Raw genomic sequence first — 71250 nt, 5'->3', positions numbered from 1 at the left:
TTATAGCATATTATGTATAATGTATAATAGATAATGTATTATAATAAATTCTAAATAAATTATACCATATATATTATAATGTCTCATTAATATTCTAAATAATACATAATATTATACAAATGTATTACATTGATACATTATACATATATATATAATAAATTTTAAAAAATAACTACCTAATAGAACAAGGGCAATTAGGTAATGGAATTGAAATAATGATTCAATGAGGAACAAAAAAGATTATAATGATTTATTGATTTAATATAATCAATCAAAATATCAAATAATACATTGTACATAAATAACATATATTATGTATATCAAATTATACATATACAATATTTAACATATTTAATGTATGACAAATATTTATATGATTATTATATTTAATCTAGTTTTATTTATTACTATTGTATATGATTTATAAAATACTCACAATTATAATTTGTTCCTTATAATTTATGACTTCATGATGATTTCAACTATTAAAATTAATATAGGATTAAATGGTTAAAATTATATATATATGTGTATGGGTCGATTGAGCCGGGGCAAGACCAATCCCGTCCCCAGCCCATCCCCAAATTTGGAGACCAATTTTCGACCGGACCCAACCCAAATCCCGAATAATTCGTGGAAACTCCGCCCCGTCAAGGCGGGTTGAGACTAGTCTTCGTGGGGAGGGTATTATGCCCATCCCTACTCCCCTCCTTCACTGCCCTCTCTTTCTGTACCAACTTTCCTCATCTTTTGTCATTCGTCGAAAGGGATTGTTAACAATTGAGGGAGGTTAGAATCTATCATTCGAAGCACTGTCGAGCTTATATTGCAGTGACCAACGACTGTCGCTACGGCGGACGGTGCTTCTTCCCAGGATCGGCGCGCCAGCGATGAGTTTCTGGAGTACTGTGATTGATCGGTGAAAGAAATTGCCTCGAGTTGTTTGCAATCTAATTTAAATTAGATTTGACCCTAGACCCCCTTTTGTTAATCCATATGTTCGACCCGACCCAAACCCAACTACATAAGCCCTCGGCCCAAACTACGCTTTAAAATAAACTCAGCCCTCAAATTTGATAATCCGTAATCTGGAGAATGATAATTGAAGTAGAGTAGTAAGTCATCCGTTGGAGCTAACAAAATACTCTTGGGCATCGTCTTTTAAGAGATGTCATGCACCATAGTTCAAGCCGAAGTCAAATGTTATCGATGGTCCATCCTCTTGATCTTCAATTTGTCATGGACCATAGTCTTCAAGTCAAAGTCAAATGTCATGATGGTCCTCCTCTGTCTCAATTTGAACATATTCTTCTTGGTGAGTGTACGCTTCCTGTTCAATCTTCTACTCTATGACAATTTGCTCTTGTTCAACCTTGTTGAGTATACTCTTCTTTCTCAATCTTCTTGGAAAACTTGCTCAACTTCAAATTCACTTCGTCACAATTTCCTTCAATGTGTTATTTGGATTATTCTCACATACCTCAAACGTGCTAGAGGTGTTGAGGTATGTGTACAGGGTAGAAGTATGGGATGTGTTTAGGAAGAGGGTTGCAAACCAACACAAAAGAAGGCTTTGCTACCAATTGACGCAACACAAATAGGGATAAACACTAAATATGCTCTAACGCAGCGACTTGAATCTACGAACAATAAATTTTGAGTCCACAAGAAAATGTCGAATCCACGATAAAACAATTCGTAAAAGAATTATTAGAAATTTATTTATGAGCCTTTGATTTCTTTGTAACATAACAAACTTATTTGTACTAAACTATCCAATGCTAATAGAAGAATACCCATGAAAAAAAAAAAGAAACAAAACTCAAACAAGAAAATAAAGCTACCTAAATTAAAACTAACTTCCTAAATCAACTAAACTTTAGTTGACATATAAAACTACTTAAATTCTAAATATGAAACCAAAATAAATAAGGAAATCAAATAAAGAAACGAAACAAAATCAAATCCTAATTTAGCACAGAATTTTCCTTCATTACTTTCCCACCCAAAATGATTTTAAAAGTTAAAAGGAATGGTCAAAGGGCATTTTTGTTCTTTTCAACCGCACATTATAAGCTTCTCTAATCCTAACCTTAAAGAAACCCTAACTTTATCATATTTTCACAAATTCAACCAAAAAAAAAAAAAAAAATTCCCTCTCAATCAGTGGTGCTGATTGACCGTGCAAGGCAAACCAGATTCCAGCCAAGATCGGCGCAAGCTAGCACTTCAACCAAGGTCGGGGCAAGGCAACCACTTTTCTGCCAAAATCAGCCATTACACCTATTTCAGAATAACCAATACTAAGAAACTAACTGTAAGACTCGTACAAAGGCGAGGGCAGGCGTGTGTGGCTTTCATCCTTAGTCACAACTCGCCAAGACAACACAGGGTGTGTGGAACAAGGATGGCTGAGATCAGGTGCGGGGTGTTGAGTGTTGGGGCGCCAAACACTTTACTGATGAAATGGCTTGCGGGTGTGGGCACTTGCAAGTTGTAACATGTGCGGGTGGGCATGTTTTAACATGGGCGGTGTGCTCATGAGCAGGCTAGACAGTGGCACACGAGCTGGGACGTGTGCAAGCATGCAGACAAATAACAGGCGGCTGAGTTCATGCATGAGGGGCATGGGAGTGTGCAGGAGTTGAGGGAAACAACCAGACAAGGCTGCATGGTTGCTGGGCCAAGGCTGTTGGGCAGTTGAGTGTCCAGGTTCATTTGTATGTAAGGCACTGTCATGTAACTGCTGATAAGAAGTTAAAACTGTAATGTAATGCTGTGCTATTTGATATAAGGTGGCAAATATCACATTCGTGAATGAGAGTGAGAGGGCAAGGGTTTGTGTTTGTAAGCCTTGGTGTAACTTGAGTGCAAATTGGAGGGAGGATCAGATTGTAAACAATGGGAAAACGCTGTGTGGATGTGCTTGAGTTGTCCTTGTATTCGGATATATAATAAAGGTTGGGAATTTCCGTTATGTTGTGCATTGACTCTCTTTAGCCTCGTTGTATGTTGTTTGTGATTTGTAACAGGGGAAACGCACAACTGGAGGTAGGCTGCAAGTGCTTGGTGTGCTTGTGCCGCGCAGTGCTAGAGGCGAAAAATAGGCCCTGTGACAGTGGTATCAGAGCCCGGTTTTAACCAGGGTCGTTCTTATATTACTTACTATGTTTCATGCCCAAAAAGGTTGACATGGACGTGTGAGGGAACGATGACGCGGTTAGAGGAAATGTGGGTGAGATCAAGATGGCAGGGCATGACCATCAATGAGAAATGATCAGGTTGATCAGAATTTCAAAATTCTCCATAAGCAAATTATGGAAATGGTGGACCAAACCAAGGAGATGGAGGCCATAGAGGATGACAATGCTGCTGAAACATGCCTCCCTCGTAGTCTTGATGGGGGAAGTACAGCCAATAAGAGTGCCCGAACCAAAGGCTTTCAGGGTGCTAGAAACGCCAAGGAGTTGGAAATTTCTTTGGGATATGGAGCAGTACTTTGAGGCAGCAAAAGTCCTGATGTGGAAAAAGTCTCGACACTAGCATGTATTGGCTGGTGATGCGGAAATTGTGGGCGCACAAGGCTGGCAGATGATGTGAGTGGGGTAGGCCAAGGTTTTGACTTGGGAGATTGAAGAGGAATTGAAGGATCAATCTTGCGGGAAACACACTCTGGAATGCCAGAGACCGCATGAAGAAACTCCAACAAAAGGGTACTGTGAGGGAGTATGTCAAGGAGTTTAGTTCCTTGTTGTTAGACATACAAAATATGTCCGAGGAGGACAAATTGTTTAACTTTATGTCGGGTTTGCAAGGTGGGCACAAGTGGAATTTCGTAGGCAGAAGGTGCATGATTGCCTAGTGCTATTGCTGCAGCAGATGGGTTGATTAATTTCAAATATAGCAAAGAGAGAGATCCTGTTGTTGCAGCAAAAGCCAAAAAGAGGACAACCGGGAATTTAAGGGGAGCAAGAAAAAGGACTTCACTTTCAGAAGAGAAATTTGCTAGTGAGAAGGGGAAGGCCATTGCTACCAATAGTTTTTCAAGGAGAACAAAGAAGGAAACGATGTTCGGTTGTTTCATTGTGGAGGACCACATAGGGCAAGGGATTGCCAAGAGAGAGAAGCTGAATGCTTTGATAGGTGGAAGAGGGAGAGTCTAGTGGTGAGAAGTCACTATGAATCCAATGCAATTGATGAATGCTATGAGGGCGAGAAGCGGATTCAAAGCAAAACAAGGGTGATACTTACCTTGGTGTGTGAGCAAGGGTGCTGCTCGAAATTCTCTACTGTTTGGAATTGAAAGTGAGGGATAGCCAAGTGGAGCTTTGTTAGACATAGGAGCAACTCATAACTTCGTGGCAGATCGGGTTGTTTCCAAGTTGGGGCTAGCACTTTCCAGAGTCATACACGGTGAAGGCTGTGAATTCGAGTGCCCATGGGGTGACTGGATAGCTTACAACGTGAGGTTGGTGTGGGCTGCTGGACGGGTAAAATTCATTTAACTGCGTTCCTTTAGATGATTTGATGTTATTTGGGATTAGACTTTTTAAAGCAGCCAAGGTATCGGTGGTGCTTACTGAATGGCATGATGATAATCATGAATCAAGTCCCTGTTTTTTACTTGCTGTTCACTTGGAGTGAGTAGCAAACCATGACAAGCTAAGCTTACTACTATCTAGCCATGGCAGTGAAGCGTGGGCTGAAGAAAGGGCAGGAGACATATTTGGCAGCGTTAATAGAATCAAACCAGATTAGAAGGTTGAAGTGCCGAATACAGTGGCAGAGTTGTTGAAAGACTTTGCTGATGTTATGCCAAGAGAGTTGCCCAAAGACTTCCTCCAAGACGAGTTATTGATCACAATTGGTTGGAACTAGGGGCGTTCCCACGCTCGTCCACCTTACAGAATGTCACCTATGGAGTTGAAAGAACTCCGAAAACAACTTGGTGATTTACTTGATGTAGGTGCAGTGAGACCGTCAAAGGCTCTGTATGGTGCTCCTGTGTTGTTTCAGAAAGCAAGATGGTCCTTGGATGTGCGTGGATTATAGGGCATTGAACAAGGTGACAATTCGGAACAAGTATCCTGTTCCCCTTGTTCAAGACCTCCTGGATAGGAGGGTGGAGCTTCGGTTTTCACTAAGTTAGACTTGCGATCGGGATATTGGCAAGTCAGAATTGCGGCAGGAGATGAGCCCAAAACCACTTGTGTGACCAGGTATAGGTCCTATGAATCTTAGTATGCCATTTGGCTTGACAAATGCAACGGCTACTTTTGCAATTTAATGAATGATGTACTGTATGAATTCTAGATGAGTTTGTGGTGGGTATTTTGGATGATATTGGATATATAGTCGGAATCTGGATGAGCATTTGATTCATATGAGAAGGGTACTAACGCGGTTGAGAGAACTCAGTTGTATGTGAAAATGGAGAAGTGTGAGTTTGCTAAACAGGAGATAGTTCTTGGGGCACTTGGTGAGTAAAGGCCAAGTGAGGATGGATCCTAAGAAGGTGCAGGCAATTGTAGAGTGGGTGGCTCCTACAAAGTCCCGGAGGGAGATCTTTCTAGAGATTAGCAAAATATTACGCAAGTTTATTGGGGGGTACTCAAAGAAGGGTGCACCGTTGACCGATCTGTTGAAAAAGGGGCAACAATGGGAGTGGAACAGATCATGTTCAAAGGCTTTCGAAAGGTTGAAGGAAGCCATTGCCTCTGAACCGGTGTTGAGATTGCCAAGTTTTGAGTTACCGTCGAAGTACTAAGATGGTTCGGAGAAAGCTATCGGTGGGGTGCTGGTCCAGGAGGGACATCCCATTGCGTTTGAAAGCCGAAAGTGAATGGGTAGAGCAGAGGTATTCTGCACATGAGAAAGAGATGGTGGTTGTTGTATTGTTTGCAGGTGTGGAGAGTTTACTTGCTAGGCACAAATTTGTCGTGTGACAGACAATGTCGCAACACCTTCTTCAAAACAAGAAGAAGTTGTCCCAAAACAGGCCCAGTGGCAAGACTTTTGGCTGAGACGATTTTGCATGGGAACACAAGCCAGGAAGGCACAATCAGGTTGCTGATGCGTTGAGCAGAAAAAAGGTTGTTGCTGCTCTATATGCAATAACTCGGGTTGAATCTGACATGTTAGACAGGTTGCGAGGGGCGGCCGAACAGGATGTGAGTATAAGGACTATGGTGACACTAGTTCAGAATGGTACTACGGCGTTATGGTTAGAGGATGGGTTATTGTATGCCAAAGGAGATAGGCTATTTGTTCCAGTAAGGGTGGATTAGACGGGTATTGCTGAAGAAGTCCACGATCACCTTAGGCTGGACATCCTGGTAGGGAGAGAACTTTGGCATGACACGGGATTATTATTGGCCTAGAATGGAAGCTGATATTGGTCCTATGTGAAAACTTGTTGGTGTGTCAAATAGACAAGACAGAAAGGAGAAAGGTAGCAAGGTTGTTGCAACCTCTACCCATTCCGGAGAGGCTTGGGTGTCAGCCTCTTGACTTTATTGGTGGGTTCCTAAAGGTAGAGGTATGTCTTCTGTCCTTGTTGTGTGGATAGATTTTGAAATAGCAATTTTTATAGCAGCACTAGAAGCTTGTTCAGCGGAGACAGCTGCTGCTTTGTTTTATAAAATATGGTGAAGTATTTCGGAGTACCAGTAGACTTGGTTAGTGATCGGGATGCACGGTTTACTGGAAGGTTTGGGTTACTCTATTCAATATGATGGGGACGAATTGAAGTTTCTACAGCTAATCATCCACAAACGAATGGTCAGACTGAACGGGTGAATGCATTGCTGGAGGAGTATCTTCGGCATTATGTGAAAACTGTCAACGAAATTGGCAGAATTGTGGATTCTGCACAGTTTTGCTACAATTTGCATAAGTCATCTTCGACCGAGCTGAGTCCTTCTGAGTTAGTGTTGGGGCAACAACCTTTGACCCCATTGAGATTGCTAGACAGCCAGCAAAGGGGAAATTTCCTGCTGTTGACAAGGTGGCTAGGGACAGACAAATATAATTGACCAGTCAAGATAGTTTGCGGAAGGCAAGCCAGAGAGATGAAAAAGTATGCTGATGCTAAGAGGAGGCGTTGGAGTTTGAGGTGGGTGACCAGGTACTACTCAAGCTCACTCCTCAGATTTGGAAGAAAATCGAAAGCAAACGGGTACATAGGGCATTGGTTCCAAAGGATGATGGACCGTTTGAAGTTGTAAGTAGAGTGGATGTTGTTGCTTACAAGTTGAAATTGCCTGAGCGGATCAAGGTACATCCCACATTCCATGTGAGCTTCTTGAAACCTTTCCATGCAGATAAGGGTGATTCTTCAGAACCCAAGCTAAGAGAGCTCCTCCAATGATTAGGAAACAGTTTGATGATGAAATTGAGAAATTTTAGATCACAGGAGGATGGGCAGCATAAAAAGAATCGCGAATTGAATATTGGTGGAAGTGGAAGAGGGGGAAAGACAGCGAGGTTTCATGGGAAAGGGACATAGATTTGTGGCAGTTGAGGATGTTGTGCAGGAGTACATTTCCACCATTCCGACGAGGGAGTCGGACTCTTCTGGTGGGGGTGGGTGTAGACCGTACAAAGGGCAAGGGCAGGCGTGTGGCTTCATCCTTAGTCACAGCTCCGCAAGACAACACACGGGTGTGTGCTGAAAAAGGATGGCTGAGATCAGGTGCGGGGTGTTTGAGTGTTGGGGCGCCAAAACTTTACTGATGAAATGGCTTGCGGGTGTGGGCACTTGCAAGTTGTAACATGTGCGGGTGGGCATGTTTTAACATGGGCGTGGTGCTATGAGCAGGCTAGACAGTGGCACACGAGCGGGGACGTTTGCAAGCATGCAAGACAACTAACAGGTGGTGAGTTCAGCATGAGACAGGAAGTTGCATGGTGAGGTGCATGGGAGTGTGACGAGTTGAGGGAAACAACCAGACAAGGCTGCAGGGTGCGGGCCAAGGCTGTTGAGCAGTTAGATGTGTCCAGGTTCATTGTATGTAGCAACTATCATGTAACTGTGATAAGAATGGAAAACTGTAATGTAATTGCTGTGCTATTTGTATTAAGGCTGGCAGAATCACATTCGTGATATAGAGAGTTGAGGGCAAGGGTTATGTGTGTAAGCTTGTTGTAACTTGAGTGCAAATCTGTGAGGGAGGATCAGATTGTAAACAGGGGAAAACGTGTGTGTATGTGATTGAGTTGTCCTTGTATTCGGATATATAATATAAGGTTGGGAATTTCCCGTATATGTTGTGCATTGACTCTCTTTAGCCTCTGTTGTATGTTGTTTGTGATTTGTAACAGGGGAAACGCACAACTGGAGGTAGGCTTGCAAGTGCTTGGTGTGCTTGTGCAGCACAGTGCCTAGAGGCGAAAAATAGGCCCTGTGACACTAACCACAATGAGGCATATAGTTTTTTCATGGATAGAGACTAACGTTGGGTGACCTTTTGTAGTTTTTTTACTAATTTGGGTGAGAAATTTAGTTTAGGCAATCAAGAGATGGGAAAGTGTTCCTTCGGAAAAACTAGGGTGGGAAAATAGTGAACCAAACAGATATATTCTGATATACTGTTGTTGAAAACAATACTTAATACAAATCAAAACGTTGCAGCTTTTGTGATTTTTTCAAGCAGTATGGCTGCGTGTGGAATGGAAACGAGCCTGTTTTGTGACCATGTGCGATTATAAACTAACATCAGCTTTAGACAGATTGTGAGCATGAAAGACATTTCAATTTATTTTTTATGTATCAAATAAATAACAGATTTGTTTCAAAAAGGATCTTTACAATAATTTTAGAAAAAATAAGACCCCTTTTTTTTAGATCAAAAGTGGATGACCTTAGTGACGTGATTTTAAATATTACCATTTCCTTCCCTTAAACCAAGCATTCAAGTAACATTTGACCACGTCACCTTTCCTTTCAAGATGTTTTAGAAAAATGAAATGGGCATTCAACACAAGCCTGCCTCGCGGATTTTGAATTGCAAAATTTGAGTAATGTTTCTGTATTACAACAATTATTTACAGTGTCTAAATAAATACTAGTTTCCTCGTAAACCTTCCGACAACACAGCCGCGAGGACAATTCAAGCAGAAGGAAGAAAAGCAGTGCCCATTGGATATAGATGAAGAACTAGTTCAACTCTCCAGAAATCTAATAGCATCAAAGTGTTTAAATGCACAGCAATCCGGCAAAGAGAATCAGCAACTTTGTTTGCTTGAAGACATGGTTAATTGGTATCACTGCTGAATTCCACTCACCATGAACAAACAATCAAGTTTCCTGAAGTGGGTTAGCTCCACATTAATGCGATTCTGCAACCACTTCACAGTCATCTTCTATTTGAATGGACCTGTATTCTGTTCTCCATTATCATATTTGAGATAAGCTCATCTAATCAAGGATCTGTCATAACAATCGTTTCCTTTCAAACAAATGTTTCCTTAAATTTGTAATTATGTTATCAAGAACCTCTTCATTTTCAATCAAATGTCGTTCAGCTGAATATCTATCACCGAAAACTTCCCCTTCTATCATGTAGTTATTTCCTTCTTCTACAATGACTCCATGTTCACAAGCCAATTCCAAAACCTCGGGTTCACAACAGAAGCCTTTCCCAAACTCTATCATCAAGTCAGATTTCTTCATTGCCGGTGCCAATTTATTTTTAACCACTTGAACACTAACTCCAAGACCAGTTATCTGAAAACCAGAATATTAAAACATCAATCTCAATGACTCAAGAAACATTCTCGTATCAGACAAGAACTAGAAATTAAAAGAATATAATAACACTATAAAATCAGAAGTGTGAGAAAAAGAATGATACTAACAAGGCAGAATTTAAAACTGAAACCTTCATAAATCAATGTACTGAATTAAATAAAAACACAGGAATTAATTTGTGAGATGTAATGCAAGATATAAATGAACAGCCATCAAAGGCCTTAAACATGAGTGGATAAATTATTTATTTTCAAGACTCGGAGCTAACGCATCAAAGTTCCACAAAGATAATCAATCCAATTACCAGCATAAGAAAATACTGCTTTCGGGATTTACAGACATTTTATGCAGAAGGATCTACAGGTGATATCCTGTGCTTTTTCATTTACGTGGAAAACCTAAGCCATACTATTATTTTGTACAAACTAACCTGAACGACACTGCAGACAGCAGAATGATGCATTTTAAAATATAAGATTTAATTGCATAAGTTTCTGTATTATCCCTTCTCTCATTTTTTTTCCTTCCTGCTCTCTATAGTTATGCTCTGTCAATTTCCTTTTCTTATTATTTTAAACCTTTAGTTGACCGCTCACTTTTGAAGGGCAAGTCATGGATTAGAAATCCCAACCCACCACACAGCCCATACACTGGGTATATTTTTTCCTTAAATAACCAGATATTAGGCTATTAATTGAGGAAACAGTAACTTCATCTCAAGAATAATTAATTTGACAGAGGCCTACAACTGTTAATCTGGCTCACAAATATTTAAGTGTTTTTATGGTCAACCGTGAAGTTTGCTTTCATCATTTTCTGACAATAAAAAGAAAACAATAAGATTATAATAAAACTACAACCAGAACAGAAAGGTGGTAGGAAGGAGCTGGAAACACTCCCTGACTGACTGAAAAACTCATAAATATTTAGCATTGGCAGGTTGTGATATCATTGAATTAGCTTAAATGAAGAAAATATCTCCAAGAAGACAATTAGCCTATGCATGCTCTGCATTGACAGTGGTTTGGTAGTAATAGACAATTTACCTTATCTCCAGTCTTGAGCAATCCTGTTCTCATCATTCTTAAACGTAAAGCTGCATAAAATTTCAATGAATTTCCACCACAAGTGACCTCATCAAAACGTCCAAAAACTTGACCTGGTTTTACACTTGACCTAACCTGGATTTAGAACATAACTAGGAATTTTTAGTGCCATATATACTACCAAAAGACGCAGTTCATATATACAAATTAAAAATTCAAACGTTATAATAAGAGGAATATAACCTGATTAAGAAAAATGATAACAGAATGAGATTGGCATAACGAATAATGAATTTTTCGGAGTGCTTGTGTCAATATTCTTGATTGTACATCACGATACACACCACCTACAGGGACATCAATTTCACATTGAGGGACAAGGGCTGCAACCTGCGAAAGCCATGTGAAGAACATAATTAAGCGTGAAAATTGGAGGATAACAGATTGACCAATAATTAATCATCTACATTCATTTGAAACAACAGTGTCAATGCTAGTTGTTGAAAGCATGCCTAAGTGGTAAGTGCAGTACCAAGGTAGACAAACACCTTTTACTTGTGATACAAAATACATTTCATGCAACTCTGGCTGAACACAGAAAAAGAATAAGATATTGCTTGAAGTTCACTGCAGAAAAGGATTTTTGTGTGCTATTTCTTGGTATTTTCCAAGTAAATCTAATTGGCCTCCACAAAAGTTTACACAAAATACAATAAACCCACTGGTTTCCAAATTTTTTTAAGAAATATCTGCTAAAATTCAGAAAACCATCATAAGCCTCCTCTAAAGTTTTAGAATATTTGTAGACCTCCCCTGATGGCCAACTAACCAGTAGCATCTACATTTACATAAGCCAAATCTCAAGGTAGACCAATAAATTCATTTCTATTATTCTTTACTAATACCAATTATTCAAAAACAACATTCAACCAACATCCAACTGGAGATAACCATTAAGGATGATTTACTTTAGAGTTGTAAGCAATAAATTAAACACCTTATGCTCATATACTTACAACTATATGTATATGTAGAGAATCAAACCCCTTATACTAGGTGTGGAGATTAGCAGCCTCCTCATCTTTCAATGCACAAAAAAGTACCAACTTTGGTAAACTGAAACAACTCATGACGCAATGGCAACTGATCTAATTGACAAAAAGATCATCTTATCGGATGAAAAGCTAGATTATCTCTATTGGTGATAGAGGAGAAATCAAAGATCCACATTGTCAGTGGCAAAAGCCTTATTTGGCACTGAAAAATTAATCATCCTTGACCCCAATGGATAAACAGATATCATCTCTATCGGCAATAAACAAGAGATCAAACATCAACATCATCAATGGCAATTTATCATATCTTTCGATGGTAAAATCCTCATATTTAGCATTGACATGGAAAAGGCAATTTTTTTAGCAAGAAAAATAGAGACTAAATGGAGTCACACATTGAAAGGAGACCATAAATGCTGCTGCCACTGGGAAGCTGGGATCATCTCAAATCAAGAATCACATTGCAGCATGCTGACTTTTAGATATATGATCTGAATGAATTCTAGATTACCTTGCTTTCGTCAAGTACAGAAGATCATCTGTAGCAAAGATTTTGGGAAGCTGCCAATCTCACCTGAATGGAGGGAGATTAGCATTCCATGAGATAGGCTGCAGCAAAAGGCAAGAGCTTGTTGGTGATCCTTCCTCTTCACCCTTCCTTTTTCCATCCTTTGTTAAATTTTCACTCGCCAACAGTATTAGCCAACAGGCTAAAACAAAAATCTTTTCAATGAATTTTCTTTCTTTGGTATAATACATCTTTGTTCTAGTGATTTAAAATTGCATACATTCATAATACTATTGTCAAGCATAATGTCATATGAAATAAATCACTTACTTTAATGACTACGATAAAATTTAAAGATTCATAGATACCACTGTCAAAGATAATGTCATATGTGAAATGAATCACTTACGCTATCAACCACAATTACATCTACAGACCCACTTTTGGTCAGCGTATCAACCACACTCAGCAAATTTTCAGCTGAATCAGGATGCGAAATCAGAAGATTTTCTGTATCTACACCCATCGCTTCCAAAAGGGAGGGGTCTATTGCATTCTCTGCATCAAGATATGCACAGTATCCTGCCAAAACCACATTAGAAAATAAAATACTGCAACAGCAATTATTGAACTTGCAGTTATAATATCTCTTCAACATGACCAATAAAAGTTATAAAGGCCAAACAATATCGAATAAGTGAATAAGTGATCTAAAATAATTTGTCTATGTAACCTAAATTAATATTGCCATAGACATGTTTCTTCTGTATCTTTGATAACCAAAAATTTGCCATGTTCACATAAAAGGAACAAGATATTTTTCTTAAATGGCTGCTTCCACTGCAGCCAAAGGGAATATTGAAATATTTCTTACTCTTAACCAATTGTTGCCAATATTTCTTACACAAAAGATTGAAACTTTTAAGAAAGTCAATCCAGCGCATAATGACAATCGAATAAACAATGGAGTAAAAGATGAGAGTATGCAGTGAAACTTCAGAAGACTAACTACAGAAGTATCTTGAACAAAGAGTAGATAATCCAAACAATTACTGGAAAAAATGTGATTTGTGCATTAAACAAATAATCTAAGAGTGAAGTTATGCTGATTCAAGCAAAAAACACATTCATGTTCACGTCCACATTATCAATTCTGACCAGGACAATTAAATTCCAAAAGAAATCTCATTACACCCCCCAACCCTCGAAAGGAAAAAAAATAATTCTTCACATACCTAACACTTAGAAGCGACAAATTTAAGCATGCATGCTATGTTCAGAGCACACATGACTATCAAAGTTATTTATGTGACAACCGGTGGTGACAAGAAATTGTAACATGTCCAGCAAACTCACTAACATCAGAAGAGCTCCATATTGTTATGGAAAAACTAAGTCATGAAGCTCTTAGATAAGCTAGTCAATTAATATTGGCAATCACATATCCATCCATACACCACAAATTGTTAAATAAATCACAAAACGAAAAGGATCATTATGATCAGAATTTGAAATATCAGAAAGGAAGCTGGTAGCTTCAGATTCAATCACAAAACAATTGTTGGCTAGAGGCTCAAATCCATTGGTGAAGACAGCATATACCACCATCAAAAATGCCACATGGCTTGGTCTCACAATTCTTCCTTGATCTAGATTTGATCAAATTAATTGTTCCATTATCCACTTCACGAAGGAAAAAAAAAACATTTACAGCACTTCAGTACAAAAGATCATTGTGATCAAGGTTTTTAGGCTATATAAAGAGTAAATTATAGCAGGGAATTCACTAAGAATATTACCCTTGCAAAAAACAACTTTGAAATGTCGTTAAAATTATTCATTATGAGCATTCCATGGTCATAGTGGATTAATGTCCTCCGGACTGTTAAGAACAGAGTCAAAGAACAATCTACTTAAAGAATAATATCTGTTGCCACCTTAAAAACTAATGGAAAATCAATATTGATAGTATTTATTCTAATTAAAAGTTACGACGAAATATAACCTGGGACATAATGTGAGTGGAAAGCAATCTCACATGAGTGAATCCAAAAATTTAAGCAGATAATATGACATAATTAGACTGAAATTGCTAATGATTAGCAATAGAAGATATACATTGCTAAAAATGATTTTGAATAACGCCAAAGTAATGCACATAAGCAAACAAGTATGAGAAGCAAAATCAATGTGCACCTCCAAGCTTTTGAGCTTCCTTGATAACATGAAGTGCAAGTGTAGTCTTGCCAGATGCTTCTCGCCCAAATATTTCTACAATTCTTCCCTGCAGGGGGCAACGTAGATCTCTCAGCAAATTTGTAAAAGAATTTTTCACGTTCAATTTTTTATTTTTTATAAGAGAATATATCACATATAATTGCAGCTATAGTTAACACATATGAAAACAGCTGGTACTGATCAAACTTTAAAATTAAAAAAACCACTATATAAATACAAAATAATATCTAGACAAAAAAAATATGTCAACTTAACTCTCTCTAACCTTTATGTCTGTATCAAAACAGGAACCAATGGGGAGGCAGCCACTAAAAAGTGGCAACACATGTAATGTGTCATTCAGCAAAAGATTATTCCAAGTGTACATGTGCAGCATATACTTATAGTAAAAGTGATGCAAAAGCATAAAAAAGAAAAAGAGAAAAAAGAAATTTTTAATTATATTGACTTTTTGTTTGTCCCACATGGGAGAGATATGTTTTACTTTTTCACTTGGAAGGCTATAAATAAAGCCTTACTTTGTCCCTTGTAATCATCCATTATCATTATCAAATATATTTGAGTTAAAACATTTGCTTTCTCTTCCTCTTTGAGGTTATTAGTTATCCTTGGCTTAGCCAACCAAGGTAACCTTTTTGGCTATTCTCGTCATAATGAGGTTTATTATAACCTCACGATAATTGGCATCCATAGTGGGGTTTTCAACCTCACCAAGATTGGGGCTTCTCGCAACTTCTCGGCGTCAAAAACAAGGGGCAATAAGACAACATTCTTTTTTAGCTAATCACCTTTGGTAATCCTCCAATCCCAAGTGCTAAATCAAGCTTTAATGAGCCTGTAGATATTACAGGAGCACGTCGTGAGCTGAAAAAACGCTTCAAAGACAACATAGATTCTTTACCAAATTCACCAGAAAGCTGTGAGAGAGCTTGACGGAGTGCATTATCTTTCTCTATTGTTTTGAGATCATCAAGAGGTTCATCATGTTCAAACTCTGAAACATGAACTGAAAATATAAGAATTAGTTTTTCAAAATGTTAGACGAAATAGCTGATGTAAAACCAACTATATTAGCAGACAGCTGAGAAACTTCCATAAGAGTTGTGCAGCTTTTGCATGATCACAATACATGCTAACATTAGTTAAGGAACGAATAGTGCCAAAAACATAATATTAATTACAATAGATTCAGTGCACCACTTGTAACAACCCATCGAGACACTAAAAATTTAAAGCTCAAATGATAGGGAGGGGGTTCAAGGAATTTATATGCTCAATAAGTTCTTAATCCACATAAATGCATCAGAAGATACTCTTCATCAAGGCTCATCTTTCTAGGCCACCAATGACTGAGTTTCTTCCCAAATGACGTTATCTCTAGCAAGATGACCATTTTTTAAAAAAGAATTACTTATGACAAAATCCAATACCAAGTACTTGTGCTATCGGAAAAGCACAACTCATACTATTGACTACTGAGAGAATAATAGTGTCATTCACTTAACCCTAGATACTAGTTTACAACCACTTATTACTGCAACCTTAATTACATTTTTGAAAAAAAAAAAAAAAAAAAAATCCAAATCAAACAGTAGCAAAACAAAAATATGCTCCAAAATCTACAATAATGTCACGTGACACATATTTCTAATCTTCATTGTCCATAGTATCCTTGATGGTGAAGCAGTCGACAAGAAGTTTGAATGTCAATGGAGAGAAGAGACAGAGGGAGAGAAGAGACAGAGAGAGAGAATTTGCTGTTAATTACCTACAGAAGAAAGAGAGCGGGCATTCATTCCAATATAAGTAATTGCATCTCTTCTTCCACTCTGAAGGAAAGCAGAAACAACAATAGGCCAAATGAGATTGATAAAATATCACATTATATATTCATAGTATAACTAATTTAGTTTTAAAAGAAAAATAGAGAAGTGAGGAAGGCAAAAGACAATAAAAACACTACTCATCTCCAATGGAAAGAATTGAAGAAATGATTCATGTGGGGGGAAATGTGCATATCACTAACGAATCACAAGGTTCTAAACATTCAAAATTAGCCAAAAATTATAACTCTTTCCCATTGCTTGCATTATTTGTTACACAACTTAAATTGTTCATTTAGAAAAAATAAGTAGCAATTAATTGTTACATTAAAATATCAAAAATCTTTCACATAAGTCAAGTAAAAAGTACATTTAGCAAACCTTAAGGTCCAAAATCGTGGCAACGAGTAGCTGCATTGGTTATATTCTCACAACTAATAATTTCTTAAGCCAAAATAATTATGACCAGTTGGTGGTGCTTTTGAAAATAGAACGCCCTGAAAATGGATTATCTTGTAAATTGATTGAAAGTGGGTAATTCCATTCCATTACAAAATAAGCCACATCATATTTTTCCAATACAAATTCTATTCTTAATCATTTAACTTTTTCTTTTTATGTGCAAATTCATCAATTCTTTCACCTGCAACTCTTCAAATGATTTTAACCCATAAACCCCAACCCTATTAGTAGCTCAAATTCAATACCGAAAAATTGCAAACTACATTTATAAAAGATTACAGGTACTTCTACAGACAAACACACACAGAAACATAAGCAAAAACGTAAATCTTAAAGACTTAACAAAATCTAAAGCCAAACAGCAAGTTTTGCAAGCCCCACAAACAACAGCTTTTTCACTTGAGAAAGTTACTAAAAAGTAAAATGAACACTCTACTGCATACGAGAAAGAAAGACCTGACAGAAGAAGCGAAGTCTTGCAAAGGAATTGATACGAAGGGACTGCACGAACTGTAACATCTTTGTTCTGGCACGGTTTTGCTTTGATAGAAGTTTTGAGTTTAGGGTTTTAACTTTTAAGTGGGAAAGAAGTTGCCTTTTTATTTTTAAAACATTGTCACGATTCATTTCAAGTTTTGGAATAGTTATAAATAAAAATGAATTTTACGTTATAATAAGTTATAATTTTTTTAATTATCATCTTTAGAACAGTTATAAATAAGAATGAATTCTACGTTATAATAAGTTATAATTTTTTTAATTATCGTCTTAAGAAAGTTGATAATTATCTGTGTATTACAAAAATATATATATTATATTATATTAAAAGTCAAAAAGGAAATAAAGAGTGATCGACTGTTCCTACCCAAGATTTGGCAATATCCTAGGTCAGTACCCATGGTTTCATAAATCCCAGATTCCTACCCTTAAACTAATAACAAATTATTTAATATAACGGTTAAAGGATAAAGTAGTCATTTGCATTGTCGTTCACCGATCACCTCTTGTCATTTGTTTTGGTGTAGCTTAAGCTTTTCCAATCGATCATGTCACCGAAAATCATCCCCAATCAACGTAGTGTGTTGTGCGTTGGGTTGGGATGTTGAGTGAGGCATTTCTTCAAACAGGTGGTGGGTGTGATTTGGATATGAGAGGTTGTGCTGCTATGGGTTTTGCGACGACTAGTTTACACACAAAAATCACAACCAAACACAACAACACAGCCATAGGTGAAGGAGGAAGGGGGTTATACAATTGAAAGGGGTGGGTCGCAAAATGAGACTGTCAAGTGGCGGCGTGTGTAGTTCGCGAAGACAAACGGCGATTGGGGACAACTGGTGGGGATAAGTGTTTTGTTGAAGAGAGGATGGGGGTTTGAGTGGTGGTGTCAATGGCGGTTTCCGATGTCAAAATTGATGGTAATCTAGCTTGAAAATGGGGGAAATGCGTAAAGGGGCAATGGTAGTCGAGTGGCGATTTGAGGGTGCACTTAGACCTGGGCATTTGGGATTGGTCCCAAACACTCGGCCCAAAGGACTAGTCCTTGTAGGGCCCAGTCCTAGAAGGCCTATGAGATGAGGGATCAGTCCCTTGATCGAGCCCTCCTCCAAGGTCCCAGGCCTAGGCCCAATCCCCTTTGCTTAATTTCAAAAAAGTCATTTATAAGATACCCAAAAATCCCTTGAAAATTTTGAAATAGACAAAAATATTAAGGGTTAAATTGATATTTTACAAAAAAAAAAAAACAATTAATACAACACATGACCGTTGGCAGCCAACGGTCATGTGCTTGGGGGGGAAAAGTTTTTTTTTTCATTTTCCCCCTGATCTTACACTATAATAATCCCCCAAACTTCCAATTTTTTTCACATCAACTCTCAATCTCTCTACTCCGATCCAATTCTCATTCATATTTTCTTCAATTCAATTTATATTTTATTCATATTATTTATTTATATTTTTCTATTTTTCAATATCATCTCTTATTCATATTATTTTTTTTCCATTTTAATTATTTATTATTTTATCATAAATTCATAATGGAAAGGCCAAATGAGTTCTACGCTCCATCAACTGAAGAAATGGAAGGGTTCGATCCATTTTCCCCCTATCTAGAGGCAGCAGCTGCAATTCAAGAACAACAACCACGTTCAGCTGAGACGGGGTGCAGCCAAACACAAGTGAGCTGCGACTCCACAACTCAACCCTCCCGATCGTCAAAGAAGGTCATGTCTGATGTATGGTGACACTTCACCAAATCAAAACGGGCAAAGGCGAATGGAGAGGGGGAAGAATCGTGCTGGGTATGTAATTTTTGTGGAACCACCATCAACGTTGAGAATGGGACTTCGACGATGCAACGATATTTGGAGAAGAAGCACCCCCAAATAATGCAGTTGTCCGGTTCATCTTCAACCAGACCATGTAGGCAAATTCAAACTCAACTTAATTTTAATCCACAATCTCCAACTCTGTCAACATGGCAATACAATGCACTCCAAGCACGAGAATAAATAGCAAAATACATATTTGCTATGGACTCTCCCCTTTCTTTATCTAAAAATCATTTTTTTATTCACTTGATTAAAACTGTATTTTGTCCAGCATATACCCCTGTTAGTGTAAGGAAACGACCAAACTCATGGCAGCAGAAAACAAAAATTTTAGAGCAGGGATCATTTCCATTAAACCAAGATCAGGGCACAAATTATACATTTTATATGTTGAATCAAAATCTGCTGTAATGTAAACAATTAGAGTAAAGTTTAGAGTTCATACGCACGTTTGGAGGCTCTTTCAAACTTGTCTCTGACTGGGTTTACTACCGATTCAAAATAGAATTGAACCAGTGGTAATCCACATGAAAATAACCCAAAAAGCTAAAGAGAGATTTGTTGGATCCTTTTTAGCTTCAAGAACCAAATCAAGAATCAAGAAATTTTGATTCAACAAAGCAAGGGTGGCGTGAGAATTGAGAGGGTTGTGTGTTTTCTTTTTCTTTCAAGTGAAAAAAGGATTGAATGAATTCACTTCTTTAATTCACATAACATTGCACTTATATAGTGCACATAAAACCCTATTCCAATAAGGAATAGGCTTGAGCTTCAACCCAAACAGTTCCTATATCCAAACACTCCCAATTATGATATTTTATTATAATTATTATTATTTTCAATTAAACTCAATTAATGTATTTTACAGAAATACATTAACATTTAATTAATGATAATAATCCATTTAAATAGATGTGTACATATATTTAAATATAATCTCATTTATTTAATTTTAATGTCAAATTAAATATAGGCAACAACCTCAGTAAACTTAATTGCACTGTGAGATTACCAAAATACCCTTTCGCCCTAAAAGACGAAAACGCCCCTTGCACAAACTGATTCTTAAATTATCTTTTATGTGTGTGACCCGTAGGCTCTTCATCATACTGGCAGTGTGTAGTATCGTAATTAACACCAATTAATCATCTCATTACACACAGACCAAGATTGGCCCCCAGCAAGGCATCAGGGTCACCCGATAGACTCGGATTCAGTTAAGTAGTTACCTGTCAACGATATGGTTACCGTGCAATCTAATCATTTCATCATCTGATATCTCATCGAAACAGAGGTATAGAAATAGAGCCAACCTCAGTTACTCTCGATATGTATGTATTTAGTTACTGGACCAATGACCGCAATAATAAGTTAGATTAAGCAACAACTCAATCCCAATGTGGCCACAGTTTTAGTGTCATTATCATTCATTGAATTATGCCATGAGATATCTTCTCCTGTACGCAAGAGTGATGAATCCTCTGTCGATCCACCATAGTCTTGATACACTCCTCGATGCAACCAATCATACTATATTGACAGCTTTGAATAGAACTGTGTTGAGTTAGTGCCAAACTACACCAGTCGGTGCATAAGGCGCTCTGGTGATCTCAAGTCTAAGGATCACATGCACCACCATTCGTTAGAGGATTTATTCCATAGACATTGGGGTTACCGTCTATATGGAATCCTCCGGTGGGTCAGTCTGGTGAACTTTCCTACAGTAAGTAAGGGTGTTCAAAAGAACCGTTCAGAACCGGAACTGTTGCGTACCCGGTGTTGGTTCTGGTTCCTACCCAGAACCGATCGTCAACGAGTAGGTTTCGGTTCCAAAAATCTGGAACTGACACTGTACAGTTCCGGTTCTTATTCCTACAGTCAAGAACCAGGACTGAAATGAAATATTATTAAAGAGTGGGGGTTTATTGTAATTTACCTACCACATATAAAAACTTCAGATTAGGGCAAAAAAAATCATTTTCTTTCTTCACTTTGACGATCTTCATCTGCTCTTGCTACTCTCTGTCCACTCACTTCAGATTAAGGTAAAAACTTTAGCTTTTTTTTCTTTGCAAAAAATTTCATTTTCTTTCTTCCCTTCTTACGATCTTCGTCTGCTCTTGCTCTCTTTCCACTCACTTTAGATTAAGGCAAAAACTTCAGCTTTTTTTTCCTTTAATGCTTGGTTTTGTGAAACGTGATCCTTGGAATCTAGAAGAAGACACTAAAGCACTCCAATTTCTTAAGGTAATTTCCATTTCTTTCTTTTAATTTTATTTTTGAATTTTAACTTGATCTACAGTCTAGAGTAACTTCATTTCTACTGTAGAGTAACTACAGATCTAGGTTTGTTCTGTTGATGGAATATATGGTATGAAAACATTTAACAGTAATTAACTAACTTTATGGAATCTGTCAACCAAAGAGATGAGTTCTTACAAAACGGTAGAGTTGTCCTCCCACACTAATATAAAATTTATTCTACTTATTTTGGATTTGGAATAGAAACAGAGAACTTTGTGTTATGAACTTTCACATGTTGCAGTATATAACTTACGTACTAACTTTTATAGAGATTTTGAATGCTTATTTGGATTTTTTTGGTGTGTCTGATAGCACATATTTGGATGGAGTTTGTTAATGGCTATGCAATTTGCGAGATGATAGTATTGGAATAAAGTAGTTTTTAAACATGTATGATACAATAGGATTGTATACTCCACTTGGATTTTGGAAGAAAGGTGCTTTCTTTTTTTTTTAACATTATGGCATTGAACAATACTAGGTAAACGTGTTTTTGAGACTTTGTAATTCCTCTTGAGAATAAACTTCTTCGTAAATTTTAGGTTCGTTGCCAGAAATTGGTTAAAGAGATGGGAACTTTTCAAGTCTATGAGAATAATATCAATGTCCATATGTATATAGTCGTGAAGAAAAGAAAGGAACAAATGAAAATGAGAACAGGGAAAGTTCCCTTGATGAATTGCCGATCTGTATTATAGATTTTATGTCATTACGTGTTACCTTCTAATTGCAAATTTTAATTTATTTTGCCATCTAACCAAAAATTCCTTATAATATAGACAACTAGTTGGTTGTCTATCTCTTTTTAGTTGTTGTATATGTGTGTCCTGTACACTTTTTCTTTTAAGTGATTGTGATGATCTAGCATTTCATATGAAGGCTGCTAAGAATTTTCACTCTAACCTTTCAATCACTTCTGAGCATAGACATAGTTATCTGAGTAATTCATCTTTACCTTTCTAAATGTCTCTTTTGCCACTTCAGAATCCACTATAATTAAGGTTTCATTTTTACAGGTTCAGGTTTTTGTATCTTGCTTTAATTTAACAACTTGAAAGTTTTTTATTTTAATTCAGTATTTTAAAACGTTGTTCAGTTGATAATATTAAATGTTTGGTGCATGCTTGGAAATCTGAAACTTCAAATTCAAATAACCAGACCTTGTCAAAGTTTTTCATGAGCTTTCTGCATTTTCTTAGTCTAATTTAAAGGCAACTAGTCATATTTTATAATGGTTTTGTGAAAAAAAATACTCGTATTTTGGTTTGTCAGGGATCTGGAGGTGTAACCATAAAGAAGACAGCTCAAGCTTTGGTTTTTGGGATCTATGAAGAACCTGTGACTCCAGGGCAGTGCAACATGATTGTGGAAAGGTTGGGGGATTACCTCATTGATCAGGGCTTGTAGACCTAGGTCTATCAATTATTTTAGCATTTCTTTTCAGATTACAATTTTTTTTCCATTTTGTGGACTTTGTGGGTCCAAGTTTGCATCTTCTCCTTGAATTGAGTGAGGATGATGCAGATAATAACCATGTGAGGACTAAATGGTTGTTTGTTGTTTGGTTGTTGTATATGTGTGTCCTGTACACTTTTACTTTTAAGTGACTGTGATGATCTAGCATTTCATATGATCGTGAAGGATGGTCTTAGTGAGACAAAAGATTGTATTAGCCGAATTCGTAATTCGGTTAAGTATGTGAGGAGTTCTCCTGCTAGAGTCGAAACGTTTCAGAGATGTGTGAAAGAAGAAAAGATTGCTTATAAAGGTGGTGTGTGTCTTGATGTTGCTACTAGATGGAATTCCCCAACTACTTTTGAGGATTACTTGATGGATGCAGAAAGTTATAACTCAGGTAACAAAATAATATCAATCTTTTATATTCATATTTAGTTAATTTATTCTCAAATTATTTTGTTCAATATTTTGAACTTACTAATTAATTTTCTTGTATTTGTTTTGTAGAAATTAATGCACATGAGGCGAGCAATTTAGGGCATGGAGCATGAGATATTTTTAGTTTTTCATATTTGGATGTTGTTAATTGTTATGTTACTAATTTTATATATTATGTAATTTCATCGTTTTAGTTTTGGAGTTTATAATTTTGAATTTGTGATTTTCAATAGATTATTTTAATTTTGGAATTTGAAATATGAAATTCATAATTTTAATTTTGTTAAAAGTGCCAAGTGGGGGGTATTTGTAAGTTTTTAAGAGTTTTTTTTGTCATTTTAAAAACTTTTGGGGGGGATAATGAATTTTACAGGGTACCCCGAATTGGAACCGGAACCAGAACGGAACTGGAGCCGTCCAAAATTCAAAGAACCATCGATTTCGGTTCCGGTTCCTTCCAAAAGTGTAGGGTACCCGGAACCAAACACCCCTAACAGTAAGTACCCATGTGTTGCATCAGGTTGTCACCCAACAACCTTGACAAGAGAGACTTGCCACTACCTTTCGACAGGATCGTTCAACACTATGATAGCCTTACCATATTATCTATGCCCTTGGTCAGAATAATACTAGGGTTACGGACGTTTATAGAATGGCCACCATATGTGCTCATAGGGTTCTCACTATCAAGATTTGAAACACTTGATACCCTCGTCACGGTTCTACCATTCTAAGGACATATGTCAATAAATATAAATATGATTTACATGATATAGAATAAAAATGCCTTTTATTGGTCAATGAACATTGTTACAAAGAGTCAATTCTATAATAATTGATTGGCTCTAGGGTACCTACTCTAACAATTAGTAGAAGTATAAGTAGAAGGGACATACAAAAACTTTATAACCAAATAAATATTCAACTTAAAAATGAATTTCAAAATTTTAGGAATATATATATTGCACTTACTTAAGACATATGGGCTTGTAGATCAAAAACAGATTTTTTTAATTGTCACAATACATTACTTAGATAATGGTTGGGGTTTACAACAAAAATTGATAGGTTTTAAACCATTATATGTTGCACATAATGCTGACACTACTTATTTTACAATACTTGAAGTTTTGCAAGAATATATATTAACTGATAGAGTTGTAGCGCTAATGCTATATAATGTTGCTACTAACACCACGACTATCTCTTTATTTGAAAAGAGATTGGATCCGCGTGGTGAAGGCAGATTTTTTCACCAAAGATGTGCTTGCCACATCATCAATTTGATTGTTAAAGCAGGTTTAGAAGATATTGTTAGTAATTGATGTATGATACGCAGCGGAAAAACAAAAATTCAATTGGTAAATCAATTACCTTTCTTTGCCAAGATCCGAGTATAGATTATACCGTTTACATATTTATAAACAAAATCTGTATAAAGTAAATCCATTTAAGGATTAAAATACTTACATACGTTTGGAGGCTCCTTCAAATATCTCTGACTTCGGACAGGAACATTGTTCACGGTTATCGTTCACCATCTATTGTTCACGTGATTTTTCGCCAATCGATCCAAAGTAGGATCGCACTCACGGAAGTCCACACGAAGATAATCTGCAGAACCCTTGATTATTTTGCTAGAACAATCAAGGGCTTCAAGAATCAAGAAAGAAGAACAATAAAAGTTTCCTTCTGGAGAGAGAGAGAGATAGGGTGGCTTGGGTTTTAATTGAATGAATAATTCACCTTTGTTTTAATTTTAAGTTACACTTATATAGTGCAACAATTAAAACCCCATTCCACTTAAGAATAGTCGTGGACTCCAACCCTAGTTTACCCTTGCAACCAAATAGACCCTTTATGGTATTTTAATTAATTAATAATTATTATTATTAAAATCAATTAATATTTAATAATATATTAATATTTAATTACTAATAATAATTCACTTAAATATATACAAAGATATATTTAAATATAATCTCACTAATTTAATTTTAATATTAAAATTAAATACAGGCAACAACCTTAGCAAAATTTAATTGCACTATGAGATTACCAAAATACTCTTTCATCCTAAAAGACGAAAATACCCTTCTCACAAATTGATTCTTAAATTATCTTCCAAGTGTGTGACCCGCAGGCTCCTCATCATATCGGCAGTGTGTAGTATCGCGATTAACACCAATTAATCATCTCACTATACACAGACCAAGATGGGCCCCTAGCAAGGCATCATGGCCACCCGATAGATTCGGATTCAGTGAAACTACAGCCTGTCAACGATATGGTTACCGTGCAATCAAATCATTTCATCAACTGTTATCTCATCGAGACTGAGGTACATAAATAGTGTCAACCTCAGATATCCTCGGCATGTTTGTATTCAGTTATTAGACCAATGACAGGAATATTAAATTGGATTGAGCATCAACTCAATCCCATTGTGGCCATAGATTTAGTGTCATTGCCATTTACTGAAATACCTAATGAGATAACTTCTCCCGTACCCAAAAGTGATGAATCCTTTGTCAATCCACCATAGTCTCGATACACTTTTCAATGTAGCCAATCACTACCGTATTGATAGCTCTGAATAGAACTACATTGGGCTAGTGTCAAACTACNGATTATTGTAATATTTTAATTTTGAATTTGTGATTTTCAATAGATTATTTTAATTTTGGAGTTTGAAATATGAAGTTTACAATTTTAATTTTGTTAATAAGTGCCAAGTGGGGGGTATTTGTAAGTTTTTAAGAGTTTTTTTGTCATTTAAAAAACTTTGGGGGGGGGGGGATAATTAATTTTACAGGGTACCCAGAACCGGAACCGGAACCGTCGGTTCCGGTTTCGGTTCCTTCCAAAAGTGTAGGGTACCCGGAACCGAACACCCCTAGTGTGTAGTATCGCGATTAATACTAATTAATCGTCTCACTACATATAGACCAAGATTGGCCCCTAGCAAGGCATCATGGCCACCCGATGGATTCGGATTCAACGAAACCGCAACTTGTCAACGGTATGGTTACCGTGCAATCCAATCCTTTCATCATCTGTTATCTCATCGAGACTGAGGTACATAAATAGTGTCAACCTCAGATATCCACGCATGTTTGTATTCAGTTAATGGACCAATGACCGGAATAATAAATTGGATTAAGCATCAACTTAATCCCACCGTGGCCACAAATTTAGTGTCATTGTCATTTACTGAATTACCCAGTGAGATAACTTCTCCCATACCCAGGAGTGATGAATTCTTTGTCAATCCACCATAGTCTCGATACACTTCTCAATGTAGCCAATCAGTACCGTATTGATAGCTCTTAATAGAACTGCATTGGAATAGTGTCAAACTACACCAATTAGTATACAAGGCGCTTCGGTGATCTCAAGTCTAAGGATCACATGCACTACCATCTGTTAGGGGATTTATTCCATAGACATTGGGGTTACCATCTACATGGAATCCTCTGGTGGGTCTGTCTAGTGAACTTGCCTCTAGCAAGCACCCATGCATTGCACCAAGTTGTCAGCAAACAACCTTGACAAATGAGATCAGTCATTGCCTTTCGACAGGGGCGTTCAACGCTATGATAGCCTTACCGTATTATCTGTGTCCTTGGTCAGAATAATGCTGGGTTACAGACGTTTCTAGAATGGCCACCATATGTGATCATATGATTCTCACTATCAAGATTTGAAACACTTGATACCCTCGTAATGTTTCTACCATCCTAAGGACATATATCATTACATATAACTATGATTTATACGATATAGAAGAATATGTCTTTTATTGATAAATAAACATTAATTACAAAGTCAATCTTACAATAATTAATTGGCTCTAGGGCACTTACTCTAACAGGAAGAAAAGGAAGAACAGGTAAAATGTTAAATGAATGTTTTAAATATTGTATTATATTTATATTCAACTTCTATTTATTCCGTAGTGTAAAGAGCATATATATTAAGGAATATGGCCTTCCAGTTGTTATGGATGATGTACCGTACTTCCTTGGAAGGGTTACAATAAGGTCTAGTTGGCAAGTCTTTTGGAAAATTAAGGAGATTCTAGGTGGCTACATCAAAGATATGGATCAGTTCGAAAGTAGTTGTTTAGGTGAAAATTGGAACAAGGGCTTTTAGAGGTGGGCTGCACATTATTTATTGCTACACTCAGTCAGATGCAAAAAGAGAAATGAAATGTGGATGTGGTTTATGGTGGACGAAAAGCCACTGCGTCCTAGGATGAAGGAATTTTGTTTGATGATAGGCCTTAATTGTAGGCCATTTCCAAAACCAGAAATGGAAAAGAGGGTCAAGAAGAGCAAGGCAGCTAAAAATTTTCTTAGAAAGGTTTTCTGGGGACAACAATCTTTTTTGGCGCGTGATTTAGAGGAGAGGTTAGATGCGGAAGTCAATAATTATACTTCTCTTTTTCTTCATCCATCACTCCCCTTTTCAATGTTCCCTCTCTCAAGCTTCCCTCGTCCCTTTCTCCATTCCCCTATTGGTGCAATCTCAGAGATTAACAAAGAAACCCACAAAAACCTAGCCACTCCTGAAATAGTAGCCAGCGCGGGTCTTCCAGAAATGGAGAAGAAGAGGTTGCGGTGGAGCAAGTTCTGACGACTGAAAAAAGCGTATATAACACCCCGTTGGCAGAGGAGCAGACGCAGGGCACCCAAAAGATACCAAGCCCACCAGTGAATGTTGCTAAAGTCGATGACATCGACGAAAAGTCTAGCCAGGAGGTGGAAGAAGAGAAAGAACAAGTAAAATGTCCAATGAATGTTTTAAATATTGTATTATGTTTATATTCAACATCTATCTATTCCGCAATGTTTATAGAGCATAGATATTAAGGAATATGGCCTTTAGGTTGTTATGGATGATGTACCATATTTCCCTGGAAGGGTTACAATAAGGTTTAGTTGGCAAGTCTTTTGGAAAATTGAGGAGATTCTAGGTGACTACAACAAAGGTATGGATCAGTTCAGAAGTAGTTGTTTCGGTCATTTTATGGATTTAGGTGAAAATTGGAATAAAGGCTTTTGGGGGCGGGCTGCACACTATCTATTGCTACACTCAGTCAGATGCAAAAAGAGAAATGAAATGTGGTTTGTGGTGGACAGAAAACCACTGCATTTAGGGATGAAAGAATTTTTTTGAAGACAAACCTTAATTTTGGGCCATTTCCATAACCAGAAATGAAAGAAAGGGTCAAGAAGAGCAAGACAGCCAAAAAATTTATAAGAAAGGTTCTGAGGGGACATCAGTCTCTTTTGGCGTGTGATTTACAGGAGATGTTAGATGTGGAAGTCAATAATTATACTTCTCCAGAGAATCTTATATTTTTTTTGATATGGTTTGTATATTTTATCCTCATGGCTACTGACTTAACGAAGGTTGTTAACCTTGATTGGGTGCAGTTTGTAAGTAACTTAGAATTCTTTAATTCTTATCCTTGGGGAAGGTTATCGTTCGAGTTAACAATTGATTCCCTTCAAGGGAAAGATATGACGATAGAACACCACCAAAATGTGGAGAAGGATAAGATGTGTGTGATAATAGCTGCCATTATAGTATTTCAAAATACCAAGTGTTAATTATTTTTTGGATTGTTATGCAATTAAAGCAATAACAGTTTCAATTTTTTAATTTAAAAAATGACTGTTATGCAATTAACTTAATGACAGTTTTTTGGAGCTTTAAATAGTTGGTGGCTATTTCAATTTTTGATTTAAATAAAATGGCTGTTACATGTGGAAAATTAAGAGGGGAAAACTGGAAATTGTCAAGTATAAAAAGGGGTGTTGGTTCTGTTTTCAACACACAATCTTCTCACTTGACAGAATTTGTATGTTGCTTCTACATTTTTTCTTCACTCTCTTATTCTTTCTAACTCTCCTTCACCACTACTACTTTGTCTTATATTGTTCTAAACCTCTATCGGAGTGTGCACTCTAAAAGGAGGTTCGTTATTGTATCCTAGAGGTCAATCCGTTGTTGAGCCTTTTTGCACCATGAAGATTCTTCCAGTAAGGGCGAAATTATGATCTTAAGGACAGTGCTTTTGCATGCCTTGATGTTGCTATTTCATTGCTGTTTTACTGCTGTATCATTGTTGTTTCACTGCTGTATCATTGCTATTTTACTACTATGTTTGTTGCTATTTTCTTGCAGTTTTTCTATTGTTCTTCTGTTGTTCTTCCACTATTTTACTGCTAGATTTTCTCATGTTTTGCTGTTAATTTGTAATAAATTTTTAACAATCTTAAGATCAGAAGTTTAAGGGAAATCTGTCGAAATGGATGCTGCAATTCTTACCGCCAAGCCTCTTCCTCCAAAATTCAGCCCTTTGTTGGAGCTCATTCCAAGAGGTGGCAAGAAAAAGTGTTCGACTCCCTGGACGTGCTCGGTTTTGCAGAGCACCTCACATTAGAATAACCAAAACCTAGAGTAGACAATTTTGATAAAAAACTTGACACATGGAAGAAAGGAAAAAAGGTATGTCCTCATACTATCCTCAGTACATTATCGAATGAGCTTTATGATGTTTATTGCACTTATAAGACTGCAAATGAGATATGGACAATCCTGAAAAAGAAATATGTTGTTGAGGATGCTAGATCACAAAAATATGCCATAGGAAACTTCCTAGATTTTAAAATGGTAAAGAAAAAGAGGTATCCATGCAAGTCCATGACTATCATTTATTGATAAATGACTTGAAAAATGAAGAAATAATTCTTCCTAAAACTTTTGTGGCTGGTTGTTTAATTGAGAAACTTCTAGATTCATGGATACAATATAAGAATAGTATGAAACATAAGCGGAAGCAAATGAGCTTAGAAGATGAGCTAGTACATTTTAGGATAGAGATAAAGCCGGTAAGCCGTAAGGCCAAGGAATTGACATCTAAGGTAATGTTGTTGAAAACCAAGTGGCTCCTCCTCAGCCTAAGAACAAGAAACCGTAGAGTTTTAAGAACAATAACAAGAAATTGTTTAACAACAAGAACCCTAACACTTTCAAAAACAAAAGACATTGTTTTGTGTGTGGGAAAACCGGACATTTTGCTAGCCAATGTAGATACAGAAAAACTGGAGACAACAGAAATCCTACTAAAGCCAATCTGGCTAAGGGAGATGATGTTATTGCTGCTGTAGTTGTCTCACAAGTGAACATGATTACTGAAAAGAAAGAATGATTAATTGATTTTGGGGCCATAAAGCATATTTGTGGAGATAGAATTCTTTCTATGAATACATACCAATGAGGGATAGAGAAGAATGTATTTACCTTGGTGATTCCCGCTTTACCCCTGTTTTGGGAAAAGGGAAAATTCTTCTCAAACCTACTTCTGGGAAAACCCTCTCACTTAGTAATGTTTTACATGTTCCAAACATTCGATATAATCTTGTATTTGTTTATGTATTAGGAAAGGCTGGAGTGAAAGTCTCCTTTGACGGTGACAAAATTGTAATGTCCAAGAATGGGGCTTTTGTTGGGAAGGGGTATTGTTCTGGAGAGTTGTTTAAATTTAATGTACTTAAAGTTATTATAAATGAAAATGGATCTTCTTCTGCTTATTTTATTGATTCAATAGATTTATGGCATGACAGATTAGGTCATGTGAATTATGGTTATCTGAAAAAGATGAAAGAACTTGGTTTATTATCAAATGTCAATATTTCAAATATTGATAAATGTGATGTGTGTGTGAAATCTAAATCCACTAAAAAGACTTGTAAACTAGTTCTAGAACGAGAAATTGAGCTTTTCAGTTTAATTCATAATGATCTTGGAGATTTGAAACAAACCATGACCAGAGGAGAAAAAAGTTTTATATAAATTTTATTGATGATTACTCTAGATATACTAGAGTATAATTATTGAGAAGTAAAGATGAAGCAATTAAAATATTCTTAACTTATAAAAATGAAGTTGAAAATCAACTCAATAAGAAAACTAAAAGGTTAAGAACGGATAGAGGAGGTGAATATGAGTCAAATGACTTTGATTCTTTTTGTAGAGATCATGGTCTTATACATGAGACTACAACTCATTATTCTCCATAGTCTAATGGAGTTGTTGAGAGGAAAAACAGAACTTTAAAAGAAATGGTGAATGCTATGTTGATTAGTTTTGGAGCACCTTTTAATTTGTGGTGGGAAGCAATGTTTTCAGCTTGTTACATACAAAATAGAATTCCTTTTAAGAAAACAGGCAAAACACCATATGAACTCTGGAAATGTCATGTACCTAACTTGAAATATTTTAAAGTGTGGGGGTGTTTTGCCAAAGTCCTAATTCCTGAATCTAAAAGGAAAAGGTAAGGACCCAAGAATATTGATTGTATGTTTATAGGTTATGCTTATAACAGTGCTACTTATAGATTCATGGTAATAAAGCGAGGGGTTAGTTTGTATGATGCAAACACAATCACTGAATCTAAAAACGCAGATTTCTTTGAGAATGTTTTTCCTAAGAAAATCAATTGTGAAAAGGCTTTACCTTAAAATGAAACTTTTGAGAGTTCTCCTCAAAATGAAACTCTTCAGAATTCTCTAAAAGTTCAAAGTTAGAAATAAGGAGAAATAAGAGAGTAAGAAAAGCCAAAAGTTTTGGTGATTATTACTATGTCTTTCTTACAGAGAATGATCCTCAGACTTATGAAGAAGCAATGACTTCTCGTGATGCATTCCTTTGGAAAGAGGTAGTAAATAATGAAATTGAGTCCATTATGAGTAATCATACATGGAAAGTAGTTAATTTGTCTCCAACAACTAAACCAATAGGGTGCAAATGGATATTTAAAAAGAAATTAAAGACTGATGGATCAATTGATAAATACGAGGCAAGATTGGTTGCCAAAGGTTATACATAGAAGAAAGATATAGATTATTTTGACACTTATGCTCCTGTAACAAGAATAGCATCAATTAGAGTGTTAATTGCTTTAGCTGCAATTTACAAATTACATATACTTCAAATGGATGTAAAGACAAGTTTTCTTAATGGAGACCTGGATGAAGAAATTTATATGAAACAACCAGAGGGTTGTGTTATCCCAAGTAATGAGCATAAAGTGTGCAAACTGGTAAAGTCTCTTTATAGACTTAAACAGGCACCAAAACAATGGCATGAGAAGTTTGACCAAGTGTTAGTCTCAAACGGTTATACAGTTAATGGTTCAGATAAATGCGTATATTCTAAATCATTTGAAGGCAATACTTATGTGATAATATGTCTCTATGTTGATGACATGTTAATATTTAGTGTTAATATGGATGCAATAATTAAGACTAAAGAGTTTCTTGCCTCAAATTTTGATATGAAAGATATGGAGAGGCGAATGTTATTCTTGGAATTAAAATCATTAAGATAAATGATGGTCTTAAGTTATTATAACAACAATATGTTGAAAATTTCTTAAGAAAATTTGGGTATTCAGACAGAAAACCCGTCTCAACTCCTTTTGATGGAAATACTCAACTTAAAAAAAATACAAAACACAACGTGAGTCAAAACAGATATGCCCAAATCATTGGTAGCCTTATGTACTTAATGAATAGTATGAGGCCTGATATTGTTTATGTTGTCACTAGATTGAGTAGGTATACTCATAATCTTGATAAGAGTCACTGGAGAGCATTAGACAGAGTTGCTAGATATTTGAAGGGCATCATTGATTATGGGCTAACGTTTGGAAGTACACCACCTATATTAGAAGGATATTTTGATGCCAATTGGATATCAGATTTAGATGAAATAAAATCCATAAGTGGTTATATCTTTACACTTGGTAGAGGTGCTGTGTCATGGAAGTCTTCCAAACAAACTTTCATAGCTCGCTCTACCATGGAGTTTGAGCTTATCACCTTAGAAAAGGCATGTTCTGAGGCTGAGTGGTTAAGGAATCTCTTAGCAGATCTTCCCATTGAAACTCACCCTCATGTTTAAGCATCAATCCATTGTGATTGTCAGGTCGCAATAGCGAGAGCAAAGAGCAAAATTTATAATGGGAAAAGCAAACATATTTGAATAAGACATACCAATATAAAGCAACTACTAAAATCTAGGGTAGTCAGCTTAAAATTTTGTGAAGTCAGAGTTAAATTTGGCCGATCCTCTAACTAAACCACTAAGTAGGAGGATAGTGGAATCACATCGAGGGGGATGAGACTTATGGCTAAAGCATAAGGCAACCCTACCTATGTGATTGGAGATCCCAGGAAGTAGGTGCATAAGGGTAATAACAAGTCACTTGTTGTCTTGATAAGTATTATCGAATTTTATCTATAGAAAGTCCTCCCTATGGCGAGATAATACTGATTGCAGTGAATAAGGTTGAGTAAAATTACTCTTAATGAAATCCATAGTCAACATAAATAGTGGTGTGAAAAACTGCAATTCACACCTTATAGGGGTTCACCTATGTGAGTGTGGAATTGGGTTGATTCCTATGAGAGCTTAGGCAGGCATCTCTAGAGCACTCATGAAATCTAGGCTAGCACAAGGCCATAAAGTGCTAAACCGTAGAACAATATACAATATACAGTATTTAGTGTGAGGAACTAATCCTCTAAATTACATTAAGAAATTTTTGGTTCATAGGAACCTAGTTTCACCAAATTTCTGTAACTCACATTTAGTTACTCAATGATTGGTTCATAGTCCGAAAGACACCAACTCATAAACATTAAATTCTATAATCAGTGGTGATTGGTTATTTTGATATATGTGGGGGATTGTGATAATAGCTGTCGTTATGGTATTTCAAAATACCAAGTGTTAATTGTTTTTTTTTTTGGACTGTTATGCAATTAAAGCAATAACATTTTCAATTTTTTAATTTAAAAAATGACTGTTATGCAATTAACTCAATGACAGTTTTTTGGTGCTTTAAATAGTTGGTGGCAGTTTCAATTTTTGAATTAAATAAAATGACTGTTACATGTGGAAAATTAAGAGGGGAAAAACGGAAATTGTCAAGTATAAAAAGGGGTGTTGGTTCTCTTTTCAACACACAATCTTCTCACTTAAAAGAATTTGTTTGTTGCTTCTGCAATTTTCTTCACTCTCTTATTCTTTCCAACTCTCCTTCACCACTACTACTTTGTCTTATATTATTCTAAACCTCTGTTAGAGTGTGCACTCTAAAAGGAGGTTTGTCATTTATCTTGGAGGTTAGTCCGTTGTTGAGCCTTTTTGCACCACGAAGATTCTTCTAGTAGGGGCGGAATTATGATCTTAAGGACAGTGCTTTTGCACACCTTGATGCTGCTGTGTCATTGCTGTTTTGCTGTTGTTTTCTTGCTGTTCTTCCATTATCTTGCTGTTGGATTTTCTCCTGTTTTGCTGCTAATTTGTAAAAAAATTTCAACAATGTGCACCTACAATGTGTTTCGCTTTCCATGGGCAATGCATGTAAATATTAATAGGTTTTTGTTATTTTTTTTTTGTATTATATGTGTTTTAAATCTGATATGGATTGTTAGGAGGAAGAGGAGGAGGAGGAGGCGGAACTTCACCGGCTATTATGTCTTCTAGCCCTCTTCAAAATATCTCTTTCTTTGTGTAATGAGGAACAAAAAGATGTAGAGGAAGAGCAGGAGGAGGAGGAGGAAGTGGGCTTTGTTTTTGCTAAGAAGAATAGTAAGCCAGAGGGCAGGACGTTAATGGCCAGAGGGAGGAGCCCAAATTCGTTCCTCACACAGGTTTTAGGTTTGGGTTTCTTTGCAAAAATTTTGCGTTTTTAGGGACAAAAATAGTTTTAACAAAATGAGTAAATGCTTTTTTAAGCCTGATTTAAACATCATTAGTTGTTAATTAACCTTAATAATAGATATGGTCATTTAGTAAAGAGTTTCAATCTTTGTCTGTTTAATTCATCCTAAACTTGAAATGATGTTTTAATAGTTTCCCTCCAATGAGAAGGCTCCGTTTGGTTAGTTATTTAGAATAGCATTCTATGCTGAATTGCATTTTTTGAAAATAGGATAGGATTTTGAGAAGTTTTTGGTACATTTCTGAATAACATTTTCTAAAAATATTTAGATTATTTTTAACCCCCTAGGTTTGTTAATTTAATTAAACACCTCCCATAATAAAAATTTATAAATTGACAAAACACCTCCACTCACCCACATATTGTTGACAGCCGGCCACCACCGTCGGAAGGTGGTTAGAATTTGTCGGAATGGTGCACGATCGGTTGGATTTGGCAATTTGTGTGCCGATCTGGCCTTTTTCTGCCAGATCTACGACCATAGATTTAGTTATCGTTTGGTTATTGATGACGACCAAGATATGACCATCGTCAATGGCCAGATCTTTGGCTGTAGATCTGATCGTTTCTGGTCGGATCTATGGTGGATCTGGCCGAAAATGGACAGATCGATGTATGGTCAGTTAAATTCAGCTAGTTGTGCGTTGTTACGGTGGTAGCGGCGGTGGTTGTTGACGGGTGATAGTGGCTTGGATGGATGTGGGTGTTTTTATTAATTTTAAAACTTTTATTGAGAAAGATAATTGTTAATGTTTTGAGTTGAATAGAATATGATTAGATTTTGAAGAGAATTGAGAATATTAAAACAAATGACCATTTGAATAGGATAATAGGATAGGATAGTGGAAAAAGAAATGAAACACCATGGAATGAGAAGCTTTCAGAAAGTTCAAAGCGCACCCAAAACTATAAACATTTATTTTGCCCTTTGAATGCAAATGGTCGGACCTAGGACAGGTCGGCCCAATATCATAAACCCATTAACAAAAAGTCAAAAACGTCGCATGGTATCTCAGGTGATCAGAAAACATGGCCTTTCATTTGCTGTGGCTACGAATTAACGAAGATGTCCCTCTTTAAATCAAATCACAAAACAGTAAAACACACGTAAAACTTGTTCAATCCTACTCGCCCCCTTTCTGTATCTCCATGGATACCCTCCTCTCCAATTCCACTCTGTTGTTCAGAACCCCACTACTTCCAGTTCGTGCAGTTACTTCAACTTCTAAACTGAACTTCTCTTCAATTGCTTTCACTTCATCAAACGATACTACTCACCACTTTTTTACCTCTCAAACTAAAATTAAACTATCTTCCACATCTCCCAAATTCACCTGCGCTGCTTCTGGTGGCATAACGGAGATATCCCAGAGTGAGTTTCCAAACACGGTCTTGAAGTCTGATCGTCCGGTTCTAGTTGAGTTCGTGGCCAACTGGTGCGGTCCCTGCCGCTTGATTGCTCCCGCCATCCAATGGGTCGCTCAGGTAGATATTCTTTCTTTATATTATCTCTGGTAGGTATGCGTATGCGAGGTGTTTGATTAAGATTTTTTTTTTTTGGTTAGTGGTAATTTCAGATATGTGATCCTTAAATGATAGAAAAAATAGGTGTGAGGCCGTTGAGGAAAAAAAAAAAACACATAAAATGTTCGTACATCCGAACTTTCACTGAGAATGGTTGAGATTGGATACATATTCATTCTTTTCTTTTGTCTGTGAAACAACAAAAAAATTTATTGAATTTCTCACCGGTATGTTTAACATATTTTTTCATTGCTTTCAAGTTTTTATTGAAGGGATGTTTCAGCAGTAAACAGCAATTATAGTCGTAGAGTAGAGGGGATTCAAGACCATTTTTTTTTTCTAGTATGAAGATGAAGATAATGAATTTTTGACCAGAAATGATGCTAGGCTAATTGAGCATTTGCAAATCATTCATTTGAAACCCTTCCATCCCATCAGAAAGGGATTATAGTCATTTTTCAGGTGCATATTTGCTTTAGATACCCAGAATGATGCTTGGGCAAAGGATGGGAAGCTAAGATTCAAGTTGTGCTTGTAATTAATTAGGTTGTTGTTTTACAGTAATATATGGGTTATAGAAGAGCACCTTTCAGCCTTTTAGTAGTCGTTTTGTTGTTGCTGTGGTTGATATTTGAACTGGAACTTGTAGACACTCCCGAGCATATGTTATTCAAAATTTGCACCTAGTGCCAAATAGTTTTGGCATTCATTTCTAATTGATAAAAAATTTTGGAGGCAACCAGATACGTGAATTTTTTCTATTTCTGATTCTCAGAATTTAAAGAAAAAGATAGTATTAATGATATATCAATTAGAAATTGCACCCAAGATATCAAGATTGATTTCCAGGCCCTATACTACTAGCTAGTTTTAGTAGTATATGAAAGGAAGTTATGAGATTGCAGAGGATATCTTATAAGTGTGGATTATCTCAGTTGTTGGATTAATTGATTGTGTTCTCTTGCTACTGAAGCTCAATGATTTGTTAATATGTTTTAGGAATAAAAAATGATGCCTCTGAAGACTCCCTTCATGTGCTTAGTTAAAAAGTGTACCTGCTGCAAAAAAATGTTCTTTCAATTGAATAAAAGTGCCTCCGTATCTGATTGGTATAGCTGTGCTGTTGAGAGACATGGATTCTGTTCCCTATCTGAAAACTGTTGGCGCCATTAGAAAATTGAAGAATAAATTACTCTAATTATTATTTTCATTTGTCATTTATTGGACAAATGGTTTGCAATTCGTAGCTATGTCATGCCTATCTTTATTTGGTGTCCTTAATGTTAATTTTGGTACTTATCAATTAAGAGATCTGATATAAATTATGAGTTTTTATCATGTTTGATTGTTCTGTATACGGACTGAACTATGTCTTCTACTTTGATGATGGCAATTGGCACAATTGAACTGATAATTAATTTATCATGAAAAATTTGGCCAGTAATACATTTAAGGTGTATAGTATACTATACATGAGACAGCTTTTGAAATGGAGTTCTTTTGATTGTGTTTAGGAATATGGAGACAGATTGATGGTTGTAAAGATTGATCTGATGCGAGCCCTCGACTAATTGAACAGTATAAGTTTATGGATGCCAACTTTGATTCTCTTCAAGAGTGGGCAGGAAGTTCCGGAAAGCAGGAGAGAAGGTGCAATTACAAGGCAAAGCTCAAAGAGTATCTTGATCCTCTCTTGGAGTCAATCTCAGTTGCATAGTCCTCTTTCACATTGCTAAGCAAATATATCCTCATCTTTGAGATTCTGACATCTGTGAAATCAAATGTGGGTAAATCTCTACTTCAATTATTCTTGTAACATTTTTGTAATAGAGTCCGGTCTATGTATGTATTCAATTGTATAATTTGAGCTATAAAACACTAAATTATCACAGATCTGAGTTGAGTTTAGTTCAATGTAAAGTTCCGAAGGACAGACTTCTCTTAATTATATTCATAAAATCATTAGTCTGAGCTACACAGTGTTTACTCAGGTACCATGAGAAATTTATCATAGCAGCACCTCTTATGGATGTAAAGATACATGATTTGGTTTATAACTTGTATGCTGATTTATCCACATTAATACAGAGGACATTCTTCTATTTCTCTTTTGAGTTCTCAGGTTTCTGGGGTTGAGACATCAATTGCAATGACTCATGCTAAATAAAGCACAGGGATAACAGTGAAAAGTTGAGGCCAATTATATAAGATAACAGTAGTATAGTAATTCTTTTTATTAATATGAAAATGTTTATCATTATTTTTTATTTATTAATTTTATTATCTCATTTTTACTCTGGCATTATTTCAAGGAACATCATTTGTACAGGGAGACTGAATACAAAACATTTACTAAAAGATATTATATATAGAATTGAAGTAATTAACAAGAACTTAATAATAAGGACTTACAAGGAAGAGGCAAAACATAAACTTGAATAACAGGATGTTTATATATACAGTATTGTTATCGTTGTGATTATTCACTAGTGAAATCGTCTTTGTACAGCCTTGAGGTTGTTGTAGATTGATGTTTCACGTGTCCTTGGGCTCAGCTCGCATTCGTAGGCACCTCCAATGACAGCTCATCAGGGATATACTTTGCCAGAACCAGTGGTGCTTCCACACTCTGTTCATCTCTTCAATCGGAACGTTCCTCGTTCAGGGATGAAGAAGGCGATGAATATAGTCATGTAACCACAAAGCGCAAAGAAGAAGAAGAGACCGAATTTCGTGGCAAAGCATGGCCAAACACTTGAGCGATGATGAAGGTGAAAAGCATGTTAACTGATACGTTTATGGCTTGGCCTGCTGATCGAATCTCGAGAGGGCATATCTCACTGGGAATCAGCCAACCCAACGGTCCCCAGGACCATGCAAAGGCTGTACATATACACAATAAGAACAAGATGAAATCGGCATCGAATTTGGACAGCACCCCTGTACCATCCACACCGAATTTCTTCCAATCAGCCCTCCAACTGCAATCTGCAAAACAAAATTTATGAGTAAGATTAAGCTGTAAAGAGTTGCAGGTCTTACAGAGATGCACATATTAAGTACCTGGCAGATAATCATTTGAATGCGCCTTCTAAGAACAGAATTCTTCTTCCGAACCTGTCAACTGAGTAGATGGAAACAATTGTGGCAACCACATTGACAATACCGGTAATAACCGCAGACATAAGTGACGCATCATCACCAAAACCTATGGTTTTAAAGGAACTGGAGCATAGAAACATGATTACATTGATACCGGTAAGCTGTTGGAAGAATGGAATGAGATGCAACAAACAGTTGAGGCCTATATCTTGGCTGCAAGATGTTTCTCCATGGATGATCTACCTTCTTTGCGGCTTCACAGCATCATAAAGATCCTGGAACTCTTCTTCAACATTACTGGTGCCGCGAATTTCTTCAACATATCTCTTGCCCTATCTGGCTGGCCTCTCTCAAGGATGGAGGTTGGAGTATCAGGAAGGAATACAGACCCAACAGTCATCATCACGGCTGGGACAGCTGCGAGAGCTAATGAAACTCTCCATCCCATCCACCACAATTTTTACTGTGCCATAGTTCACAAGATTTGCTACAAGAATACCAATGGTAATGGCCATCTGGAAACCAATGTTGAGTGCTCCTCTAACTTTTGCTGGTGCCATTTAGATAGATAGACTGGAACAGACTGCGTGGACGAATGATGAAATTATTAAATAATATCAGTAAAGAGAATGAGATTTATCTATTACTTATAAAATACCTGATTAGCAAATCCAACGCCCACACCAAGCAGAAACGACCAATGATTAGCATCGCGAGTTTGAAGCAGCTCCATTAAGAATAGCTCCAACAAGAAAGGCGAAGCCTCCAGACACCATGGAAACTTTACGACCAATACTCTGGTCACTATTGAAGCAAAGAAGGAAGCTACCAAAGCAGCAAGAGTAGAGGAAGATGTGAACATTGTAAGCATCTCGCTGTCAAACTTGCAGTACTGACTTTCATGGATAGTCTCATATGTGTTTGTGGTACACCGATGGGAAGAACTTCTTCAAGAACATTTCCATAGAGGTTACTCCTCCTACATAGTTTTAAACACCACATCATTGTTTTTCAAAACCTTAAAAAAAAAAAAAAAAAAAAAAAAAAAAAAAAAGAAAGAAAACAAAGAAAATAAAGACCCGTGCTTTCAACAATCGGCGCCAACCTGAGATTCCAAGATCATAACGAGAGGAGACCACCCATGGCAGCAACCAAACAAGTAATAACGACAAGGGGGTGATAGCCCTTCATAAATCCTGCCGCCGCCTTGAGAAGCAAATCCTCCTCCAGCCATTTTCGTACGTAATTAAAACTTCAAATAGAGCTTCTCAGTTTATAAAAAGAAAGTTGACAGGAACTGTATTGGTCGTGGATAAAGGATCTTTCAATGCAATTTTGTTTGAGACATTTTAAATAAGCATTTAGGAAATAATAGGAAAACTCCTGTTATGATTTATTAATCTTGGTGAGAATGTGGCTTTTATATAGATTTTGAAGTGGGCATTAGGACTCTAAAGATAGCATATTTCCAGCAGTTTTTTTTGTTTTTCCCAGAAAACAGAAAACAGTTTCGTACTTCGGTTTGATTTCCTATATATCAACTCGTCGAAAGCCATCTTTTATCCTTTGTTGCTACATTTAGTAATGTTGGTAGTTCATGCAAGTTTTCAGAACCCCACTACTTCAAGTTCGTGCAGTTACTTCAACTCCTAAACTAATCTTCTCTTCAACTGCTTTTAGTTCATCAAACTAAAATTAAACTATCATCCTCATCTCCCAAATTCACCTGTGAGTGGCATAACTGAGATTACCCAGAGTGAGTTTCCAAACACGGTCTTGATATCTGATCGTCCGGTTCTTGTACCTTATTTTGTAACAGAGTCGGGTCCATGTACGTATAACGTATTCAATTGTATAATTTTCAGCTATACAAAACCAAATTATCCACGATCTGATTTGAATTCTAGTTCAATGTAAAGTTCCGAAGGATAGACTTTGATTTATATTTGTTATGCTTAAAAATAGGGGCTGACACACGAATAACATCATCCCTACCCATCAAGATTCAGCATATCTCTCCACCCACCAGAATTCGACACATACCCGAAGATAATGAGAATATTAGCCGTTAAAATCCAAATCATCTGAAAAATAAATTTAGTAGAAGGGTGAATTTGGTTTTTACACCTGTCCAAACCCCATTTAATTTAGAAATATATATGAAAGTTCTAAACAAATGGAAACGTACGAAGAATCTTCACGTCATCAGACCACATGCAAAAACCATTTATTACCTTGAGTAAAACGGGTATAAATAGACAACTTTCCCTTAGAAAAGAGAGGTTAAAGACACACAACTTACACAAAATAAATAGCAAATACACTATTAGAAAGAGATTGACTTAACATTTTCTTAGAACACAAACATTTGTAATTGCAAATCGGATTGCAACCCTCATAAACCTGTGTAACAATCAAGAAAAGAACAATTATAAATAAAAATTATAATGGATGTAGGAGTCGCTTATAAGCATTGAAACTACTATAAAAACTCTCTTATCAACTTTATTTTATGTACTTGCATGCAACTGTCATCACAATACTTTATTTACTTTCTATAATCTGTTTACGTCTAACTTTTTAACACTTTACACATGTCAAGTTGTTGATATCAAAATCAAGCATCAACGATATTATTCATTATCTCATTAGTATGAGAGCTAGACTGTGCCACATGGGACCATGAGAAATTTCATTAGAACATTAACATCTGCCTCGTATGGATGTACAATAGATATGTGATTTGGTTTTATGACTTGTATATTGATTTATCCACTTTTAACACAGAGGACATTCTAGTTAATGCTGTTTTGATTACCTAGTTTTCTGGCTTTGAGACATCATTTGCATATGGCTTCTGCAAAATTTAAACCACAGCCCGGTAATAGTTAAAAATTTGGACTATTATATAAGTTGGCAGTAATAATTTTTATATTATCTTACCATTTACTCTTATTTATTGACCTTGTTATTTTATTTTTACTCTTGCATTATTTTCAAGGAACATCATATTGATATTGTATAGGGGACGAGTAAAAGACATGTTTTCACCCTAGGTTTGGCGAAATAGCAAGTTTTAACTCATAGTTTCATAAATTCTATATTCCAACCTTTAAACCAATACTTAATGATTTTTAGCCCCAAATCAATAAATTATTTTTTTAACCCTAAATTATTAGAGGGCGCATTTAGCGGGAGGCGGCACACGTTAGCAAATGTCACACCTGCTTTTTTTGTCATTTTCCGACGATTGTGGCTTTCCTCACTACCACCATCCTCTTTCCCATGCCTCATACACCAAAGCCTCTCTCACCTCACCCCCATTGACTTGCTGGATTTCAGTCAATTTGTGGCTTGAGAAACCGTCCTTCCATTTATGACCAAACCTCACCACCAAAATCTAATCTCTCATCGGCCTCTCCTCTTCAAAAACCTCAACATTCCCGACCGAGTTAGCTCCCCAATTGTCGACGACCTTTCCTAGGGTTTCTTGCACGATTTTGTGAGTTTGGGTTGAATTTGGAGCTTTTTTTTTGGAGTTGATTGGGTGAATTAGTAATCTCTTTGGAGTGATTGATTGTTCGAGAGTGTTTCCGTATTGTTTGGGTTTATTTTCTAGACGATTTTCCATTTGTCGATGATTCACCATTCTCTTTCCCATCTGTGCACACTAGGTGTCTATGAAATTACCCTAGCTAGCCTCCACCAGCTTTAATATAGTAAGATGACCACTTTACCCTTTGACCATAACATTAAAAGATTTTCTGTTAATTTAAGTAAGGGGGATTTGAAATCTTTGAAACCAAGGGTGGAAACTTACCATTTCGCCAAACCTTGGGTGGGAGCATGTCGTTTGCTCTATAGGGAACTGAATGCAAAACATTCACAAGTATCTGTATATAGAATTGAAGTAAATTAACAAGAACTTAATTAAGGAACTTACTGAAAAAAAAAAAAAAAAGGTGATATGTCGTCTTATTCCAAGGAAGAGTTTAAAACATTAACTTGAATAGCAGGATGTACATACGAACTTAGTTTAGAAACAAATACAGTATTGATTATTGTTGTGCTTATTCATAAGTGAAACCGTCTTTACAGCCTCAGAGTTTGTTGCAGATTGAAGTTGTAAGGGTCCTTGGGCTCAGCTTGCATCTCATACAGGCGTCCAATGACAGCATCATCTGGGATATATTTTCCCCAGAACCAGTGTGCCTTCCACACTCTGTTCATCTCTTCTATCGGAACGTTCCTTGTCTCAGGGATGAAGAAGGCAATGAATGTAGTCATGATAATCACAAAGCCGGCAAAGAAGAAGAAGAGACCGAATTTCATGTGGCAAAGCATGGCTAGAAACACTTGAGCGATGATGAAGGTGAAGAGCATGTTAACTGATACGTTTATGGCTTGTCCTGCTGATCGAATCTCAAGAGGGCATATCTCACTGGGAATCAGCCAACCCAACGGTCCCCAGGACCATGCAAAGGCTGCTACATATGCACAAATTAAGAACAAGATGAAGTCGGCATCGAATTTGGACAGCACCCCTGTACCGTCATTTGTCAGCACATTGAGGTTGTGTAGATTGATGTTTCAGTGTCCTTGGCTCAGCTCGATTCGTAGGCACCTCAATGACAGCATCATCAGGGATATACTTTGCCCAGAACCAGTGTGCCTTCCACACTCTGTTCATCTCTTCAATCGGAACGTTCCTCGTCTCAGGGATGAAGAAGGCGATGAATATAGTCATGATAACCACAAAGCCGGCAAAGAAGAAGAAGAGACCGAATTTCATGTGGCAAAGCAGGCCAGAAACACTTGAGCGATGATGAAGGTGAAAAGCATGTTAACTGAACGTTTATGGCTTGGCCTGCTGATCGAATCTCGAGAGGGCATATCTCACTGGGAATCAGCCAACCCAACGGGCCCCAGGACCATGCAAAGGCTGCTACATATACACAAATTAAGAACAAGATGAATCGGCATCGAATTTGGACAGCACCCCTGTACCATCCACACCGAATTTCTTCCCAATCAGCCCTCCAACTGCAATCTGCAAAACAAAAATTATGAGTAAGATTAAGCTGTAAAGAGTTGCAGGTCTTACAGAGATGCACATATTAAGTACCTGGCAGATAATCATTTGAATGCCGCCTTCTAAGAACAGAATTCTTCTTCCGAACCTGTCAACTGAGGTAGATGGAAACAATTGTGGCAACCCACTTGACAATACCGGTAATAACCGCAGACATAAGTGACGCATCACACCCAAAACCTATGGTTTTTAAGAGAACTGGAGATAGAACATGATTACATTGATACCGGTAAATGTTGGAAGAATGGAATGAGGATGCAACAAACAAGTTGAGGCCTATATCTTGGCTGCAAGATGTTTCTCCAGGATGATCTACCTTCTTTGCGGCTTCACTAGCATCATAAAGATCCTGGAAATCTTCTTCAACATTACTGGTGCCGGGAATTTTCTTCAACATATCTCTTGCCCTATCTGGCTGGCCTCTCTCAAGGATGGGTTGGGAGTATCAGGAAGGAATACAGACCCAACAGTCATCATCACGGCTGGGACAGCTGCGAGAGCTAATGAAATCTCCATCCCCATCCCACATCAATTTTACTGTGCCATAGTTCACAAGATTGGGTACAAGAATACCAATGGTAATGGCCATCTGGAAACCAATGTTGAGTGCCCTCTAACTTTTGCTGGTGCCATTTCAGATAGATAGACTGGAACAGACTGCCGTGGACGAATGATGAAATTATTAAATAATATCAGTAAAGAGAATGAGTTTATCTATTACTTATAAAATACCTGATTAGCAAATCCAACGCCCACACCAAGCAGCAAACGACCAATGATTAGCATCGCGATGTTTGAAGCAGCTCCATTAAGAATAGCTCCAACAAGAAAGGCGAAGCCTCCAGACACATGGAAACTTTACGACCAAATAATCTGGTCACTATGAGAGCAAAGAAGGAGCTACCAAAGCAGCAAGGTAGAGGGAAGATGTGAACATTGTAAGCATCTCGCTGTCAAACTTGCAGTACTGACTTTCATGGATAGTCTCATCATGCTGTTTGTGGTACACCGATGGGAAGAAATTCTTCAAGAACTTTCCATAGAGGTTACTCCTCCTACATAGTTTTAAACACCACATCATTATGTTTTTCAAAACCTTAAAAAAAAAAAAAAAAAAAAAAAAAAAAAAGGAAAAGAAAACAAAGAAAAATAAAGACTCCGGTGCTTTCAACAATCGGCGCCAACCTGAGATTCCAAGATCATAAACGAAGAGGAGACCACCCGTGCAGCAACCAAACAAGTATAACGACAAAGGGGGTGATACGGCCTTCATAAATCCTGCCGCCGCCTTGAGAAGCAAATCCTCCTCCAGCCATTTTCGTACGTAATTAAAACTTCAAATAGAGTTCTCAGTTTATAAAAAAAAGTTGACAGGAACTGTAGGTCGTGGATAAAGGATCTTTCAATGCAATTTTGTTTGAGACATTTTAAATAAGCATTAGGAAATAATAGGAAAACTCCTGTTATGATTTATTAATCTTGGTGAGAATGTGGCTTTTATATAGATTTTGAAGTGGGCATTAGGACTCTAAAGATAGCATATTTCCAGCAGTTTTTTTTGTTTTTCCCAGAAAACAGAAAACAGTTTCGTACTTCGGTTGATTTCCTATATCAACTCGTCGAAAGCCATCTTTTACCTGTGTGCTACATTTAGTAATGTTGGTAGTTCATGCAAGTTTTAGAACCCCACTACTTCAAGTTCGTGCAGTTACTTCAACTCCTAAACTAATCTTCTCTTCAACTGCTTTAGTTCATCAAACTAAAATTAAACTATCATCCTCATTCCCAAATTCACCTGTGAGTGGCATAACTGAGATTACCCAGAGTGAGTTTCCAAAACGGTCTGATACTGATCGTCGGTTCTTGTACCTTATTTGTAAAGAGTCGGGTCCATGTACGTATAACGTATTCAATTGTATAATTTTCAGCTATACAAAACCAAATTATCCACGATCTGATTTGAATTCTAGTCAATAAAGTTCCGAAGGATAGACTTGATTTATATTTGTATGCTAAAAATAGGGGCTGACACACGAATAACATCATCCCTACCCATCAAGATTCGCATATCTCTCCACCCACCAGAATTCGACACATACCGAAGATAATAAAAAAAAAACACATAAAATGTTCGTACATCCGAACTTTCACTGAGAATGGTTGAGATTGGATACATATTCATTCTTTTCTTTTTCGTCAAGTGAAACCAACAAAAAAATTTATTGAATTTGAGAATTTCTCACCTGGTATGTTTTAACATATTTTTTCATTGCATTTCAAGTTTTTATTGAAGGGATGTTTCAGCAGTTAAACAGCAATTATAGTCGTAGAGCTAGAGGGGATTCAAGACCTTTTTTTTTTTTCTAGGATGAAGATGAAGATAATGAATTTTTGACCCAGAAATGATGCTAGGCTAATTGAGCTTATTTGCAAATCATTCATTTGAAACCCTTCCATCCCATAAGAAAGGGATTATAGTCATTTTTCAGGTGCATATTTGCTTTAGATACCCAGAAATGATGCTTGGGCAAAGGACTGTGGAAGCTAAGATTCAAGTTGTGCTTGTAATTAATTAGGTTGTTGTTTTACAGTAATATATGGGTTATAGAAGAGCACCTTTCAGCCTTTTAGTAGTCGTTTTGTTGTTGCTGTGGTTGATATTTGAACTGGAAACTTGTAGACCACTCCAGAGCATATGTTATTCAAAATTTGCACCTAGTGCCAAATAGTTTTGGCATTCAATTTCTAATTGATAAAAAAATTTTGGAGGCAACCCAGATACGTGAATTTTTTCTATTTCTGATTCTCAGAATTTAAAGAAAAAGATAGTAATTAATGATATATCAAATTAGAAATTGCACCCAAGATATCAAGATTGATTTCCAGGCCCTATACTACTAGCTAGTTTTAGTAGTATATGAAGGGAAGTTATGAGATTGCAGAGGATATCTTATAAGTGTGGATTATCTCAGTTGTTTGGAATTAATTGATTGTGTTCTCTTGCTACTGAAGCTCAATGATTTGTTAATATGTTTTAGGAATAAAAAATGATGCCTCTGAAGACTTCCCTTCATGTGCTTAACGTTAAAAAGTGTACCTGCTGCAAATAAAATGTTCTTTCAATTGAATAAAAGTGCCTCCGTATCTGATTGGTATAGCTGTGCTGTTGAAGAAGACATGGATTCTGTTCCCCTATCTGAAAACAGTTGGCGCCATTAGAAAATTGAAGAATAAACTTACTCTAATCTTAATTTTCATTTTGTCATTTATCGGACAAATGGTTTGCAATTCGTAGCTTATGTCATGCCTATCTTTATTTGGTGTCCTTAATGTTAATTTTTGGTACTTATCAATTAAGAGATCTGATATAAATTATGAGTTTTTATCAAGTTTGATTGTTCTGTATACGGACTGAACTATGTCTTCTAGTGATGAAATAATTTTGTTTGATGATGGCAATTGGCATCAATTGAACTGATAATTAATTTATCATGAAAAATTTGGCCAGTAATACATTTAAGGTAGTATAGTATTACTATACATGAGACAGCTTTTGAAATGGAGTTCTTTTGATTGTGTTTAGGAATATGGAGACAGATTGATGGTTGTAAAGATTGATCATGACGCGAACCCTCAACTAATTGAACAGTATAAAGTTTATGGATTGCCAACTTTGATTCTCTTCAAGAGTGGGCAGGAAGTTCCGGAAAGCAGGAGAGAAGGTGCAATTACAAAGGCAAAGCTCAAAGAGTATCTTGATCCTCTCTTGGAGTCAATCTCAGTTGCATAGTCCTCTCTCACATTGCTAAGCAAATATATCCTCATTCTTTGAGATTCTGACATCTGTGAAATCAAATGTGGGTAAATCTATACTTCAATATATTCTTGTAACATATTTTGTAATAGAGTCCGGTCTATGTATGTATTCAATTGTATAATTTTGAGCTATAAAACACTAAATTATCACAGATCTGAGTTGAGTTCTAGTTCAATGTAAAGTTCCGAAGGACAGACTTCTCTTAATTATTATTCATTATATCATTAGTCTGAGCTACACAGTGTTATATCAGGTACCATGAGAAATTTCATCATAGCAGCTACCTCTTATGGATGTATAAAAGATACATGATTTGGTTTTATAACTTGTATGCTGATTTATCCACATTTAATACAGAGGACATTCTTCTTATTTCTCTTTTGAGTTCTCAGGTTTTCTGGGGTTGAGACATCAATTGCAATGACTCATGCTAAATAAAGCACAGGGATAACAATGAAAAGTTGAGGCCAATTAGATAAGATAACAGTAGTAGACTAGTAGTTAATTCTTTTTTATTAATATGAAAATGTATTATCATTTTTTTTTATTTATTAATTTTATTATCTCATTTTTACTCTGGCATTAATTTCAAGGAACATCATTTTGTACAGGGAGACTGAATACAAAACATTTACTAAAAGATATTATATATAGAATTGAAGTTAATTAACAAGAACTTAATAATAAGGACTTACAAGGAAGAGCGCAAAACATAAACTTGAATAACAGGATGTTTATATATACAGTATTGATTATCGTTGTGATTATTCACTAGTGAAATCGTCTTTGTACAGCCTTGAGGTTGTTGTAGATTGATGTTTCACGTGTCCTTGGGCTCAGCTCGCATCTCATAGGCACCTCCAATGACAGCATCATCAGGGATATACTTTGCCCAGAACCAGTGTGCCTTCCACACTCTGTTCATCTCTTCAATCGGAACGTTCCTCGTCTCAGGGATGAAGAAGGCGATGAATATAGTCATGATAACCACAAAGCCGGCAAAGAAGAAGAAGAGACCGAATTTCATGTGGCAAAGCATGGCCAGAAACACTTGAGCGATGATGAAGGTGAAAAGCATGTTAACTGATACGTTTATGGCTTGTCCTGCTGATCGAATCTCGAGAGGGCATATCTCACTGGGAATCAGCCAACCCAACGGTCCCCAGGACCATGCAAAGGCTGCTACATATACACAAATTAAGAACAAGATGAAATCGGCATCGAATTTGGACAGCACCCCTGTACCATCCACACCGAATTTCTTCCCAATCAGCCCTCCAACTGCAATCTGCAAAACAAAAATTTATGAGTAAGATTAAGCTGTAAAGAGTTGCAGGTCTTACAGAGATGCACATATTAAGTACCTGGCAGATAATCATTTGAATGCCGCCTTCTAAGAACAGAATTCTTCTTCCGAACCTGTCAACTGAGTAGATGGAAACAATTGTGGCAACCACATTGACAATACCGGTAATAACCGCAGACATAAGTGACGCATCATCACCAAAACCTATGGTTTTAAAGAGAACTGGAGCATAGAACATGATTACATTGATACCGGTAAGCTGTTGGAAGAATGGAATGAGGATGCAACAAACAAGTTGAGGCCTATATCTTGGCTGCAAGATGTTTCTCCATGGATGATCTACCTTCTTTGCGGCTTCACTAGCATCATAAAGATCCTGGAACTCTTCTTCAACATTACTGGTGCCGCGAATTTTCTTTAACATATCTCTTGCCCTATCTGGCTGGCCTCTCTCAAGGATGGAGTTGGGAGTATCAGGAAGGAATACAGACCCAACAGTCATCATCACGGCTGGGACAGCTGCGAGAGCTAATGAAACTCTCCATCCCCATCCACCATCAATTTTTGCTGTGCCATAGTTCACAAGATTGGCTACAAGAATACCAATGGTAATGGCCATCTGGAAACCAATGTTGAGTGCTCCTCTAACTTTTGCTGGTGCCATTTCAGATAGATAGACTGGAACAGACTGCCATGGACGAATGATGAAATTATTAAATAAGATCAGTAAAGAGAATGAGAATTTATCTATTACTTATATGGATAAAATACCTGATTAGCAAATCCAACGCCCACACCAAGCAACAAACGACCAATGATTAGCATCACGATGTTTGAAGCAGCTCCATTAAGAATAGCTCCAACAAGAAAGGCGAAGCCTCCAGACACCATGGAAACTTTACGACCAAATACTCTGGTCACTATTGAAGCAAAGAAGGAAGCTACCAAAGCAGCAAGGTAGAGGGAAGATGTGAACATTGTAAGCATCTCGCTGTCAAACTTGCAGTACTGACTTTCATGGATAGTCTCATCATGCTGTTTGTGGTACACCGATGGGAAGAACTTCTTCAAGAACATTTCCATAGAGGTTACTCCTCCTACATAGTTTTAAACACCACATCATTATGTTTTTCAAAACCTGAAAAAAAAAAAAAAAAGGAAAAAGAAAACAAAGAAAAATAAAGACCCCAGTGGTTTCAACAATCGGCGCCAACCTGAGATTCCAAGATCATAACCGAAGAGGAGACCACCCATGGCGGCAACCAAACAAGTAATAACGACAAAGGGGGTGATACGGCCTTCATAAATCCTGCCGCCACCTTGAGAAGCAAATCCTCCTCCAGCCATTTTCGTACTTAATTAAAACTTCAAATAGAGCTTCTCAGTTTATAAAAAGGAAGTTGACACGAACTGTATTGGTCGTGGATAAAGGATCTTTCAATGCAATTTTGTTTGAGACATTTTAAATAAGCACTTAGGAAATAATAGGAAAACTCCTGTTATGATTTATTAATCTTGGTGAGCATGTGGCTTTTATATAGATTTTGAAGTGGGCATTAGGACTCTAAAGATAGCATATTTCCAGCAGTTTTTTTTTTTTCCCAGAAAACAGAAAACAGTTTCGTACTTCGGTTGGATTTCCTATATATCAACTCGTCGAAAGCCATCTGTTATCCTTTGTTGCTACATTTAGTAATTTTGGTAGTTCATGCAAGTTTTCAGAACCCCACTACTTCAAGTTCGTGCAGTTACTTCAACTCCTAAACTAACCTTCTCTTCAACTGCTTTTAGTTCATCAAACTAAAATTAAACTATCATCCCCATCTCCCAAATTCACCTGTGAGTTGCATAACTGAGATTACCCAGAGTGAGTTTCCAAACACGGTCTTGATATCTGATCGTCCGGTTCTTGTACCTTATTTTGTAATAGAGTCGGGTCCATGTACGTATAACGTATTCAACTGTATAATTTTCAGCTATACAAAACCAAATTATCCACGATCTGATTTGAATTCTAGTTCAATGTAAAGTTCCGAAGGATAGACTTTGATTTATATTTGTTATGCTTAAAAATAGGGGCTGACACACGAATAACATCATCTCCACCCATCAAGATTCAGCATATCTCTCCACCCACCAGAATTCGACACATACCCGAAGATAATGAGAATATTATCTGTTAAAATCCAAATCATCTGAAAAATAAATTTAGTAGAAGGGTGAATTTGGTTCGTACATCTGTCCAAACCCCATTTAATTTAGGAATATACATGAAAGTTCTAAACAAATGGAAAGGTAGGAAGAATCTTCACGCCATCAGACCACTTGTAAAAACCATTCATTACCTTGAGTAAAACGGGTATAAATAGACAACTTTCCCTCACAAAAGAGAGGTTAAAGACATACAACTTACACACTATTAGAAAAAGACTGACTTAACATTTTCTTAGAACACAAATATTTGTAATTACAAATCGGATTGCAACCGTCATAAACCTGTGTAACAATCAAGAAAAGAACAATTATAAATAAAAATTATAGTGGATATAGGAGTCACTTATAAGCATTCAAACTACTATAAAAACTCTCTTGTCAACTTTATTTTATGTACTTGCATGCAACTGTCATCACAATACTTTACTCACTTTCTATAATCTGTTCACATGTAACTTTTTAATACTTTACACATGCCAAGTTGTTGATATCAAAATCAAACATCAACGATATTATTTATTATCTCATTAGTGTGAGAGCTAGATTGTGCCACATCAGGGACCATGAGAAATTTCATTAGAACATTAACATCTACCTCGTATGGATGTACCATAGATATGTGATTTGGTTTCATGACTTGTATGCTTATTTATCCACTTTTAACACAGAGGACATTCTAGTTAATGCTGTTTTGAGTTCCTAGTTTTCTGGCTTTGAGACATCACTCGCATATGACTTATGCAAAATTTAAACCACAGCGCGGTAATAGTTAAAAATTTGGGCTATTATATAAGTTAGCAGTAATAATTTTTATATTATCTTACCATTTACTCTTATTTATTGACTTTATTATTTTATTTTTACTCTTGCATTATTTTCAAGGAACATCATATTGATATCGTATAGGGGACAGTAAAAGACATGTTTTCACCCTAGGTTTGGCGAAATAGCAAGTTTTTACTCATAGTTTCATAAATTCTATATTCCAACCTTTAAACCAATACTTAACGATTTTTAGTCCCAAATTAATAAATTATTTTTTTAACCCTAAATTATTAGAGGGCGCATTTAGCGGAAGGCGGCACACGTTAGCAAATGTCACACCTGCTTTTTCTGTCATTTTTTCGATGATTGTGGCTTTCCCCACTGCCACCATCCTCTTTCCCATGCCTTATACACCAAAACCTCTCTCACCCCACCCCTGTCGACTTGCTGGATTTCAGCCAATTTGTGGCTCGAGAAACCGTCCCTCCATTTCTGACCAAACCTCACCACCAAAATCTAATCTCTCACCGGCCTCTTCTCTTCAAAAACCTCAATATTCCCAACCGAGTTAGCTCCCCAATTGTCGACGACCTTTCCTAGGGTTTTTTGCACGATTCTGTGAGTTTGGGTTGAAATTGGAGCTTTTTTTGGAGTTGATTGGGTGAATTAGTAATCTCTTTGGAGTGGTTGATTGTTCAGGAGTGTTTCCGTACTGTTTGGGTTTATTTTCTAGACGATTTTCCTTTTGTCGATGATTCACCATTCTCCTTCCCATCTGTGCACACTAGGTGTCTGTGAAATTACCCCAACTAGCCTCCACCAGCTTTAATATAGTAAGATGACCACTTTACCCTTTGACCATAATATTAAACGATTTTCTGTTAATTTAAGCAAGGGGGATCTGAAATCTTTGAAACCAAGGTTGGAAACTTGCCATTTCGCCAAACCTTGGGTGGGAACATGTCGTTTGCTCTATAGGGAACTGAATACAAAACATTCACAAGTATCTGTATATAGAATTGAAGTAAATTAACATGAACTTAATTAGGGAACTTACTGAAAAAAAAAAAAAAAAGGTGATATGTCGTCTTATTCCAAGGAAGAGTTTAAAACATTAACTTGAATAGCAGGATGTACATACGAACTTAGTTTAGAAACAAATACAGTATTGATTATTGTTGTGCTTATTCATAAGTGAAACCGTCTTTACAGCCTCAGAGTTTGTTGCAGATTGAAGTTGTAAGGGTCCTTGGGCTCAGCTTGCATCTCATACAGGCGTCCAATGACAGCATCATCTGGGATATATTTTCCCCAGAACCAGTGTGCCTTCCACACTCTGTTCATCTCTTCTATCGGAACGTTCCTTGTCTCAGGGATGAAGAAGGCAATGAATGTAGTCATGATAATCACAAAGCCGGCAAAGAAGAAGAAGAGACCGAATTTCATGTGGCAAAGCATGGCTAGAAACACTTGAGCGATGATGAAGGTGAAGAGCATGTTAACTGATACGTTTATGGCTTGTCCTGCTGATCGAATCTCAAGAGGGCATATCTCACTGGGAATCAGCCAACCCAACGGTCCCCAGGACCATGCAAAGGCTGCTACATATGCACAAATTAAGAACAAGATGAAGTCGGCATCGAATTTGGACAGCACCCCTGTACCGTCCACACCGAATTTCTTCCCAATCAGCCCTCCAACTGCAATCTGCAAAACAAAAATTCATGAGTAAGATTAAGCTGTAAAGAGTTGCAGGTCTACAGAGATGCACGAATTAAGTACCTGGCAGATAATCATTTGAATGCCGCCTTCTAAGAACAGAATTCTTCTTCCGAACCTGTCAACTGAGTAGATGGAAACAATTGTGGCAACCACATTGACAATACCGGTAATAACCGCAGACATAAGTGAAGCATCATCACCAAAACCTATGGTTTTAAAGAGAACTGGAGCATAGAACATGATTACGTTGATACCGGTAAGCTGTTGGAAGAATGGAATGAGAATGCAACAAACAAGTTGAGGCCTATATCTTGGCTGCAAGATGTTTCTCCATGGATGATCTACCTTCTTTGCGGCTTCACTAGCATCATGAAGATCCTGGAACTCTTCTTCAACATTAATGGTGCCGCGAATTTTCTTTAACATATCTCTTGCCCTATCTGGCTGGCCTCTCTCAAGGATGGAGTTGGGAGTATCAGGAAGGAATACAGACCCAACAGTCATCATCACGGCTGGGACAGCTGCAAGAGCTAATGAAACTCTCCATCCCCATCCACCATCAATTTTTGCTGTGCCATAGTTCACAAGATTGGCTACAAGAATACCAATGGTAATGGCCATCTGGAAACCAATGTTGAGTGCTCCTCTAACTTTTGCTGGCGCCATTTCAGATAGATAGACTGGAACAGACTGCCGTGGACGAATGATGAAATTATTAAATGATATCAGTAAAGAGAATGAGATTTTATCTATTACTTACATGGATAAAATACCTGATTAGCAAATCCAACGCCCACACCAAGCAGCAAACGACCAATGATTAGCATCGCGATGTTTGAAGCAGCTCCATTAAGAATAGCTCCAACAAGAAAGGCGAAGCCTCCAGACACCATGGAAACTTTACGACCAAATACTCTGGTCACTATTGAAGCAAAGAAGGAAGCTACCAAAGCAGCAAGGTAGAGGGAAGATGTGAACAGTGTAAGCATCTCGCTGTCAAACTTGCAGTACTGACTTTCATGGATAGTCTCATCATGCTGTTTGTGGTACACCGATGGGAAGAACTTCTTCAAGAACATTTCCATTGAGGTGACTCCCCCTAAATAGTTTTAAACACCATATCATCATGTTTTTCAAAATCTGACAAAGAAAAAGAAAACAAATAATATTTAAAGACTCGACCAGTTTCAGGAATTGGTGCAAACCTGAGATTCCAAGGTCATAACCAAAGAGGAGACCGCCCAAGGCGGCAACCAAACAAGTAATAACGACAAAGGGGGTGAAACGGCCCTCATACCTCCGGCCGCCACCTTGGGTAGCAAATCCTCCTCCAGTCATTGTCCTAGCCTCCTAGGTAATTAAAACTTCAAATACCGCTTCTCAGTTTGTAAAAGAAATCTGGCAGGAATCGTATTGGTAGATGAAGGATCTGTCAATGCAAATTTTGAGACATTTAAAATAAGCACTTAGGAAATAATAGGAAACTCCTGCCTTAATTTATTAATCCCCGTGAGAATGAATAGATTTTGAAGTGGGCATTAGGACTCCAAAGATGGCATATGTCCAGCAAAAATTTGATCTCCAGAAAACAGAAAACGGTTCTGTACTTTCGTTGGCTTTCCTATTATCAACTCATCTTTTAATCCTTTGTTGCTACATTTAGTGGTGTTGGTACTTCATGCAGTGTTGGCAGCAACTGTTTTCGACAACAAAGTCTCTCCATCCATCTCCCACTGCTCCTAACAGTTTTAGCTGTAATCCGTTTGCCGCTTAATATTTACAGGCGAGCACCAATACATAATTTTTTTAACTATTGAATAAAGAATAACATATGCTTTTTGCAAAAACCTGCCTACTGCAACCTAAATTAATTGCGTAATAGAAATTAAAGTATGTGTTGTTATATATATAATTCTTTAATTGATGATGCCCACGCTGCAAAAACATATGTTTTTTTTTTTTTGGGTAATTGGGGGTGTCCGAACAGTTTGCGTGTATCTTAACTAATCATCTAGGGTTCTGAAGTTAACGACTAGATAATTCTCCAGTGACCACCTTTATTAACAAGGGTGAAAAATCGAATTCAAGACCTTTTAAGTCGTATACTCGAAGGTCCCAGTTGACCGAGTAACCACCTAAGAGTTGGTTGAATTGATAGTTTTTGTGAAATGAAACAAATAAAGTTTTATTAAAACATTATTTGAGCGAAATACAAATGCCTGCCTTTGTTAAATCAAGCTAGGCAAATGAATGAGCATTGCAAACAAAATTTCTATAGTAAAAATCTACAAAATTCCAAGTTGACAATTCGTCACTTAGTAACAATCTAGCAGGGTAAACATTTTCACTTAGAAAATGCAAAAGAATTTCTGGGTTTTCTTCATTTTTTTTTTCAATTGTTTTGTCAATTATTCCATCTGCTTCTGGGCTTTATTGTTTATTCCATCGTTTAAATTTTATATTTCTTGGGGTTCATCGTTTATTCCATTTTCTTTTTACTTATTTTGGCTCGGTCTTTTATAGCCTTCAATCTTTTTCTTCCTTTTCTCTTCTCTTCTGAACTGCTGCTGAAACCTCTGAATCCGAGGAATATATGTTTAAACAGCTTTGCTTGTGGTAAGCTGGAGGCTGCCAGAGGTAGGTGGAGAGTCATCAGGAACATATCTTGCCCACCACCAATGTGCCTTCCACACAAGATTCATTTCTTCAATGGGTACTCCTTTGGTCTCAGGCAAGAACAAGTATACGAAAACTGTCATTATCAACACGAATACGGCGAAGAAGAAGAACAGACCAAACTTGAGGTGGCAGAGCATTGAGAGGAAGGCTTGAGCAATAAGGAACGTGAAGAGCATGTTCACTGCCACGTTAATGCTTTGCCCTGCTGATCGAACCTCGAGAGGGTTTATTTCGCTCGGCACTAACCACCCCAAGGGACCCCATGACCACGCAAATGCTGCAACATATGCACAAATCAAAATCAATACTATGTCTGCATCCGTCTTTGACATTTGTCCGCTTCCATTCACGCCAAACTTCAGGCCTAGAATAACTCCAATCGCAACCTACATTCACACAAAGATAACATGAAATCTGATTATTTTGTTTTGAGGGGATTTATATAACAAAGTCTGATTCTTAAATGGGTTGTATTTGATATAATATCCTTGCTATTGTTGTCTAATTAAAACAGCTTTGACTACATTACCTGGCAAATCAACATTTGCGTGCCACCTTCAAGGAACAAAATCCTTCTGCCTAATCTGTCAACTGCAAATACAGAAACGAGTGTAGCAACCACATTGACACAGCCTGTGATAACCGCGGACATGAGAGAAGCATCATCCCCAAAGCCTAGAGTCTTGAAGAAAACAGGTGCATAAAACATGATGACATTTATACCAGTGAGTTGCTGGAAGAAAGGAATGAGGAAGGTGATAACAAGCTGAGGCCTATATCTAGGATATAGAATGTTCTTCCAAGGGTTTTGAACTTCTTTCGCAGCATCACTAGCATCAATAAGATCTTGAAACTCATCATCTACATTGGGGGTGCCTCGGATTCTTTGTAACATTTTCTTTGCCTTTTCAGTCTTGCCTCTCTCAAGAAGTGAGTTAGGAGTGTCTGGTAGGAGCAAACCCCCAACAGTCATAATCAAGGCTGGAACAGCTGCAAGACCTAAGGAAATTCTCCACCCATATCCACCTTTTATCTGGGCAGTCCCATAGTTGACAAGATTTGCAATCAGAATCCCAATTGTAATCGCCATTTGAAAACCAATGTTGAGTGCTCCTCTCATAGTTGGGGGTGCCATTTCAGATAGATAAACAGGAACAGACTGCAATGCACAAATAACTGAATTAATTAACCCTTGAACCTTTCAGAGAGAGTGAGAAAAGGTTTATATTGATTGAGTTATATATACCTGATTAGCAAATCCTACACCAACACCGAGTAGTATACGCCCAATGATAAGCATTTCAATGTTTTCGGCAATACCATTAAGGATTGCACCTACTAAAAACACAATGCCTCCTACAACCATAGAAAATTTTCTACCAAACGTTCTGGTGGCTGCAGACGCAAAGACGGAAGCTACAAGCGCAGCTAGGTAAAGAGAAGAAGTGAATAACGTTAACAACTGGCTATCAAACTTACAATACTCATTTTCCTGAGCTGTTGCATCGTTCATCTTTTTTATAACTGATGGAAAGAACTTTTGCAAGAACGGTTCCATGGAAGTCACCCCTCCTGCAAGCAAAACAATTCATTTAAGAGTCACTACAATGCGTTAATATATTAAAAAGAAGATTTAAAAGAAATGAGTAAAGTAAGAACCTGAGATTCCAATATCATAACCGAAGATAAGACCACCCATCGCGGCAACCATACAAGTTATCAACACAAATGCAGTGAGGCCACCTTCGTAGTGCCGGGCACCTGCCGGAGCAACAAAATCTCCTCCAGTCATCTTTCTAACTGATGATTATTAGTATACAAAACAATCCCAGATAGCAGATCTCTCAGTAGTTTTTTTTTTTCTCTGTGTCGAATTTAATTTGCAAAGATAATACTTTATATTTTACAATATACAATAATTACATATATTGTTTACTAGATCTTCAGAGTATTTTATTGTTTTTACTGATGAAATTATAATGGTGTATTTATATAGGTTTCAAGATGGCCCCTGGTCATAAACCTTGAAATTTTTTTACTGGTTTTTCGAGTTCTCCATCCACTCATTTTCCAACCATGCCTTTTTTAGATGTTTGAAAATTCTGCGAACTGGTTTTGGCAAACCGTTACCTTCGGTTGAATGTGGACTATACTACTCTTCCAACTTCACCATGTGTAAGTACTTCAACTTTCTTCTCATTTTTTTTTTTTTTATTTATCCTTTAACTGTTACATTAGCATCAATACTTAATGCGAAAAAAAAGAAGAATCTTTATTATCTATATTTAATTATATAGAATCATATCAATTAATGATGATTATATTGTTATTAATGATTTATTTATAATAATTTAATTATATAAATTTCTCCTGATGTTTCACCCTTTCACAGGTAGATACTAGATTGAAAACACCATTAAGTTAGCATAAATACCCTACTCCTTTTAACTTTTGATAAGGAATAGTATTTTACTTATAATTGGATCATACAATCTAGTCATACAAAAGAAAAAAATTGTACAAAATTTATGTAAAATAATTATTCTGTCTTTTGTTTTTTATCTGTTTATATGACTCAATTGTAAGCATAATATTATTCTTTTATAAGGTTACATTAGGATTATTTGTACACCCCTGTAATATTAAGAAATGACAGTGGCCCACCATAATTAGTCACTTACACCCTTTATCATCCATTTTTGGTTTTAAAGTTAATTGAGGGAAGATTAAAATAAACTTTTTATGTTAAAATACTTAATCATATATTAAATATATCAAAACATTTACAAAAGCCTTTTTTTTTTTGAAAAATATGCTTAAGATTTAATATTATTTTTGAAAGAATTTACTTTTAAAAGCAAAAAATAGGGGTAGATTCTATAGAATGATCAGAAATCTCTAGAACCACTTTCTTTGATAGTCGAAATGGACTATATTAAGGAAATTTATTATTGAATTCTCATTTTACAAAAATAATATTTTAAAAAGTATATTTTTAATGTTTTTTCAATTTTTACTTTGCAAAGATTTTTAATTTTTAATTTTGTGCTCTTCTCTCAATGAATTTAACACTAAAACTTGGCAAGTTGTTAATATTTTTTTATTGAAAGGAATGTAACGAAAATAACCATAATAGAATCTTAACGGACGGAAGTTTATGAAATGAGATATTTGTGTTATCATAATGACTTTTGTACGGATGTGTGAAATGTTGAAGCCTCTTAAAAGGATAATTAATTAATTTAAAATAATAAAAATAGATTCGCAATCGAAATTCACAAACTTTTTCTTATAATCTCAATGTGATTGCTTATTTTGTTTTTTTGATGATTTTTCTGGTCTACTAACATTGCTTGAGGGTATGATAGGAGTGTCATGTTGGGTTTGTGAGATTCATTTGTCAGTATTTTTTTTTAATGACCAGAGTATCGGTCAGCTTGTGTACATCTCAACTAATCTCTAAGACTCATTGAACATTTCACAAATCCAATGTTCCAAAGTAAGCCGTAAATAGAGTAAACGACATATTCCCACCCAAAGTTTGGTGAAATCCCGATTTGGTATCTCTGGTTCCATTTATTCCAGATTTCCACCCTTAAAGTAACACTGTTAACAATTTTTAGGTTAAAGAGGGTGTTGTTACCATAATTCCTTTAACAAATAAATTAATAAATTACTTATTAATCCCTAAATTAGTAGAATTATAAAATTAACCATGTTATTTTCAAATTACTTCAATAACACCCTCGACAATTGTGCACCCTATCGGTTTTTGCTCAATTTGGGTTGTTTCCGAGGCGTTGAACCCCCTAGTCATCTCCATCACCTTCCATATAGCCCGTTGTTGAAAACCCCTTTGGTTCCTGACTCATTGGCCCTTCTAATTGTCGGCGTTGTTAGGTTTACGGTTTTGCTATTCTTCGTCAGATTTTAGTCGTCAGATTTCGGTCGATTCGGATGGCAACAATCCAATTGGAACCACCATTACAACCAATGTCTCCAACTCTACAAAACCCTTATGTCCCCAACAACCGTTTAGTCGCCATTTGCCAGCCAAGAGGTTCCTGTTTATAGCGTTTTTTGGACCTGCCGTGGCGGCGAATGATGTGCTGCTATGGCTAGGAAGGTTAGGGGTTTTGTAGGGGGGATGCGAGGAGTCAAACGGTGGTGGTGGTTGGGGTTGTCGTTGCTCAAAATGGTTGAAAACCAGTAAAAAACAATCGCACGATGCTGTTATCGTGGCCGATGATCGGCGAGGGATGAGAGGTTGTGAGCGGTAAGGTTTTGTAGAGGGGAGGATGAGGGTTCAAATGGTGGTGACAAGGGTGATTTTGAGTGGAAGATTCGCCGAAAAAGGGTGAAAAACATTGGGGGCAACGTTTGCTAATGTGAGCTAGAGCATTGTTAGAGGCAACGATCTGCTAACGTGTGTCACCTCCTGCAAAATGACTAATTTACCTTTTTACCATTATATTAAACAATTTTCTATAACTTTAAGGGTGATAATTTGGAATAAATGTAACCAATGGTAACAACTTAGGATTTCGTAAAATCTCAAATAGAAATATGTCGTTTACTCTGATAAATATGACAGAAAACCTCAACATAGTTTGAATCGATCGAATCAATACAAGTGGTTTGTCAGCTTAGTATGCTCTATTTAAAACGATTAGAAATTGCGTTACGAAGAAAGTTGTCCCAATTTGTGTGTGAGACAGAGCATATCTATACTGTACTGTATCTTATAAGCTTTTACAAATTCATCAAACACATGAAGCCATATGCTCACTTCATCAAAACCCTCAGTTTTAGCTCAAAATTTCAAAGATCCATTTTCACCAAATCACAAAACGACTCCACTCTTCCTTCAGATATCGTTAATGTCACTGATGAATTCATTTCTATCTTCACCATACGACCCTTTTCTCCCAACAATCCAGAATTGATCAATCTTGCACCGAAGCTTACGAATAAAGTTGTCGAAACTGTGTTAAATAATTTCAAGAGCTGGAGAGTAGCTCACGCGTTCTTTATTTGGGCATCAAATCAAAGTGGATATAAGCATAATATATATACTTACAATGCCATGGCCTCAATTCTATCACGTGCTCGACAAAATGCCCCTCTCAAGGTTTTGGCTCAAGATGTTGTGAACTCCCGTTGTTTTATGTCTCCTGGAGCTTTGGGATTCTTGATTAGGTGTTTGGGTAGTTTAGGATTAGTTGAAGAAGCTAATATGTTGTTCGATCAAGTTAAAATGATGGGTCTTTGTGTACCAAATAGTTATAGCTATAATTGTTTGCTAGAGGCAATTTCTAAGTCCGGTTCAACTGACTTAGTTGAGATGAGATTGAAAGAAATGCATGATCATGGGTGGGGTTATGATAAGTACACTTTGACGCCTGTGTTGCAGGTGTATTGCAATTCCGGGGAGTTTGAGAAAGCTTTGAGTATTTTCAATGAGATTTACAATCAGGGTTGGGTTGATGAACATGTTTTTTATATCTTGGTGATGTCCTTTACTAAATGGGGTGAGGTGGAAAAGGCATGTGAGTTGATTGAAAGAATGGAAGATTGCAATGTCCGACTGAATGAAAAAACGTTCTGCATGTTGATTCATGGGTTTGTGAAGGAGTCTAGGATAGACAAGGCCTTACAATTGTTTGATAAAATGAAGAAATCAGGTTTTGCCCCTGATGTATCGATTTACGATGTAATGATTGGAGGGTTATGCAAGACTAGAGAACGTGAGAAAGCATTACAATTGTACTTGGAAATGAAGGAATCCGGAAAGAAACCTGATGTTGGGATACTTTCAAAGCTTTTATCTTCATGTTGTGATGAAGGAGAATTGACCCATTTACTTAAGGAAAGCTGGGACGAAATGGATGCCCAAACAGTAACTGTGCTTTGCAATTCTGTTATGAGTGTTCTTGTCAACAATGGCTCAGTCGATAAAGCTTATAATCTGCTTCAGGCCATGATCAGGGGTGAACCTATTCCCAATGTTGGGGTAGAAATGCTCTTTAACTTTAAGGGAAAGGTTTTCCCAAATACCAGCTCATTCAGTATTGTTATTGATAATTTATTGCAAGATGGCAAGTTGGATTTGGCCCTAAGTCTATTCCGAGACATGATTCAGATTGGTTGTAAGCAAAATGTTTTACTTTATAACAATTTGATTTACAGTCTATGCAATTCAAATAGACTGGAAGAAAGTTATAAGCTTTTGAAAGAAATGGAGCAATCAGGTTTTGAACCAACCCACTTTACCCACAACTCGATATTCGGTTGTCTATGTATGAGGCAAGATGTTTTAGGAGCCCTTAATCTGGTGAGGAAGATGCGTGCTCATGGACATGAACCATGGACGAAGCATTCTACCTTGCTTATTAAATCACTATGTAAAAATGGCAAAGTTGTGGATGCTTGCAAATTTCTTTCTGACATGGTTCAAGAAGGATTCCTACCTGATACAATTTCCTATTCGGCTGCTATGAACGGTTTGGTAAATAATCAAGAAGTTGATCTAGCTTTGGAGCTATTCCACAATATATGTGCTAGTGGATGTTGTCCTGATGTAGTAGCTTATAACATAATGATAAAAGGACTTTGTAAGGCCCAGAGAATTGCAGAGTCCGAGCAACTTCTGAATGAGATGATTATGAAGGGGCTTATTCCCTCGGTAATTACATACAACTTGCTGATTGATGGATGGTGTAAAAGTGGTGATATTGATCAGGCCATGCTTTGCCTTTCCAAGATGCATGGAAAAGAAAGGGAGCCAAATGTGATTACTTACACAACTCTAATTGATGGACTATGCAATGCTGGAAGACCTGATGATGCTCTCATGATATGGAATGAAATGAGGGGAAGAGTGTGTGTTCTCAACAGAGTTGCTTTCATGTCTCTTATTAGTGGTCTTTGCAAGTGTGGTAGGCCAAAAGCAGCTTTAGTTCATTTCCGTACAATGAAACAGGAAGGAATGAAGCCTGACATATTTGTGTATGTAGCATTATTAAGTGCTTTTCTTTCTGACCTAAACCCACTTTTGGCTTTTGAGATATTAAAAGAGATGGTTGATGAAGGAAACTTTCCAGATCCAGTTGATAAGAACTATGTAGTGGTTAGGGATGTGATATCTAAATTGTCAGAAGACACCCAAACTGCTTTACATGTAAGAAATCTAATTAAAGAGGGCAGCATCCCAACCATTTTTCTTTCTAACTTTGGAAGTGAAGATGGATGTGAGCCCACTATTTGATCAGGATGAGTCATCAAGATTTTTATTTAAGCTTTAGGAAACTCTTTCTGTGTGGATTGATGTACCTGGATTTAAGAAGCATATCTTTTCTGTGTGGATTGATGTACCTGGGTTGAAGAAGCATATCTTGCTGGTTTCTGAGTGACATTTTTCTCCGAAGTAAAGGATCCCTTGATAATTCATATTATTCCACTTCTGAGTAATACTTGAATTTTACTCAAATTCTCCTCATGTTAAAAATCTTATAAAAGAGGGAAGTTTTACTGTCAATTCTTTCTGACACTGGAAACCAAGTTGGATTCCAGATCACAATGAATCATTAAGATGGTTTACTTAAGCTTAAGTGTCTGTAGATTGATGGATTGGCTAGCCGAGGTTGCAAAAGCACATCCAGCTAGGCTCAGATGATGCACTATTATTGGAAGTAAAGAATCCTTGCATAACTCGCATCATTCTACATCTGATGTGTATATACTGGAGCATCATCAAGTGAGGTATGTTCTATATTGAGACTTTCTTCCATATATTTTACTTTCTTCCAAATTATTTTATGAAACTTATACTGAGCTCTTTATTGTTCTGAAATCTTTTAATCAACCCACCAGTCGCATGTAATTGGATTGGACAGTATTAGTGGTGGAATTGATAATGAGTCTTTTTGCTTAATAAATAAATTGTAATATTTTTGGTGAGTAAATAGAGGTAGGAATGAATGAAAAACCGAGCATAAATTATTTTCTCTTTATTTGTAAACAATGAAAAATTTTACAACATTAGAAGATAAGATAAATAAACACACATCGAAAGTCTTTTTAACAATTGCAGTTCTATAGATAATGGTATATATCACTGAGAAATGTTCAATTTCCTGACAACAGTTGTGGTCAGAGTACGGTGTGGTCTCATGTAACAAAGGAGGAGGATTGCATATAATTTATTTCCTACTAAACCCCACAGATTGCTATTGTTGTGCTCATTTCTGAAACAGAGATATATTCAATTTTGTTACAATGAACCAAGAAACTGAAAGACTTATTATGTAGTAGTCTGATTGCTTTTATGTGCAGTTTTGATGCTTGCAATACATTCCATTATTTGTTCTATGTATATTCAAATCTTCGACCAACCTTTTTTATAATTCATTTGTTAAATTTGTCAACTGTAGGATGGTTTAAGCTCGTTGCTAATATATGACCATTTTAGGCCTTCTTTCAGAGTCCTTTCTCACATTCCAATCATTTGGTTAGTTAAGATTAACTTTTTCTTCTCTTTTGACAGAATACTCGATATTACTACTTTTATTGTTCTCTCCTGTCAACGCATCTCCCATTAAAGTCCGTTTTCCCATCACGAAGGTAACCAACCATGTAAGTTAAGAGCTTAGACCAGTTCGAGCTCAGTCACTAGCCAGGCTCTATGTGAATTCTATTCACTTGGATTGGTGCCAAATCCCACTGGTAAGTGCATCCATTCAATCACAAAGCTCATCAATCCCTAGAATGGTTCACTATCCAATTTCTTGCAGGGATGAACCCTCGGGTTAATGGCATTCACTGGAACAGGAAAGTCGATGAGGAGGGTCTGAAGCTCTCTCTTTGCTTCTGAATTGATTCTTGTAAGTAAATAACTTTCTAATTATCACATGAATTTTCGCATCAAGATCAATTGTATCATATCATTGGCAAAATTCGTAAAATTCGGTCTTTGATTGAAATATATTGTAGACATGAACTAATGGTTTCTTTCAAGTTAAATTGATTTTAGTATGACAGAATTTCGCATGGATTTTTTTCTTTGTTGCATTAATAAAATTTGGGGTCGGATCTCAATGAAGATCCTTGTTCCTATTTAGAAGTTTTCTTAATCTTTGTTTTATTTTGAAATCAGAAAAAAAAAAAAATTGGAGTCAGGAAAAGGGTAAGAAGATAAGTATTACTTTTGTGTGAATTTTTTTTTAAAAAAAAAAAACATTTTGTTTTAGGTTAATTAATTTAATTTTATTGGAGAGAGTATAATAAAGGATGCAGGCTAATTACTTGACAATATTGTCGTGGTCCTCATGGAGCCCCTTTCTTAGTGGCGAAGAAAGTTTTTGGGAAATGGTATTGTGGTTCATTTGAGTTGAACTTATGCCCCAAAACAAAAGGGTAACTTATCTTTTCATGGAGAAGTTTCCGCAAGCAAAGACAGTAGTCAGGGATTTTAGTGGGTGAGTTTAAAACATGCTGATAAATTTACAATAACATATATATTGAAATAATAAACATAAATTTACAACAATTATAACTTAATTTATCAAAATTCAACTCATAACTTAGGTTTTTCTAATAATTTCTACTAAATCAATAAAATTCAATTCATAAATCTATGAAAACTTATCAAGTCCCATTCTAAATATCAAATCAATTAACTGATATATTAAAATTAAATCAAATCCCTAAATTTTTACAACTTAGGGTTTCATGCCTATATGTCTGTCTGCAGGTATCGTTTATATATTCAGCAAACCTCTTGAGCTGCATTGCATACACTTGTCTACTTACAAGAATCCCACCATTCCAACCAACTAAACTTGTCTGAGATAACATAAAACTAAGTGAGGTATTTATAACTGTCTCAAAATCTGAACATGATGAGAACAAGCCAAAAGAAACAGTGAGGTAATGATAACCGTCTCGGCGGTTTGGATTCTTCCCTAATTTACAAAACCTTCTTTTTCTTCCTTTCACACCTTATTTATACCTACCTTTTCATTCATTCATTTCAGTTACTTACCTTTATTGCACTCTTTTCTTTTCCCTAAGCAACCATGNTCAAATCCCTAAATTTTTACAACTTAGGGTTTCATGCCTATATGTCTGTCTGCAGGTATCGTTTATATATTCAGCAAACCTCTTGAGCTGCATTGCATACACTTGTCTACTTACAAGAATCCCACCATTCCAACCAACTAAACTTGTCTGAGATAACATAAAACTAAGTGAGGTATTTATAGCTGTCTCAAAATCTGAACATGATGAGAACAAGCCAAAAGAAACAGTGAGGTACTGATAACCGTCTCGGCGGTTTGGATTCTTCCCTAATTTACAAAACCTTCTTTTTCTTCCTTTCACACCTTATTTATACCTACCTTTTCATTCATTCATTTCAGTTACTTACCTTTATTGCACTCTTTTCTTTTCCCTAAGCAACCATGGCACCTGATTTAGATATAGAATATGCCTACAAAAGCAGGCCTCCAAGTCTTCTGAACTCAATCTTCATGTACACTGTGAACATGGCTGCTAAGACTCTTGCTTCAGTGGCACACACCTCCCAAGCTCAAGACACTGATGAGAAGTGGAAGACAAGTGATCATTTGAAGTTCATGGTTATGCTCTTGACTTGGGTTACTGTGTGGGTTCTTAGGGTTTTGATGGACCATTTCCCTTTTATCACCTATTCCCCTTCTTACAATAATAATCATTATCTCCAAGGATTCTCTTCACCTCTAGGATCCTTTGACTCTTTATTACCATCATCTTTATGGCCATCTTCATCATCCTTGTCCTTATGGCCATCTTCTGGTTCTTCCCTTGATTTAATTCTCTATGAAGGAATCGATGGACCTTCCGTTAAAGCCCTTGGCAGATCACTAACCCATGTAAGTTCGATCTCTAGTTTCCCAATAATTTTCTCTGGTTGGTTGATATTAATGTGAACAACTGATGAACATTATAAGAAAGTAATGTTTAATTACAAATTCTATAAATTCGTTTAACAATGCCCCTGTCCACGTTAATTAATTTTATTCCATTTTTCGATAAGATTTCGGAAGCTTAGCTATGTTATGGTTGAGATACGAAGTTTCTTTTACTTTATTGATGACCATTTTTATATGAAGTTAAGTCAATCTTTAGTGTTGTTGTGAAGTTATGAGTTCAGTATTTAATGTTAATATTTTCGTCAAAGTAGGCACCATTTGAATGGCATTGTTTCTTTACATAACAGCACATTGAATTAAAGTAATATGTTATCCATATAGAGAGGAAAATATGCCACGTATCTATGCTTTCAACAGTTGCCAAACATTTGGTTTTGCATGCACAATCTAACAAAAACCTCCTGTAAAGCTTTCGTTTCGGTATTCACCTTAACAATCGAGTACCACTGATCTACAGCACATGTTCTTTTTTCACATCTTTTCTTAATGCTTGTTTTCAGTGTATATATATATATATATATATATCCAAAATGGCCGCAAATTCCATTCTCAATATCCAGATCACAACCTTCAGCCCCCCTAAGATCGACACGTTTCCAACATGCAAGTTTTTTCATTCCCGGTTTCCGCCACGTCAAAAATTATCAACTATTTCTTTTTCCTCATATTTCTTGTAGTAACAATAAAACACACAAGTATTAGAATTAATTTATATGAATGGGACTGAAATTTACAACAATTTGTTAACTTTATATACACGATCTTCATTGTTAATCCATCTCATGTACAGAATTATTAACTTTTAGATTACATTAAAGATATCTATGTACATAAATTGATGATTAATACAAAAGATTCTTTAATCTTGACTCAAAATGATGTAAAACCAATTACATTTGATATATTGAAATTATATTGGATCGATACCCAAGTTACAGATTTCTGTTTATTTTTATATTTTCATGTTGACATGAAATCTCTTCTTTAATGTGTTATTACGGTTTGTATATTATCATATTTCGTTATGTGCTATAAAGTTAACTTATATTATCAGCAGATGTATACATGATTTCTATGGTGCATGCAGGTTTTGGCGCTCCTAAATGAGATCCCGGCCACTTCAAGTAAATACCAATTCGCAATGACAATGGCTGACACAATAATGGAAGGCAATGCCCGTCACGACCATTCTGAACTCCTCCAAGTCAACCAAACCGCTCTATCTTCCGCATTCGCTCGTACTTCAACCCTTTTATATCGCTCCCTTCAAATCAGTAACCAATCCCAGGATGACTCAGGGGGCTGGCCCATTCGCACCATCAAGGCACTACCCTTTGGTTCTTACGTTGCGCCATACGTTAAGGGACTGAGTTTCTGCTTCAACACAGTAATGTCTTGGGTTGACACAGGAGTGTCCCGGTTGCAGAAGAAGAAGGAAGAAGGAGCAGACGAGTATGGTGAAGTGATGGCAGAGAAATTGGCGCAGGAATTGTTGTGGATAACAAACAAACTTAGGGCTTATGGAGCTGTTGATCAGGCTTTGGTGCAGTGGAGCCATGCATCCGCTCTTGCTTCTCTTTCACTCACTGCTTCTCCCAGAGTTCAGGGCCTCATTGTTAAGATTTCAGGTTATAATTTCTCTTTCTCCATTCAACGATGAACAAATATATATAGCGTTGGAATAGGTCACAAGAGCATCACAAAATATCTATTATGATGTGAAATACAGAGCCGTTAATCCCTCATTGTAATTTTCCAATGGTGTGATAAGTTGTTTAAGATAAAAGTATTTTTCTTCAAATTAGTATTACAGCAAATATAAAAAGAAAAAGAAAAATTAATGGGGTTATTGTTACATAGGTATACTATTCGGAGATCTGAATCGGCAGGATTACTGGATGGTTACGAGGGAAGTGAAGTTCAAGTTACTGGTGCTATGGATTCCCTTGTTTTGCCACGCAAATAATGGTGTTGCTTACCCTATATTGTCAAGCTTTGAAAAGGTTGAAATACAAAGAGAAATGAATGAGGCTATTTCCAGCTTGCCTGCAATTGATCAAGAAGTGATCCTCACAAACTGGGTACAAGACTTCGCAGTTTCCGCCTCGGATTGGCCAAATCTTCAACTATCTTACGACCGCTGGTGCCAATCTGCTCGCCAGCTCGTTACATGAATTTACAATCCAACACATTTCTGTTTTATAAATAAATAATGCATCTGCATTTACGTGCATGCCTTGTGTAGTTTTCTTATAATTGTTAGAATATTAATATAAGTAAATTAAATCTTTCTATTTTTCTTTATCTTTTAAATAATATATCTGGTATGGTATGAATTGATGGGAGTTCATCTTGAGTGAGTTTGTCTCTGATTCAATTAAAAACAGGCAATAAAAATTAACAGGTTATAAGATTGGACCACATTTATAGTGGTACTTGGTCTCTGAATAATCAAACTATATCAAAGAATTCTATTAACAATTAAATTAAAAAATGACAAAAAAAAAAAAAAAAAATATAGATATAATATAATGGTAATATCTGATTCTGTGCCTATACATTTTATAATATGGTGGCATGGACTTAATTCTTTGTTATTTGGACGGATGGTGGGTGTCTTTTCTTCATCAATTTGGATACCCCAATCTTCATACATCACCATTTTTTAAATAAATTTTTATAATTAGAGAAATTAAAAAAAAAAAATTAAGTAGCTTTTTCGTTTTATAAACTTTTTGAAATTTTATAAAAAAAAAAAAAAGGTAACTAAATTTTACATAATTAATAAATCACGTGAATCTAAAAGCATTCATTCAATGGCACTTAAAAATCAAATA

General features: G+C 36.5%; 7 protein-coding genes and 2 pseudogenes across 10 annotated transcripts; 3 read left to right on the top strand and 6 right to left on the bottom strand.

Moving 5' to 3' along the window:
- Window positions 1–9367: 9367 nt before the first annotated feature.
- LOC116130737 (DNA repair protein recA homolog 2, mitochondrial) lies at window positions 9368–17468 on the bottom strand. Of its 3 annotated transcripts, XM_031416449.1 has the most exons (9): window positions 17340–17468; window positions 16367–16427; window positions 15500–15604; window positions 15387–15433; window positions 14557–14644; window positions 12770–12942; window positions 11041–11187; window positions 10798–10932; window positions 9368–9727 (listed from the first exon to the last, which is right to left on the bottom strand). In XM_031416449.1, the coding sequence occupies exons 1-9, from the start codon at window positions 17400–17402 to the stop codon at window positions 9434–9436; spliced, it is 1113 nt and encodes a 370-aa protein (XP_031272309.1). In that variant the 5' UTR covers window positions 17403–17468; the 3' UTR covers window positions 9368–9433. The 3 variants fall into 3 exon arrangements, with proteins under 3 accessions (XP_031272309.1, XP_031272307.1, XP_031272308.1); XM_031416447.1 differs by having other exon boundaries at window positions 15387–15604; XM_031416448.1 differs by having other exon boundaries at window positions 15387–15592.
- An 18781-nt stretch (window positions 17469–36249) lies between these two features.
- LOC116130823 (thioredoxin X, chloroplastic) lies at window positions 36250–48994 on the top strand. The gene is made up of 2 exons (XM_031416502.1): window positions 36250–36707; window positions 48524–48994. The coding sequence occupies exons 1-2, from the start codon at window positions 36372–36374 to the stop codon at window positions 48728–48730; spliced, it is 543 nt and encodes a 180-aa protein (XP_031272362.1). The 5' UTR covers window positions 36250–36371; the 3' UTR covers window positions 48731–48994.
- LOC116130741 lies at window positions 39282–41082 on the bottom strand (annotated as a pseudogene).
- LOC116130740 lies at window positions 43941–46256 on the bottom strand (annotated as a pseudogene).
- Window positions 48995–49577: 583 nt separating the features above from the next.
- LOC116130760 (sugar transport protein 10-like) lies at window positions 49578–51410 on the bottom strand. Its single transcript, XM_031416462.1, has 4 exons — window positions 51278–51410; window positions 50835–51160; window positions 50122–50751; window positions 49578–50045 (listed from the first exon to the last, which is right to left on the bottom strand). The coding sequence occupies exons 1-4, from the start codon at window positions 51408–51410 to the stop codon at window positions 49578–49580; spliced, it is 1557 nt and encodes a 518-aa protein (XP_031272322.1).
- Window positions 51411–54248: 2838 nt separating this feature from the next.
- Window positions 54249–56102, bottom strand: LOC116130759 (sugar transport protein 10-like). Its single transcript, XM_031416461.1, has 4 exons — window positions 55970–56102; window positions 55538–55863; window positions 54825–55454; window positions 54249–54749 (listed from the first exon to the last, which is right to left on the bottom strand). Exons 1-4 carry the CDS (start codon window positions 56100–56102, stop codon window positions 54249–54251), a joined length of 1590 nt encoding a protein of 529 aa, XP_031272321.1.
- A 1259-nt stretch (window positions 56103–57361) lies between these two features.
- On the bottom strand, window positions 57362–59235 carry LOC116130758 (sugar transport protein 4-like). Its single transcript, XM_031416460.1, has 4 exons — window positions 59103–59235; window positions 58690–59015; window positions 57973–58602; window positions 57362–57829 (listed from the first exon to the last, which is right to left on the bottom strand). The coding sequence occupies exons 1-4, from the start codon at window positions 59233–59235 to the stop codon at window positions 57362–57364; spliced, it is 1557 nt and encodes a 518-aa protein (XP_031272320.1).
- Window positions 59236–62155: 2920 nt separating this feature from the next.
- On the top strand, window positions 62156–66431 carry LOC116130884 (putative pentatricopeptide repeat-containing protein At5g08310, mitochondrial). 2 transcript variants are annotated; one of them, XM_031416581.1, is made up of 3 exons: window positions 62156–65204; window positions 65989–66167; window positions 66236–66431. In XM_031416581.1, the coding sequence occupies exon 1, from the start codon at window positions 62215–62217 to the stop codon at window positions 64708–64710; it is 2496 nt and encodes an 831-aa protein (XP_031272441.1). In that variant the 5' UTR covers window positions 62156–62214; the 3' UTR covers window positions 64711–65204; window positions 65989–66167; window positions 66236–66431. The 2 variants fall into 2 exon arrangements, with proteins under 2 accessions (XP_031272441.1, XP_031272440.1); XM_031416580.1 differs by having other exon boundaries at window positions 65989–66431.
- Window positions 66432–67903: 1472 nt separating this feature from the next.
- Window positions 67904–70587, top strand: LOC116130757 (BTB/POZ domain-containing protein At5g60050-like). Its single transcript, XM_031416459.1, has 3 exons — window positions 67904–68353; window positions 69501–70041; window positions 70274–70587. The coding sequence occupies exons 1-3, from the start codon at window positions 67904–67906 to the stop codon at window positions 70585–70587; spliced, it is 1305 nt and encodes a 434-aa protein (XP_031272319.1).
- The last annotated feature ends 663 nt before the right edge of the window (window positions 70588–71250 follow it).

The sequence above is a fragment of the Pistacia vera genome, unplaced genomic scaffold (assembly GCF_008641045.1).
Source record: "Pistacia vera cultivar Batoury unplaced genomic scaffold, PisVer_v2 Contig225, whole genome shotgun sequence".
Classification (NCBI taxonomy): Eukaryota; Viridiplantae; Streptophyta; class Magnoliopsida; order Sapindales; family Anacardiaceae; genus Pistacia; species Pistacia vera.
The sequence above is the reverse complement of the archived record's forward strand: the minus strand, read 5'-3'. Positions and strand labels throughout refer to the sequence as shown.

Bases quoted from the DNA above. Each gene is read 5' to 3' on its own strand.
- LOC116130737 (XM_031416447.1), bottom strand. From the start codon at position 17,402: ATGTTACAGTTCGTGCAGTCCCTTCGTATCAATTCCTTTGCAAGACTT. The intron at 11,188-12,769 runs GTAAGTGATTCA...TGGCTTTCGCAG, and splicing joins ATGTAATTGTGGTTGATAGC to GTTGCAGCCCTTGTCCCTCA. The intron at 9,728-10,797 runs GTAAATTGTCTA...TCTGGTTTTCAG, and splicing joins TGCTCAAGACTGGAGATAAG to ATAACTGGTCTTGGAGTTAG.
- LOC116130884 (XM_031416581.1), top strand. From the start codon at position 62,215: ATGAAGCCATATGCTCACTTCATCAAAACCCTCAGTTTTAGCTCAAAA.
- LOC116130757 (XM_031416459.1), top strand. From the start codon at position 67,904: ATGGCACCTGATTTAGATATAGAATATGCCTACAAAAGCAGGCCTCCA. The intron at 68,354-69,500 runs GTAAGTTCGATC...TGGTGCATGCAG, and splicing joins TTGGCAGATCACTAACCCAT to GTTTTGGCGCTCCTAAATGA. The intron at 70,042-70,273 runs GTTATAATTTCT...ATTGTTACATAG, and splicing joins CCTCATTGTTAAGATTTCAG to GTATACTATTCGGAGATCTG.
- LOC116130823 (XM_031416502.1), top strand. From the start codon at position 36,372: ATGGATACCCTCCTCTCCAATTCCACTCTGTTGTTCAGAACCCCACTA. The intron at 36,708-48,523 runs GTAGATATTCTT...GATTGTGTTTAG, and splicing joins CCATCCAATGGGTCGCTCAG to GAATATGGAGACAGATTGAT.
- LOC116130760 (XM_031416462.1), bottom strand. From the start codon at position 51,410: ATGGCTGGAGGAGGATTTGCTTCTCAAGGTGGCGGCAGGATTTATGAA. The intron at 50,752-50,834 runs GTATTTTATCCA...CGTCCATGGCAG, and splicing joins GCGTTGGATTTGCTAATCAG to TCTGTTCCAGTCTATCTATC. The intron at 50,046-50,121 runs GTACTTAATATG...TTTGTTTTGCAG, and splicing joins TTCAAATGATTATCTGCCAG to ATTGCAGTTGGAGGGCTGAT.
- LOC116130758 (XM_031416460.1), bottom strand. From the start codon at position 59,235: ATGACTGGAGGAGATTTTGTTGCTCCGGCAGGTGCCCGGCACTACGAA. The intron at 59,016-59,102 runs GTTCTTACTTTA...TTTTGCTTGCAG, and splicing joins TTATGATATTGGAATCTCAG to GAGGGGTGACTTCCATGGAA. The intron at 57,830-57,972 runs GTAATGTAGTCA...GTGTGAATGTAG, and splicing joins CGCAAATGTTGATTTGCCAG to GTTGCGATTGGAGTTATTCT.
- LOC116130759 (XM_031416461.1), bottom strand. From the start codon at position 56,102: ATGACTGGAGGAGGATTTGCTACCCAAGGTGGCGGCCGGAGGTATGAG. The intron at 55,455-55,537 runs GTATTTTATCCA...CGTCCACGGCAG, and splicing joins GCGTTGGATTTGCTAATCAG to TCTGTTCCAGTCTATCTATC. The intron at 54,750-54,824 runs GTACTTAATTCG...TTTGTTTTGCAG, and splicing joins TTCAAATGATTATCTGCCAG to ATTGCAGTTGGAGGGCTGAT.